Source organism: Jaculus jaculus, chromosome 10 (assembly GCF_020740685.1).
Source record: "Jaculus jaculus isolate mJacJac1 chromosome 10, mJacJac1.mat.Y.cur, whole genome shotgun sequence".
NCBI lineage: Eukaryota > Metazoa > Chordata > Mammalia > Rodentia > Dipodidae > Jaculus > Jaculus jaculus.
Genome location: NC_059111.1, coordinates 91,177,837 through 91,240,824, shown reverse-complemented (window position 1 = coordinate 91,240,824; position 62,988 = coordinate 91,177,837). Strand labels below are relative to the sequence as shown.

The window sequence follows — 62,988 nt, the reverse complement described above, 5'->3', positions numbered from 1 at the left end:
CTAGAGATAAGACCCACAAAGAAATATGAGAAGTTAAGACTGCAAAATGCCTGGGGAATCTCTTACTCTCAACATCCAATTTCACGCACATTGAGGCACAAGTCTGCCTCTGGCTCCTGCGGTTGGTAAAGAGGTCCCACCCATGACTCTGAGTGCGCTGTCCCCCAGATTCCAGGACATCCATACGACCTGTGAACTTGGTGCTCTGGAATGCCCAAGAAAAGCCATGGATTCTCTGTGTACTCTACTTTTTGCTTGCCGACAAAGCAGGAGTACCAGGTTTCTAAGCTCTTTACAGATTAGAACTGAAAGCCAAAGACCCTGGACTTTTCTAATACGCAGTGAACCTGACCGTCATTTGCTTCAGTAAGAGACATTGTTTGTATTGTGCCGGACAGTAAATAAATCTGCCCTTCACTCCAGAGGGAAACATTATCCACATCTCCCAAGGCTGTTTATTGTTCTAATATCCTTGAAAAGACAATCTGGACGTGCAGAAATGTAAAAGAGCCACTGAAAATTATCTTTCTCTCAAGCGATGTGGAAAACATTGGTGGTGTGGGCTGGAGAGATGGCTTAGCAGTTAAGGCACTTGCCTGTGAAGCCTAAGCAACCTGGCTCAATTCTCCAGGACCCATGTAAGCCAAATGCACATGGTGGCATATGTGTCTGGAGTTTGTTTGCAGTGGCTAGAGGCCCTGGTGTGCCCATTCTCCCTCTCTCTCTCCTCTCTCTCTCTCTCTCTCTCTCTCTCTGTGTGTGTGTGCGTGTGTGTGTGTCTAATAAATAAATAAATTTTAAATCTTAAAAATAAAAGCATTGGTGGTACATGCTTTTAATCCCAGCAATTGGGAGGCGGAGGTAGGAAGAGCCGTGAGTTCAAGGCCATACTGAGACTACCAAGTGAATTCCAGGTCAGCCTGAGCTAGAGCAAGACCCTACCTTTAAAAAAAATTGGGGGTCTGGAGAGGTGGCTTATCAGTTAAGATGCTTAGCTGTGAAGCCTAAGGACCCAAGTTCAATTCTCCAGATCCCGTGTAAGCCAAATGCACAAGGTGACGCATGCATCTGGAGTTCATTTTCAGTGGCTGAAGGCCCTGGTACACTCATTCTCTCTCTTCTTCTCTCTCTCTCTCTCTCTCTCTGTCTCAAATAGAAATAATTTTTTAAAAATTGAGAATATGGCAGTAGAGATTGGGTTTTTTTGTTTTTTCTGTAAAAGTTATTTTTTTTAAATATGGACATATTTAGTATGCAAACAACACATATTGGTAGAGATTGGGTCTTTTTAAATTTTTATTAACTTTATTTCAGAGAGAGGGAAAGAGAGAGGGAGAGAGAGAATGGGCACTCCGGGGCCTTCAGCCACTGTCAACGAATGCCAGATGCATGTGCCTCCTTTTGCATCTGGCTTATGTGGGTCCTAGAGAATTAAACCTGGGTCCTTTGGCTTTGCAGGCAAATGTCTTAACCTCTAAACAATCTCTCCAGCCCCAGATTGGGCTTTAATACAGGCGTCCTCAACCTTGGCTGTCCAGGAAACATCAGATTGTTATGAAGTTGATATCGAGAGATTCTATTTTGGTCAGAATATAGTGGAGCCCCAAGCATCCAAAGTCCCCGCATGAATCTATAAAGCCTGCGTGAAGATCCCACTTCAAGGTGGAGTTAACAGCACTGGTTTTTTTTTGTTTTGTTTTGTTTTGTTTTAATTTTTTTTTATTTATTTATTTTGAGAACGACAGACACAGAGAGAAAGACAGGTAGAGGGAGAGAGAGAGAATGGGCGCGCCAGGGCTTCCAGCCTCTGCAAACGAACTCCAGACGCGTGCGCCCCCTTGTGCATCTGGCTAACGTGGGACCTGGGGAATTGAGCCTCGAACCGGGGTCCTTAGGCTTCACAGGCAAGCGCTTAACCGCTAAGCCATCTCTCCAGCCCTGCACTGGTTTTTTTGACTCAATGTTTCTTGGCTTTGCTGCCTATCTGAACTACCTGGTACTTGTGTTCAATGCAGACTCTCATTCAGCCGGTCTGGAGTGGGAGCAGAGACTGTGCTGGTGCGGTCTCACACTGCTGTCCTCTTTGGTGGAAGGTTTTGACTTGCTGGGAATCGACTACTCATGTCAATGCGTCTATAGCTAGATTTTCATACACTAGGCTTTATACGCATGTTCAAGAGTGGATCACAGGGCTGGAGAGATGGCTCAGTTGTTAAAGGCTCTCGCTTGCCAAGCTTGATGGCTTGGGTTCCATTTCCCAGTATCCACATAAAGCCAGATGTACAAAGCGGCACATGCATCTGGAGTTCATTTGCAGTGGCAGGAGGCTCTGGCGTGCTCATATTCTGTCGGGAGCCATAGAGCAAAAGCCTCTCCATTTTGCCTGGGCCTGCTCATAAGCTGACTCATTACTCAGAAAGCTGGTCCATCCAGCTTTCTGCTAGGTACTTCTGGAACTGGTCAGCAGACTACTTACAGAATCTTATCTTTTGCAAAAAGCCAGTTTATGGTCAGGATGTGAAACCTGGTGCAGTCAGGATGTTAAGCCAGTTGGGCAAGATTAGATGAACACCTAATTACATCCCCTCTAGGTTTCCTGACAACTCCTTGCCCTGACCACGTCCCCTTCCCCCTACAACTCCTTGCCCTGACCACGTCCCCTTCCCCCTACAACCCTATATAAACCTACATGTAAGAATAAACTCTCGAGGCCATGACAAATGTCTAGCATGGTCTCCTTCTTGTGTCTGTTTGCCTACCTTCATTCAGGTTGATTTTCACCTCGTTTCTTTGTTCGATTCCCCGCTGGCCGGGGCAATATTCTATATTCTCCCTCTCTCTTTCTCTCTCTCTCCCCTTTTCTTGCTCAAATAAATAATTTTTTAATTTTCTTTATTTTATTATTTTATTATATTATATTATTATTTTATTTATTTATTTGAGAGAGCAAGAAAGAAAGAGGCAAAGAGAGAGAAAGAATGGGCCACCAGGGTCTCTAGCCATTACAAACAAACTCATGTGCCACCTTGTGCATCTGGCTTATGTGGGTCCTGGGGAATCGAACCAAGATCCTTTGGCTTTGCAGGAAAGCACCTTAACCACTAAGCTATCTCTCCAGCCATAAATTATTTTTTTGAAATAATAGATTGTGTATAAAAGGAGAAGGTAGCACAACTCTGGAAGATGATTCTTGCAATAAGAGTGAGGTCTGGAGCTGGGGGACGGGGATAGCTCAGAGGTTAAAAGCATTTACTTACGAGTCTGCAGGCCTCAGTTTGAGTCCCCACCCACACAAACATGAACCCAAAGGCTGCGTGTTTCCGTACTTCCAATGCACGTATAGCAATGGGAGGCGCAGCCTGGAGAATCTGGAAGCTCATAGGCAAGCTAGGAACACAGAGTGAGACCTACCCTTCCCAGCACTTCAGGGATAACCCTGGGTGTTGAGATATATTCCAAGAGCAGAGGTGTAGAATACGTGGCATGAAGTTTCAAGACACAACTTTACACCAAGCCTTACATTGCTTCAGTGTGGATGATAGCTGGGGAAGGATCTACAAATCTCGATCTCAGGATCAGACAAATAAAAAAGTAAAAAAAAATCACAAAGGAAAAAAGTAAAATCCGGCTGGAGAGATGGCTCAGTGATCAAAGGCACTTGTTTGGCAAAGGCTGATTGATGTCTTGGGTTCAATTCCCCGATACCCATGTAAAGCCAGAGGTACAAAGTGGTACTAGGTCTCCCCCGCCCTGTGTGCCCATCCTCACTCAATCTCTCTTTCTGCTTGCAAACAAAAGAAATAAATAAATAAAAAAGAAAAGTGCTGGGCGTGGTGGCGCACGCCTTTAATCCCAGCACTCGGGAGGCAGAGGTAGGAGGATCGCCGTGAGTTCGAGGCCACCCTGAGACTACAGAGTTAATTCCAGGTCAACCTGGACCAAAGTGAGACCCTACCTCGAAAAACCAAAAAATAAATAAATAAATAAATAAATAAAATAAAAGTAAGATTGGTATTGCTAGAACTGAAGCTTCCCTGGGCATGACCAGCAGCACTTTATTTACCAATTTGTTTCTTCTTCTATCAGGACTAGAGGAGGCATCGCCTCCTCCCAATCTCTGCGTTTCATTTCCAGAGGTCATGATAGCTTTGGCATCGGGTAGAGATGGCACCTAGACCTTTCCACCTCTCTGCAGTGAGGGGAAAACATCCTTTTCCAGGGCCAGAACTACTCGAGAACAAGCCTTTCCCAGCCTAGTCATGGCCCTTTTCATCATGAACAAATAATCATTCTGGCTTCACAAGTCCTTCATTTGTTTTCCAGAATCAACTAAAGATGCCTAGCCGGGAGTTAGGTATTAGGAAGCCCCAGAGACGTACAGAGACATCTGTTAAATACTGAGATCCTCTTCGTGGCCCTGGGGCAGAAGAGAACAAGGAGATCTGGTACCTTCTTCTTTGACATGCCGTCTTAACCAAGTTAATACTTGTCCACCCACCAGCCACCTCTGGCAGTGTTTTAGAAGTATCACTTCGCGATGATGAGACGAGTCAACCTGTCCTACTGGGCCGCACTTCTCTGAGGTTTCTAATACAGGTCTGATGAAATTGAGACAGGCGGTCTTGGCTTTTGCTCACCTCTGCGCTCCTGACATCCATCAGAACAGAACAATGTCATGGTGGGGTGCTCAGGGCTGAGGGAAGATTACTGCAGCCAGCCTGCTAAGTGGGAAGAAGACACTGGGCTTCGGGTGCACATCATGTGAATTGACATTGTCGCGGGGTGGGGGATGATGCACGCCTTTAATCCCAGGGCTTGGGAGGCACAATAGGAGGATCACTGTGAGTTCGAGGTTAGCCTGAGACTACACAATAAATTCCAGTTCAGCCTATGCTAAAGAAAGACCCTCTCTCTCTCCCTCTCTCTCTCTCTCTCTCTCTCTCTCACACACACACACACACACACACACACACACACAGAGAGAGAGAGAGAATCGCCATTGTTACAGGAGTCCATTTGGTGGATCTCTGTGACGCACCATCATGCACTTATACAGGATCCAAGTTACATAAAACCTTGACTTTGTCCTTGCATGGTGTACAATCTCCAGGCCTAGATAATGGTTTCTTAGTCTAGGCCAAATTGTTTAAATATTGACGGGTGTATGGCTTTACATGAGTATTGGAGAACTGAATCCAGCCAGCAGGCTTAGCTAGCAAGTAGCTTTAACCACTGAACCATCTCCCCAGCTGTTTAAATATTTAAACAGAATCTATTTGCTTGTTGAAGAGGAGTGGACACTTGGTCATCCCAGGATGGGAGAGGCTGATTATTTAAAGAGGGGACAGGTGGCTCTACAGCCCGTGAAAGAGCATGCATCTCCAGAGGAGGGAGAAACACTTCAGCCCACTCCAGATGTCTCATATTCCCCATGGACCTCTCTGGAAGGCAACCGGAGCACAGACCCATGGGCGATGGCCCGTAGGAGCAACATTATGCCTTTCCTTAGCCTGTAATGGCATCCAGCAAGGGAGGCCTGGTTCCTGATTCTTCCTTAAATTCCCTCCCGTGACTGCAAAACCAAAAACCCAAGGGTTTTGAGAAGGCAGGCAAGTAACGCGACGCCGCACAGTCAGTGGGGGCTCTCTGTGTGCATTTCAGACGTGTCCAAACTTCAAAGCAAAGTTAGACACACGTCACTGGCCTCTGCTTTCTCAGCCACAACCTGGAACGGGTCCTAAAGATATGGCTTCATGTCCAAGCACATATGCTGAGGCACATAACGTGCCCCTCTTGAGGACTTTGCCTTCCCAACACTACTGAGGATAATGGTGTACTCAGCCTGTGTATATCACCAGGTGGCTGTGATAATTTAATTATGCACTATCTATAAGGCATTTCGCAACTATAAATCATGACGAGACTGCAAGCAGTTTAACCAATATCAAGCCTTCCTTATCTCTGAATGTTTAATTTATGCGCTGTCTCCTTTAGAACTTTAGGGACATGCATTCCAATCTCTTTTCCAGAATCCCACTTATCATATTTGTTGGGAAAAGCACTCTCCTTTCCTGCTGCCCTAACTTGTTGAGGGCAAGGCTGATGCGATTGTTAACTGGCCGCCTGCAGCAAATCAAATCTACTAGCTGCTGAGCCTGCCCTTGTAAGAGACGAGGGGGGGAAAAAAACACAAGATTCACTTTCTGCATTGAAGGAGAAAATTGCCCAGCTGCCCCATAGTATCCAAATATATTCCAGAGGAGGGGGAGAGGGAGAAACGGCCTATACTCCCCAATACACCTGGAGCTCGACTTCAAATACACAAAACAGCTGGTGTGCATGATTTAGGGCCCACCACCAATCGCAGAGAGAACTTATTTTTACAAGCTGCCTGGGTTGGCGAAATTCCAGACTCCAGCAAGCAGAAAGATAAGGATGATGATGGTGATGATGATAAAAATTATTCTGCAGAGTTGATCTTTATATAGTAACATAAACAGAGCACAATCCACAGAGGACATTCCAGAGTTGGAACATACCCCTCGACTTCACCCAAAGCAGATTTATGTCAGAGCCTTCCCCAAGACCTGTGGAAATTAGAGTGGACCCCATATGTTTACCAGGCTATGCTTAGGAGCGAGACCTATGAAGGGTTCAGGTTAAGGTCCTTTGTGGCTTTTTAAAATTATTATTTATTTATGAGAGAGAGAGAAAATGAACATGCCAGGACCTTTAGCCACTGCAGATGAACTCCAAATGCATGCGCCACCATGTACATCTGGCTGACGTGGGTCCTGGGGCTTTACAGGCGAGTGCCTTAACCACTAAGCCATCTCTCCAGCCCAAGGGTCCTTTGTTTTAATCTAGTACATGGGTAGAACGTAGGAAAGTTCCCAAAGAACCTAATATTTTAAAACCCAACAATACTAAAAGTAACCTCAGATCCAACTAGTTTTTTTTTTTTTTTTTCTGTAAACTATTGAGATTCTTAAGTCTTGTGAAAAGTCTGAAGCAAGAACATCCCCACATAGGGAAAATACCAATGACTTAATTTATAAATAGACTTCCACTAATTGGAGAGAGGGGTCAGTCTAACATACTGAGTATTTAGTGCACAATGTACTAAGCACCAAATATTTAGTTACTAAGGTACTAATATACTAGTTCATTTAATTCTCTTATTAAGTCATTGCCGATACAAACATTATTGGCATCTTCAAGATAGAAAGAGCCTAGCATGGTGGTGCACGCCTTTAATCCCAGCACTCGGGAGTCAGAGGTAGGAGGATCACTGTGAGTTCAAGGCCAGTCTGGGACTACAGAGTGAGTTTCAGATCATCCTAGGTTAGAGTGAGACCCTACCTCAAAAAAAAAGAAAACAAAAGACGGAAAGAGCTTGAGGATACAAGTCATGGCTAGAGTTTGATCCCCCCCGCACCACATACGCACTGCAGAAAGAATGAAAATTGAGGCTCCCTGAGATTTCACTCTGGCGCAAGGTCGCACAGCTAAATAAATCACTTGCCCCGCCCTGAAGCTACCCCTATCTATGACCCAGGCGACAGAAATGGGTGTGGTGTGCTTGTTGGCCACATAGTTCAGTGAGGAGTTCTATTTCAAGTGGACATGAATAGCAGTAAATCCCACAACCAGAAATTCTCATCCTCATACCATCAGTGACTTCACAAAGGTCTCCTTTTGGTCCTCAGTAGGACCACGTGTGAGACCTGAAGATGGCTCAGAGAACCCTCTCCCCAGTAAAACCCAAAACACATTCTCTTTTTCTGTTTCTTTTTGTTTATTGTTATTTATTTATTTGAGAGCGACAGGCAGAGAGAGAAAGAGGGAGGGAGACAGAGAGAGAGAATGGGCATGTCAGGGCCTCCAGCCACTGCAAACAAACTCCAGACGTATGTGCCACTTTGTGTATCTGGCTTATGTGGGTCCTGAGGAATCAAACCTAGGTCTTTTGGATTTGTAGGCAAACACCTTAACCACTAAGCCACCACTCCAGGCCCCCCCCCTTTTTTTCTGGGCATGGTGGCATATGCCTTTATGAGAGAGAGAGAATTAGTGTGCCAGGGTCTCAGACACTGAAATAGAACTCCAGATGTAGGTGCCTCCTTGTGCGCATGTTTGACCTTGAACGCTTGGGTCACCTTGGATGTCTGGTTTCCGTGGGATCTGGAGAGCCAAACATGGGTCTTTAGGCTTGCAGACAGCTAACCCATACCTCAAGCCTCCAAAACACATGGTCATTAGTGATCAGTTGGGCTCAGGGCTGTCCTTAGTGGTGGAAAATCTCACACTGACATGATGAGGTACAGAAGCTTTTTGGACTTCAATGTCTTTGAGGAGATGTTTCTGTTTTTTTAATTTAAATATTTTATTTATTTATTTACAGAGAGAGAGAGAAAGAAAGAAACAAAGAAACAAAGAAAGAAAAAGAGCGAGCACACCAGGGCCTCTAGCCACTGCAAATGAACTCCAGACGTATGCGCCACCTTGTGCATCTGGCTTACATGGGTACTGGGGAATCGAACCTGGGCCAGTAGGCTTTGCAAGCAAGTACTTTAACCTCTGAGCAATCTCCTCAACCCATAACTTTAAAAAAAATTTTTTTTATGTATTTGAGAGTGACAGACAGAGAGAGAAAGAGGAAGAGAGAGAGAACGGGCACGCAAGGGCTTCCAGCCACTGCAAACAAACTCCAGATGCGTGCGCCCCCTTGTGCATCTGGCTAACTTGGGTCCTGGGGAATCAAACCTCCAACCGAGATCCTTAGGCTTCACAGGCAAGCGCTTAACTGCTAAGTCATCTCTCCAGCCCCCATAATTTTTTTGATAATTATTTATTTATTTGAGAGAGAGAAAGAGGCAGACAGGAAGAAAATGGGTGCACCAGGGCCTCCAGCCACTGCAAATGAATTCCAGATGCACGTGACCTTGTGCATCTGGATTACGTGGGTACTGGAGCATCGAACCTGGGTTCTTAGACTTCACAGGCAAGCACCTTAACTGCTAAGCCATCTCTCCAGCTCCATAACTTCTTTTTGCTTCATTTTGTTTTTCACTTTTTTTGGATTAACTGTGAAATTTGTGTAAACAAATTCTGTGTAGATCCCATTCAACTCATGTTATCTATTTACATGCCCTCTTCCTCACACCCATTCCACTGAAGGTCCTTCTCAATGGGGTTGCTGGTATTCACCATGTAGCTATGAATGTATCCGTCAGTCACGGTGGTTGGGGGGGTGGGGGACAATGACAACGCCTCAGAATACTCCTCACCCTGTGGCTCTTACAGTCTTTTCATAATTTCTTTCAATCTTTCTTTCTTTCTTACATTCATTCTTTCTTTCTTTCTTTCTTTATTTTTTTTTTTTTTTTTTTTTGAGGTAGGGTCTTGCTCTATCCCAGGCTGACCTGGAATTCACTCTGTAATCTCAGGGTGGCCTCAAACTCATGGCGATCCTCTTACCTTTGCCTCCAAAGTGCTGGGATTAAAGACGTGCGCCACCACGCCTGGCCATAATGTCTTAATTTAGTTGCTAACTCAAGTGCTTTCTGTCTCGACTGCAGTGAGATTCCATGCAAGGAGAGATATCACCTTTCTGCTTATCATTGCAGTGTCAGCATCTAAAACTGTCCCTAGCATGTAATAGGTACTCAATAAGTCATGGAGGGACACTGAAACTTTTGGGTTAAAATTTGTATCTTTAGGGCTGGAGAGATGGCTTAGCGGTTAAACACTTGCCTGTGAAGCCTAAGGACCCCGGTTCGAGGCTCGGTTCCCCAGGACCCACGTTAGCCAGATGCACAAGGGGGCGCACGCGTCTGGAGTTCGTTTGCAGAGGCTGGAAGCCCTGGCGCGCCCATTCTCTCTCTCTCCCTCTATCTGTCTTTCTCTCTGTGTCTGTCGCTCTCAAATAAATAAATAAACAATGAACAAAAAAAAATTAATAAAAAAAAAATTTGTATCTTTAGCCTGGCATGGTGGCGCACACCTTTAATCCAAGCATTTGGGAGGCAGGGGTAGGAGGATCACCATGAGTTCGAGGCCACCCTGAGAATTCAGAGTGAATTCCAGGACAGCCTAGACTAGAGTGAAATACTACCTCAAAAAACCAAAAAACAAAACTGTATCTTTATACATATTCTGAAAATTAGGGCTGGACAGATGGCTTAGTAGTTAAAGTGCTTGCTGGCAAAGTCAAAGGACCCAGGTTCGATTCCCCAGTACCCATGTAAAGTAGAATGTACAGGGTGGCATTTGTGTCCAGAGTTTGACTGCAGTGCCTGGAGAAGCCCTGGGCTACCCGTTCTCTCTCTCTCATTCATTCATTCTCTCTCTCAAATAAATAAATTAAAAAAAAAAAAGAGTTAGAGTCATGTCTGTGGAAATAGATTAATCATAGTCCTTTGTAATGGCACACTCATCAATGATCCACAAATGACCCACTTTTAATTACTTAGCTATTTAGTTAGGTTTTTGTTTATTTGTTTTGTTTTCTTAGGTAGGGTTTCACTCTAGCCCAGGCTGACCTGGAATTCACTCTGTAGTCTCAGGGTGGCCTCAAACTCATAGCGATTCTCCTACCTCTGCCTCCTGAGTGCTGGGATTAAAGGTGTGCGCCACCACACCTGGCAGGTTTTGTTTTTTTTTTAAAGTGTGGTCTGGGGAGATGGCTTAGTGAGCATGCCTTATAAGCATGAAGACCTGAGTCCAATCCCCAGGACCCACATAAAATGCTAGGCATAGTAATGCATGCTTATAATCCCAGTGCAGGCGAGGCAGAGACAGGCAGGTCCTAGGGCTTGCTGGCTAATACTCTGTTTCAAAAAAGGGGTACATAGAAAAATGGATGAACCTGGAAAGGATTATACTAAGTGAGGTAACCCAGGCCCAGAAAGCCAAGCGCCACATGTTCTCCCTCATATGTGGATCCTAGCTACGGATGATTGGGCTTCTGTGTGAGAATGAAAATACTTACTAGCAGAGGCCAGTAAGTTAAAAAGGAGATATAAAGGGAAGAGAAAGGAAGGGAGGAGGGTACTTAATAGGTTGATATTGTATATATGTAAGTACAATGATTGTGATGGGGAGGTAATATGATGGAGAATGGAATTTCAAAGGGGAAAGGGGGGGGAGGGAATTACCATGGGATATTTTTTTATAATCATGGAAAATACTAATAAAAATTAAAAAAAAAAAACTAAAAAAGGGGTGCATAATTTACCTGAGGACCACACCCAACATTGTCCTCCGGTTTCTCCATACACGTGCATATGCACACACACATACAAAAAAATTATATGAGCCAGCTGTAGTGGCACACATCTTTAATCCCAGCACTAAGGAGGCAGAGGTAGGAGGATTGCTGTGAGTTCAAGGCCACCCTGAGACTACATAGTGAATTCCAGGTCAGCCTGGGCTAAAACAAGACTCTACGCCAAAAAATAAAATAAATAAATAATCACATAAATAACCACCTGAGAAAATGGAACCTAAAGGGAAGGGCCCTTGACCTGCCTTCATCGGACCAGAGGCACTGTCCCCCACCTATTTGTCCCTCTCCCCCCGTGCAGTGAGCATCATTCCAAATCCCAGGTTCTTTCTGGACCTGTTGACTCAAGCTCATCTCCCCGCAAGCAGAGCAAGAGGTACAATGAGGAAGTGGTCTCAGATGAGAAGTGAGAGAAGCAATGTGGAACGGTGGGGGGGGGGGGTATATTAAGCAAGGATGGATCTCCTGAATTAACTACTGATGGACCTCAGCCTGACCCCTCGGGAGCTCTGGAACTAGCCAATTGTCCCCAATCAGTCATGAGCTGACAATGGGGATAAGAGAAAAGAGGCAATTCTCAGGGAATGGAGGAAGGCTTGATCTGTTGAAACCAACACGCACAGAAGATGAGGGTCAGTACACCCCACCAGGAAGAGGAGGTTTGGGCGAGTCTACAACGTCTGCCTTCCAGTTTTACATAGCTTTATCAAAAACTTTATGTTGGAGCGGGGCATGGTGGCGCACGCCTTTAATCCCAGCACTCGGGAGGCAGAGGTAGGAGGATCACCATGGAGTTCAAGGCCACCCTGAGAACACATAGTGAATTGCAGGTCAGCCTGAGCTAGGGTGAGACCTACCTCAAAAATCCAAAAAACAACAACAAAACAAAATTATGTCAGGGCTGAAGAGATGGCTTAGAGGTTAAGGTGCATGACTATGAAGCCTAAGGATCCAGGTTCAATTCTCCAGGTCCCATGAAAGCCAGATGCACATGGTGGCGCATGCATCTGGAGTTCATTTGCAGTGGCTAGAGGCCCTGGCACACACATTCTCACTCTCTTTCTCTCTCCCTCTCTGTCTCTATAAATAAATAAATTCTTTTAAAAAACAACTTTATATTGGGCTGGAGAGATGGCTTAGTGGTTGAGCGATTGCCTGTGAAGCCTAAGGACCCCGGTTCAAGGCTCAATTCCCCAGGACCCACGTTAGCCAGATGCACAAGGGAGCGCACACGTCTGGAGTTCATTTGCAGGGGCTGGAGGCCCTGGCACACCCATTCTCTTTCTCTCTATCTGCCTCTTTCTCTCTGTCTGTAGCTCTCAAATAAATAAAGATTTAAAAAAAATTTTTTTAACTTTATGTCTTCCTTAAAAGTATATGTGTATGGAGGTCTATACACATCTCTATGTGTCTGTGTGAGTATCCAGTTGTAACTTTCTAGAAAGGAACTCATTAAATTTTGTTTTGATTGAGGCATAATACTTCAGTATGTGAATATATCACACTTTATCTACCCATCTTCACACTGATGGTCTTTTGAGTCATCACTAGGTTTCTGCTATGGTAAACAGTGTTGCTGTGACTATTCTTGCATATGTCTCCTGTTGGGTAATTGCAAGATTTCTCAGGCTTAATTCTGGGATATAATTAGCTAGATCATAAGATATAAGTTTTGGAAGAGAGTGAGAAATTGTTTTCCAAAGTGGATTTTACTAATTCATCTGCCCCACTAAGAAGGTACAAAATTGTGCTAGAAAGATGAATTAGCAGTTAAGGTGCTTGCCTGCGAAGTCTAAGGACCCAGGTTCGATTCCCCAGGACCTACATAAAGCCAAGTACAAGCACAAGGTGGCGCGTGCTTCTGGGGTTCGTTTGCGGTGGCTGGTGGCCCTGGTGCACCCATTCTCTATTTACCTCTATCTCTCTATCTTTAAACTAAATAAATAAACATAAAAATATATTTTAAAAAAAGAATGTATGAGGCCCTTTCATCCATATTCTACTCAACTTCTTGTCACTCGAATGACAATTCTTTTTTGGGGGGGGTTCAAGGTAGGGTGTCACTTTATCCCAGGCTGACCTGGAATTCACTGTGTAGTCTTCAAACACACACACACACACACACGTCAGGAGTGGTGGCATATGCATTTAATCCCAGCACTTGGGAAGCAGAGATAGGAAGATCACCATGAATTCGAAGCCACCTTGAGACTACCAAGTGAATTCCAGGTCATCCTGGGCTACAGTGAGACCCTACTTCCAAAAAAAACCCAAAAACAAAAAAAAAAAAAACAAAAACTGCATAGTCTCAGGGTGGCCTCGAACTCACAGCAATCCTCCCACCTCTGCTTCCTGCGTGCTGGAATTAAAGGTGTGTGCCCCCATGCCCAGCTAATGACAATTTTTTTTGTTTATTATTTTTATTTATTTGAGAGTGACAGAGAAAGAGGCAGGTAAAGAGAAAGAGAGAGAATGGACGTGCCAGGGCCTCCAGCCACTGCAGACAAACTCCAGACGCGTGCGCCCCCTTGTGCATCTGGCTAACGTCGGTCCTGAGGAGTTGAGCCTCGAACTGGGGTCCTTAGGCTTCACAGGCAAGCGCTTAACTGCTAAGCCATCTCTCCAGCCCACAATTTTTTTTTTTAATTAAGAACTTTACTACCATATGAGCACCGGTCATCTTTCTGTTGGATTACACTCATGTTTCCTCTCCTTCAACTCCATTCCACTGAGGGCCCTCCTCAGCAGGGTCATCCGTAATCACTGTGGAGCCGTGAATGTGTCGTTAGTCTGTTAAATGACAGGTTTGTTTGTCTTTCAAGTTAGAGTCTTGCTGTAGCCCAGGCTGACCTGGAATTCACTCTGGAATCTCAGGGTGGCCTCGAATTCATGGCAATCTTCCTATTTTTGCCTCCCGAGTGCAGCCAAATGCCAACTTTTTTTTAAATTTTTTTTTCTTTATTTTTTATATGAGAGTGACAGAGAGAAAGGCAGAGAGAGACAAAGAGAGAATGGGTGCGCCAGGGCCTCCAGCCACTGCAAACGAACTCCATATACTTGCGCCCCTTGTACATCTAGCTAACTTGGGTCCTGGGGAATCGAGCCTTGAACTGGGGCCCTTAGGCTTCATAGGCAAGTGCTTAACCACTAAGCCATCTCTCCAGCCCCAAATGCCAACTTTGGATGAGTGCAAAATAGCATCTCATTGCAGTCTTGCTCTGAATGGCTTGTGCACCCTCCATCCCTTTACATGTTTGGCTTCCTCTCATATATTGGTCATGTAGTTTACCTAATTTTTCTTTTCTTTTCTTTTATAAAGCAGAGAACTAAGAAAATTCTCCATGAGAGGAAGGGGGATGCTTTTTCCTATCTTATCGTTATTATTAATTGTAATTATTATTTTTTATTCATTTATGAGAGAGAGGAGAGAGTAAGGAAGAGAGAGAGAATGGGCACTCCAGGACATTTGGCCATTGCAAACAAACTCCAGATGCATGTGCCACCTTGTGCATCTGGTTTACGTGGGTCCTGGAGAATCGGACCTGGGTCTTTTGGCTTTGCAGGTAAAGGCCTTAACCACTAAGCCATCTCTCCAGCTCTTACCTAATTCTTCTACTGGGTTATTTGTGCTTTTTCTCTTCCCCCCACCACCCCTGCCATGTGTGTGTGTGTGTGTGTGTGTGTGTGTGTGTTGGTACATCCAAGGCATAGCATATATGTGGAGGCCAGAGGACAGATGTTCTTGCCTTCTACCTTGTCTGAGGCTGGCTGTCTTGTTTGCTGCTAAGCATGCTAGGCTAGCTGGCCCATGAGATTCCAGGCGGTTCTCTTGTCTCCTCCCCCCTTGCCAGATGTGTGGTAGAATTACAAGTGCATACTACCACGTCTGCGTTTACATAGGTTCTGGAGATCCCAACTCAGACCCTCATATTTCCCCAGCAAGCATGTTACCCATGGAGTCATCTCTCCAGCCATCTTTGTACTTTTCTTATTGATCCGTAGTTCGTCGTACAACCTTGCTGTGTATATTATGACTACCTTATTTTGTAACTTTTTTTTAAACTTTCTTTCCTGTGTCTTTTTGTGTTTTGTTTTGCTGACCTAGAAGTCACTTTGTAGTCCGAGGCTGGCCTGGAACTCACGGCAATCCTACCTCTGCCTCCAAAGCCCTGGGATTAGAGATGTATACTACCATGCCCAACTCCTTTGTTTTTTACTGAACTAAAGTTCTTGATTTTATTATAGTCTCAGGTATCACTCGTTTTTTATTTTATGGCTTTTTTAAAATATATTTTTTTAACTTTTTAAATATTTATTTCAGAGAAAGAAGGGAGAGAGAAAGAATGGGTGCATCAGGATCTCCAGCCACTGCAAACAAACTCCAGATGCATGCACCACTTTATGCATCTGGCTTACGTGGGCACTGGGGAAATGAACCTAGGTCCTTTGGCTTTGCAGGTATGTGCCTTAACCACTAAGCCATTTCTCCAGTCCTCTTTTTGGCTTTTAATGTCCTGTTTAAGAAACCTTTCCCTCAGCTGGGCGTGGTGGCACATGCCTTTAATCCCAGCATTCAGGAGGCAGAGGTAGGAGGATCGCCATGAGTTTGAGGCCACCCTGAGACTACATAGTGAATTCCAGGTCAGTCTGAGCCAGAGTGAGACCTTGCCCTGAACACCGCCGCCCCTCCGCCATAAATAAATAAATAAATAAATAAAGGAACCCTTTCCTTAAGGAGTCTGAAAAACAATCTAAATCTGAGGGCAGAGGGCAGAAACACTTCCAGGTTACAGGAATCACAAACATTGCTGAACACACCAGCATGTCCTATTTGGTGGCCCTGAAGTGACCAGCTGGCTTGCTGGAAGGTGTGTGCTGGTTATAGAACTGGATATATCACGCTATTAGAGCTGGGTGCCATTAAAAATTCTAATCATAGACTGTAATTAACTTTCCTTGCTCTAACGCCCGTTCACTAAGCAACCTTCTGATTACAATTTGGCTGCCCATGTATCTTTGCCTACAGGGAGAGAATGTACTGAGAATGTACTGTCAGGCCGACGTGAGGATCCAATCCATTAGACAGTTACATGCCATGATGTAAATTAATAAATTCATATTCTGATTTTATCATCGGCCTCATCTGGGCTCTGAAGGCGTGAGTCAGCATCCCCGGGTCTAATCAACATGGATGCTGAGAATATCAAGCTTCTGGGCTGAAAAAAAAAAAAAGCGATGAATTAGACCCAGACCAGTGTGAGATCACCAAGGTAACATTGCCCCAGAGGCCCCTAGTTCTGATGAAAAAGGCCTTCGTATATGTTATGCGATAGGGACAGGGATTAAAATTGACTTTTGACATTACAGAAGCGATGCATATTCAAAACGGTGGCTTGGTTCCGTTCAGGTGAAAGTGAAGAATAAGGGACGATCATGAGGCTCATATTGAATATTTATTGGCTTTCTGAGGACACGCCAGATGCTGCACAAATCCTAGGCAGAAGGTTAAGATTTACAGACATGTTCGAAAAAAGCAAAACAAAACACACAAAAAAAACAACCCAACCACAACAAAAAGGGACAGATGGTATGTACTGAGGAGAGCTGGAACAAGGGACGTCTGACTGATGAATCCTTCTTCCACACGTAGGTACTAGTGGCCCAGGATACACAATCGGAGAAAGCAATTTTAAAGACAGAAAGAAAAGCAAAACTAGGAGAAAGAAACACAGGGTGCACCAGAGCTCAAGCTGGAATGTGCCAAGACCCTGAGATGATCCAGGCCAGGGGAATGATTTAGGATTTACAGGGTAAGGGCAAGAGCTTTGAAGTGAGTTCAAAAGGCAGAGTGGATGGGCTGGAGAGATGGCTTAGCAGTTAAAGGTTCTTGCCTGCAAAGCCAAAGGACCTAGGTTCGATTCCCCAGGACCCACAGAAGCCAAATGCACAAGGAGGATACATGCATCTGGAGTTGGTTTGTAGTGGCTAAAGGCCTTAGCATGCCCATTCTCATTCTCTCTCTCTCTCTCTCTCTCAAATAAATAAATTAAATTAAATTAAATTTGCCTACAAAAGGCAGAGTGGAGAGGAGCCCATCAGGCCAGATGGGGTTAATTGAGTGATCCCACAATGGAGCCTCCCATTTCAGCCATGATCCTGGTAAGTAGCACCTACAAGTCCCAGTCACACTAGCAATGAGAAGAGCATGACAAGAGCTTTAATATCTGGAAATTCTGAGCCCAATGATGAGAAGTGAGCTTCCACTTTGTACCCAAGCCATAAAGCAAAAAGACCTGTACTGATGATCCTCCAAAGATGTCTTTCTGAGCTAAGTGCAGTGTGTCCACATGCAGTTCCAGTACTCAGGAGGCTGAGGCAGGGGCTTGTGTGACCCCAGGAGTTTCAGGTCAACATGGAGAACATAGTAAGGGTTTGCCTCAAAAAAAAACAAAAGATGCTTGCCAGGCATGGTGGTGCACACCTTTAATCCCAGTACTCTGGAGGTAGAGGTAGGGAGATCACTGTGAGTTCAAGATCACCCTGAGCTACATAGTGAGTTTCAGGTCAGCCTGGGCCAAAGTGAGACCCTACCTCAAAAAAAAAGTTCTAGAGCAGACATTGTTCTCTGCTTCTTCACTGAGCTGAGTGTGAACCGCTCTGTGTCAAGCTTCTGCTGCCATGCATCCTCCCACCTGGAAGGACAAGCTGAAATAAACATTTCTTCCCTTAAAAAAAAAAAAAAAAGTTCTAGAAAGTTCTAGAAATTAAAGGAAGCTCTGTGTCATCTTTGAGGCCCAGCTGAAGATAAGCATTGTCTGTCTCTCCACAACATCTCCTGTGACTCCCATTTAGACCCTGATATTCGGCTTGGCTAGATGTTTTAAAATGAGGGAGGGATATGCCACCAAGGAAAACGTGACCTCGTAGCCAGGCGTGGTGGTACATGTCTTTAATCCCAGCACTCAGGAGGCAGAGGTAGATTCCATAGTGAATTCCAGGTCAGCCTGAGCTAGAGTGAGACCTTACTTCGAAAAAAAGGAAGGAAGGAAGGAAGGAAGGAAGGAAGGAAGGAAGGAAGGAAGGAAGGAAGGAAGCAAGCAAGGAAGGAAGGAAGGAAGGAAGAAAGCAAGGAAGGAAGGAAGAAAAAAAAAATGTGACCTCGAGTGTGGCCTGCCCCAGCTGTGTGAAGGAGAGGCATACCAAAGGCCAGATGCATGATCTTTCAAGGAACAGCGCAGAATAAAGTCCAAGCTATGTTCTCTACCACCTCAGAGCAGTCTGGCTCGTATGAAGGACTGAGCTCCCTTCACTGTAGCCTCAGCAGTGGGTAGATAGATGGGTTCACCATGGAGGCCCTTCGTCTAGTAGAGATTGTCCCGCACATGCTCCATGATGGTCTTCAGCCCCAGCCAGGTCTCCTCCGCAGTGGGGATGATCTGGTTGGCCGGCAGCAGGAAGCCGTAGTGTCCCGTGTCTCTCAGTTCAAATGTGAAGGCATACTTGATGCCATTGTCATAGGCCCAGTCGATGCTGCTCCCGCTGGCTGGATCTAGAAGCCAGAAGAAAACCCCATTGAAGTCTAGTTCTTTTCAAGCTCCCGAAAGCTCTTCCTGACTGGGGTTCCTCAGACACTCAGAATTCCTTCTGTAAATCATCATGCCGAAGACATATATGCCCATAAGGTACACTGGATCCCTCCATAGGCCTTAGTTTATCCAGCACCATGAAGGTTTGCGTTTATTTCAGATTAAGATTTGACCTCATTCCCACTTTGTCACTAATGTACTGCAACCCTGTAGGTCACTCAAAACCTATCTTTTAGAGACAGAGTGAAGTGGGCAGCCCCCACAGATAGCCCCAGTGACCCCGGCCTCCTTGAAATAGTGCCTTTTTGTCATCCTCACTCTCTCTCTCTCTCTTTTTTGTAGGGTCTCGCTCTACCTCAGGCTGACCTGGAATTCACTATGTCATCTCAGGGTGGCCTCGAACTCATGGCAATCCTCCTACCTCTGCCTCCCAAGTGCTGGGATTAAAGGCGTGCGCCACCACGCCCGGCTTTCCAGCTCCTCTTTTTTTAATATTTATTTTTATTTAGTTATTGGTGAGAGAGAAAGAGAATGGATGCACCAGGACCTCTAGCCACTGCAAACAAACTCCAGATGCATGTGCCGCCACCTTGTGCATCTGGTTTATGTGGGACCTGGAGAATCAAACCTGGATCCTTAGGCTTCACAGGCAAGCACCTTAACCACTAAGCCATCTCTCCAGCCCCTCTCCTTTCTTTCTTAAATTTTATTTATTTATTCATTTTGAGAGAGAAAGAGGCAGATATATAGAGAATTGGCACGCCAGGGCCTCTGGCCAATGCAAACTCCAGATGTATGTACCACCTTGTGCATCTTGTTTACATGGGTACTAGGGAATCAAACCTGCATCCTTAGGCTTCACAAGTCAATACCTTATCCATTAAGCCATCTCTCTAAGCCCTCATTCTCTCTTATGGAATAAAGCTGCTCTCCCCCCATCACCAACAGGCTATTACAAAGATGAAAGACAGTGACTCTGCTGCCTCACTTTCCCTTGGGTCAGTGCTCAGCATCACTAGTTATGCCCTGGGGTGAGTAAGTCTCCCTACAAGTAGATCCTTCTGGAACACATGTCCATTGTGACCTCTTTGCAAGACCCGGAGCCAGGGCCATACAGCTAAACTGCTCTTGAATTCCTCACCCACATAAACAGTTTAAGAAAATAAATGTTTATCATGTTAAACTGCGAGTTTGTAGGATTTTTCTTTTTTTAACGCAGCAAGAGATAACTGGTACAAAAAGAAGGAAATACATTCCTTGGGACTTTCCTCTGCCAAAAAGCTTGAAAGAGGAAAGACGTGTATTTTTCTGTTTCTTCCCAAACTCTACAACAGCAGAAATTTTCCTAAAATGCAAAATGTAAGGTGTTCTTCATTAATAAAGTGATGTCAAAAGCAGGTATTATTTTTTCAGCATCTACCATGAGCTAGTCATCATATTAGAAACTTTATAATATAATCTTTTAAAAAAAAACAGTGAGATAAATATTGCTAGCCTTGTTTTACAGATCAGGAAATCCATGCTTAAACTGGATAATACATCTAAGCAAATGCAGACAGGAAATGGCAGAGCTAGAATTTAAAGCCATGACCATCTTTAAAAAAAAAAAATCCAACCTACTTCAGACCCATCTGGTGTATTAACACGTCTAGTAAATGACAAGATAGATCCTTTCCTGTCCCTTACTCCTGATAGCTGTTCCTTATGAAGGCGTGTGAGACTTTTCTAGACATGCTGTTTCCACCAAGATGACGTGTGTGCTCTCAGGGGCTTTCTGTTTTCTCTGAAATCCTTGTGCAATTTTTAATACCTTTCTACATGGAGAACATGCTTCAAGAAAAAAAATTAAATCATATACAACGTGCTGGAGAGATGGCTTAGTGGTTAAGACATTTGTCTGTGAAGCCAAAGGACCCTGGTTCGATTCTCCGGGACCCACATAAGCCAGATGCACAAGGTGTTACGTACATCTGGTGTACACTTACAGTGGCTGAAGGCCCTGGCTCGCTCGCTCTCTCGCTCTCTCTCTCTCTCTCTCTCTCCCTCCCTCTTTCTATCTCTCTCTAATAAATAAAATAAAACTTAATTTAAAAAATGTTTTAAGGGCTGGGGAAATGGCTTAGCGGTTTAGGCATTTGCCTGCTGAAGCCTAGGGACCCCAGTTTGATTCCCCAGGACCCACATAAGCCAGATGCACAAGGTGGCACATGCATCTGGAGTTTGTTTGCAGTGGCTAGAGGCCCTGGAGTGCCCATTCTCTTTCTCTCTATCTGCCTCTTCCTCTCTCCCTCTCACTCTCTCTCAAATAAATAAAATATATTTTTTTAAATGTTTTAAAATTTTACATACAATGTTCTCATGATGCTTTATATGGACAACTCCAATATTTCAGAACACATTTAAAATTCTAGAGACTTTTTTCTTGCTATTGTTGGTTTATTTGTTTTGAGGCAGGGTAGCCCCAGGCTGGCCTCAAACTCATGGTGATCCTCCTACCTCAGCCTCTCCAGTGCTGGGATTCTAAAAGGAGGTAAAAAGGCTTCTGCTTAGTAGCCAAAGGCTTCCAATCCTTTCTCATTGTCTATCTCTAAGTCCTTGCTGCATGTCTACGAACTCTTTTTTCTTTCTTTTCTTTTTGTCTTACAAAAGGATATTAAATCGTGTTTATTTATAATAAGGATGGAGTGATAACAGGGAAGGTGCAAAAAAAAAAAAAAAAAAAGCCCTATCCCCTTAGCTAGGTGACTACTGACCAGTAACTCTTTTTTTCTTAAGCACACATGGGAAACACAACATGGTTCCCACACCCTGCGTATCTCTTGAAGATGACAGATGACTTCCCATTGGCGCATATTGATCTATCTCATTCATTGAAAGGCTGCTCAATGTTTCCCTGTGTGAAGACACCCCAAGTGTTTTTATCTAGCCCTTTCCAGATTGGCATTTTGAGGTGCTTACTAGACTTCTGTGACGATAAATCACATTGCCACATACATCCTTAAAACTCATGACTCATCCATGAGTCAGATGAGCTAAAAGAACTTATTAGATCAGAAGCCCTTAGTCACTTAGAATCAGTGGAGAGAAGAGGAATGGGTTGCTAGAAACAGTTGGCCTGAAAGCAGAACAAGTGGCCACTGATAGCCTAACAGTTGGAAGGAGGCAGAAAAACTCTAAAAAGCAGACACAGGCACCGGAGAGATGGCTAAGTGATTAAAGTGCTTGTCTGTGAAGCCTAAGGACCCAGGTTCAATTCCCCAGTACCGACCTAAGCCAGATGCAAAGGGTGGCACATGCACTGAGAGTTTGGTTGTAATGGTGGAGGCTCTGGCATGCCCATTCTCCCTCCTCCCCCCGCCCAATAAATAAATAGATAAATTTTGTTTTGTTTTGTTTTTTCGAGGTAGGGTCTCACTGTAGCACAGGCTGACCTGGAATTCACTCTGTAGTCTCAGGGTGGCCTTGAACTCACAGCGATCCTCCTACCTCTGGCTCCTGAGTGCCGGGATTAAGGCATGTGCCACCACACCCAGCAATAAAAATTTTTAATTTTTTTCTTAAAGCAGGCACAGACCAGTGGGCAGGACAGGGAGACCAAAGGAGGGTAATGGGCAAATAAGAGCAAAGTACAATGACAATATATATTATGAAAATGTCATCATGAACCTCTTTATTTTACATCCTGACTTTAAAACATCATCAAAAGGGGGGGGGCAGTGACACAAGAATCAAGAAATAAAACAGCCGGGCATGGTGGTACATGCCTTTAATCCCAGACTTGGGAGGGAGAGGCATAGGTAGGAGGATCGCTTTGAGTTCAAGGCCGCCCTGAGCGAGACCCTACTTCAAAAAAAAAAAAAAAAGAAGAAGAAGTAAAACAGAGTGGGCCTATTTAGCAGAAGGATCATATAACCCTGCATGGCATAGTAGGTCCTCAGGATATCATAACTAATGTTCCAGAAACCACTCAATCACGCAAAGTGACGGGCTGGAAATCCCTTCCATATGTTCAATTTAAGAAGGCAAGGAAGTCTGACATTCATTTGAGAATTATTTTCATTTAAGATGATTAATCTAAGAGAAGGGTCCAGTGCTTAAAGGACAAACGCTGACCACGAGTGTAGTACATGCCACAGCCACTGGGCCAGGCAGAGTGCTATCACACAGAACTTGGGTGCGCTTTTGGAAAGCAAGCAAAACCATCACGACCTGTGAGGAATAGGGAAGACGAGCCCTTGAAATGCTAGGAAGTTTTATGGCTCCCTCTCCTTGTGGCAGGCATCTGGTGAGTATCTCTTGATTTGACACAACTCATGCTGGGGAAAAGAATGTGTTTGATGTGGGGAGACAAGGCCATTATTTAAACTGATGTTTGACCCAAAAGCGGGGACCCTTGTGACCTACAAACATCTTGCAGAGGACCTCTTCCCGGGGCTCCTAGCAAGTCTCCGTGAACTCTCTTGGGTCCCTGGTTCTGGCTGATTAAGCAGAGGGGAGAGGGAAAGTCTTGGGATGTAACCTCAGAAGAGTTCCCATCGAACCACACCAGTGGCGATAAACCACGAGTGGATTGTTGCTGCAAATCACCACGCAAACACCAGCATCACGCTAAACCGCTTCATGCAACTCCATGGCGATGGGAGACAGAGGCAAGGGTGCTGAGGAAGCCGGGGGGCAGGACAGAGCATCTAGCCAGAAGGACTAAGGGAAAGCCAGGAGTGTGAATGTCAGTGCTGAGGACTTTCGAAAGGGACGTCAGCTAGTTGGTGGGGCCTGGGAGGGACCAATGGTTGGAACCCTACAGAAAAGGTACTCTCCAAAATCCTGAGTTCACTTTCATGTTTCCCACTCAGCTAGAGTATAATGTTTGTGGAGTCTGTGATATGTGGAGTGTGACATGTTCCACATCATTTGAAGAGAGTCTTATCCCCCCTCCAAAAAAGGAAACAGGTAGGATGTTAACAGAAGTCCAGAAAAATGCTCAGATGAAATCAAAACAAAGGTATGTCCTCAAAATGATGCTGCAAGTAAGAGCCTCAAGACCAGGCTTATGTTGGGGGCGGAGGCTAGGCAGATGCTAAGCATGGTTAGAAGGAGCCCCTGCTCACTTCTGAGGGGAACAGGAGGCATCTCTCCTCTCCCCACCCCACTTCCACCGCCACCCAGCCACCAACACAAAGGTGGGGTGTTTCCTTTGAAAATGGAAGATGGGGCTGGAGAGATGGCTTAGCGGTTAAGCGCTTGCCTGTGAAGCCTAAGGACCCCGGTTCGAGGCTCGCTTCCCCAGGTCCCACGTTAGCCAGATGCACAGGGGGGCGCACGTGTCTGGAGTTCGTTTGCAGAGGCTGGAAGCCCTGGCGCGCCCATTCTCTCTCTCTCCCTCTATCTGTCTTTCTCTCTGTGTCTCTCGCTCTCAAATAAATAAATAAATAAATTTTAAAAAAACTTTATAAAAAAAAAAAGAAAATGGAAGATGATCTTGGTAAGCTTTTTTCCACGTGTCTGTGTGGTGTGCGTGTGTGTGTTCCTATGTGCATAGGTACAAGTGTGTGGGTTCATACGCACGTGTGTATACGTGCATCTGGAGGCCAGAGGTCAGCAGGGGACTTCTTCCTTGATCACCTTCTGCCTGATTTATTTATTTATTTATTTTTTATTACTGTTGTTTGTTTTTACAAGGTACGGTCTCACTCTAGCCCAAGCTGGCCTTGGACTCACAGTGATACCCCTACTTCTTAGCCATTTGAGCTCTGATTATTAGAGGCACGAGCCACCACTACCAATTCCCACATTACCTTATTATTATTATTATTTTTATTTATTTGAGAGAGTGAGAGAGAGAATGGGTGCACCAGGGCCTCCAGCCACTATAAACGAATTCCAGTTGCATGCACCATCTTGTGCATCTGGCTTATTGGGTCCTGGGGACTCAAACCAGGGTCCTTTGGCTTTGTAGGCAAACACCTTAACCACTAAGCCATCCATCCATCCCCCCCTTTTTTTAAAAGCTGGGTCTCTCCCTGAACTTGGAGTTGACCAGTTTGGCTAGTTAACCAGTGAGCCCCATAAAGTCTCCTGTCTCTGCTTCCCAACACTGGGATTATAGAAGTGTACCACCATGCCCAGCTTGTGCGTGGGTGCTAGGGATCCAAACCCAAGTGCTCAGGCTTGTGTGGCAAGCACTCTACCCATGTGAGCCATCTCCCCGGCCACCTTGATAGACATTTTGAGAAACCCAGTCAGGATTAAGATGCAAAATGAGGGCTGGAGATGGCTTAGTGGTTAAGGCACTAGCCTGTGAAGCCTAAGGGCCCAGGTTCGATTTCCCAGAACCCACTTAAGCCAAATGCACATGGTGATACATGTGTCTGGAGTTCATTTGCAGTGGCTGGAAGCGCCCTAGTGTGCCCATTCTCTCTCTCTCTCTCCCTCTCCCCCCCCTCTTTCTCTCCCCCTTCCTTTCTCTAATAATTTTTTAATTTTTATTTATTTATTTATTTGAGAGCAACAGACACAGAGAGAAAGACAGACAGAGGGAGAGAGAGAATGGGCACGCCAGGGCTTCCAGCCTCTGCAAACGAACTCCAGACGCGTGTGCCCCCTTGTGCATCTGGCTAACATGGGACCTGGGGAACCGAGCCTCGAACCGGGGTCCTTAGGCTTCACAGGCATGCGCTTAACCGCTAAGCCATCTCTCCAGCCCTAAAAAAACTTTTTAAAGATATAAAATGAGGAATACAGAGTCTACCTTGAGGATACCTAACATCAAGGGCACATGATAAACAGAACAAGGGGGCCAAGGTGCAGACAAAGATGATCACCTACAGCAGCCATTTTCATGGCAAGTGTCACATAAATTCCATCTACTACTGGCCACAAAAATAGTCAGCCAACAATGCGGGAAGTCTAACTTACAGCTCTCCTCCCGCTCCAGATTCCTTCCTGCGGGGTATTTGCTTAAGTCCCACATAAGGGAATACTCACAGACAGTGGTGCAGGTAGGGCCTACTTGGTACTTTGTACCTGACCGGGAAGCCAGGGCCTCAGCTGCACGCCTCGCCACATCGTCCTGGGAAGAGATTTGGCAGCATGAGAGAGAAAAGAGGTAAAAAAGAGATCAGCAAGTACTCTGAAAGCATGTGGGCCATCCCCTAAGAGAGCTGCATGCAGGCTCGTCAAGGGTCTACTAAACTGCTTGCTCGCCAACCAGTTAGAAATCTAATGAAGATAGATCTTGTGGGCTGAAGAGACGGCTTAGCGGTTAAGGCGTATTTGCCTGCAAAGCCAAAGGACCCAGGTTCGATTCCCCAGGACCCACGTTAGCCAGATGCGCAAGCGGGCACACGTATCTGGAGTTCATTTGCAGTGGCTGGAGGCCCTAGCATGCCCATTCTCTCTCTCTCTCTCTCTCTCTGCCTCTTTCTCTGTCTGTCACTTTCAAATAAATAAATAAACAAACAAACAAAAATTTTTTTAAAGATAGATCTTGTAAGATCTCCTTAGGGGGCTGGAGAGATGGCTTAGCGGTTAAGCGCTTGCCTGTGAAGCCTAAGGACCCCGGTTCGAGGCTCGCTTCCCCAGGTCCCACGTTAGCCAGATGCACAAGGGGGCGCACGCATCTGGAGTTCGTTTGCAGAGGCTGGAAGCCCTGGCGCGCCCATTCTCTCTCTCTCCCTCTATCTGTCTTTCTCTCTGTGTCTGTCGCTCTCAAATAAATAAATAAATTTTAAAAAAAAAAGATCTCTTTAGGAACATGAGGGAGGGTCCAAGAAACATCTGAATTGAGAAGACCAGAATCTAGTCCATCCCCAGCCATGAGCCTGGGTAGGGCTCCTATGGCCTCTAAGCTGTGGGCTGGCTCTGGCTGAGTACAGGGGTGTGCTCCAGCAGACTGACACAGAAGCACTGGCCTGTGACCACCTCTCAGATGCCATTCCTACTTAGATCCCCCTCTAAGCACCTCCCCACTCTGGAGTGAGCCATGGGAGATGACATGAGGACCCGTAAGCTGTGGTCTATATACCCTTTTGTACCGCTCCCCTAACTAGAGTGACGACACCTCACCCTTGTCCATCACAATGCCAACTACAGTCCTTGGCAAAGCAGTGGACCTGCATCATGGTCCGCCCAGAAAATCAAGTGAGAAAGCAAGATGTAGTCAAGGATATCCTTGGAACTCATAGCAGAAACAGAAATGAGAGAGACGAGCCAATTGTGGAGGATGGCTATGAGTTCGAGGCCACCCTGAGACCACATAGTGAATTCCAGGTCAGCCTGGACTAGAGTGAGACCCTACCTCAAAAAACAAAGAAAGAAAGAAAGAGAGAGAGAGAGAGCCGGGCGTGGTGGCGCGCGCCTTTAATCCCAGGACTTGGGAGGCCGAGGTAGGAGGATCACTGTGAGTTCGAGGCCACCCTGAGACTACATAGTGAATTCCAGGTCAGCCTGGACCAGAGTGAGACTCTACCTCGAAAAACCAAAAAAAGAAAGAGAGAGAGGGAGGGAGGGGAGAAGAAAGGAGAGGAGAGGAGAGGGGAGGGGAGGGGAGGGGAGGGGAGGGGAGGGGAGGGGAGGGGAGGGGAGGGGAGGGGAGGGGAGGGGAGGGGAGGGGAGGGGAGGGGAGGGGAGGGGAGGGGAGGGGAGGGGAGGGGAGGGGAGGGGAGAGGAGAGGAGAGGAGAGGAGAGGAGAGGAGAGGAGAGGAGAGGAGAGGAGAGGGAAGGAAGGAAGGAAGGAAGGAAGGAAGGAAGGAAGGAAGGAAGGAAGGAAGGAAGGGAGAGAGGAGGGAGGGAGGGAGGAAGGAAAGGAGAGAGAGAGAGAGACTGTCTTCTTTTGCCCCCAGTATGTCTCATGGCTCAACCCAAAGGGCAAGAAGAAACTTTTCTGGGCCCTTCATAACATCCGCCCAGACCTCTAAATCTGCCCTCTAAAGAGCGGGTCCTGGAAGTCCCAAGGTTACAGAGGCCGTTGGGAGCGTCCAGTGTCACTCACCAGCTCCTCGCTGTCTGGGGCCTTCTTGACCGTGTACCCATAGGGATACATTAGCAGTTGTGAGTAGCTGTGCAAATCAATGAAGCATTTGAAATTCCCATGCTGTTGGATAAACTCCACCACCGCTTTCACCTCCACTTCAGAATTGGGGTGTGGGCCATGGTACACTTCAGAACAAGGGTTATTGCTGGCTCCCTCTCCTGTTGAAGATAGTCAATATGCCAGTGACCCACGGGCCCAGCCAGGAAGACAGAAACGAGGACACAAAACCCCAACAACAACTGGAGCAGTGGTCTAGCCACTGACTAATGTCCCCAGTGACCTGTCCATGGTAGGTTCCAATTCTGAGGAAAAGACAGAGAGGGAGAGGAGGGTGTTGGTTCTGCTACAGCTGAGAAGAAAAAATTATTGGGACTTCTTTAAATGGATAAGATTGACCTCATGTTGTGCTTAATAGCAGTTGTCATAAATAATTAATATCATACTTGAGAATGAATTGCAATTAACAAGTATGCTAGATAATTAATATGAGTACCCAATAAATAATGAAAATGACTCCATTTATCCTGGTGTCAACTTATTCTCTTGGTTCAGATCTTAATGGCCAACTACTGCCAAAAATAATCTATTGTTGTGGTGAAAATATCTTGATTACTTAACAGGTATCTAGATATATTGCCTTCTGCATTACTTCACAATAAAGCATCCTGACAGGGTGTGTGTGTGTGTGTGAGAGAGAGAGAGAGAGAGAGAGAGAGAGAGAGAGAGAGAGAGAGGGAGACTACCCAAGTTATGCCCTCATTTCTAACATTCATTCAGCTCCTTTCCAAAGAATATCAGGAGCTAGAGGGATGGCTCCATGAAAGAGGGCTTGACAGCCCACAGAGATGCCCTGGTTTGGTCCCCAACACTACAAAAGTAGATAATAAAGTTGTATATGATTTCTTTTATTTTGCCTTATTTTGTTTGTTCGTCTTTCTTCTGAGACAGGGTTCCGTAGTTTAGTCCAGGCAGGCCTGGAACATACAATGTAGCCCACATTGGTCTTAAACTTGCAACAATCCCTTCTATCTCAGCCTCTCACATGTGCTGGGATTACAGATGCTAGCCACCACATCCAACTGGGTTACATATAATTTCAATGTGGCTCATGAGGCCTAAAATGCTCAGCCTTAAGTTTATTTTAAAAATTATATCTACTATGCACATATGTTAAATATGTGTGTATAGGGCTGGGGAAATGGCTGAGAGGTTAAGGAGTTTGCTTGCGAAGCCTAAGGGCCTCGGTTTGATTCCCCAGGACCCACATAAACCAGATGCACATGGTGGTGTATGTGTCTGGAGTTTGTCTGCAGTGGCTGGAAGCCCTGGCACACCCAATCTCTCTCCCCCCCCCTCTCTCTCTCTCTCTCCTTCCTTCTGTCTATCAGATAAATAAAATGAATAAAATCTTTTTTAAAAAACATTTTAAAAGGGCTTAGCAGTAAAGGCATTTGCCTGCAAAGCCAAAGGACCCAGGTTCAATTCCCCAGACCCACATAAGCCAGATGCACAAGGTAGCACATGTGTCTGGAGTTCGTTTGCAGTGGCTGGGGGCCCTGGTGTGCCCATTCTCTCTCTCTCTCATACGCTCTCTCAAATAAATAAATAAACTTAAAAAAATTAAATATGTGTGTCTTTATACATATAGCTGTGAAGTAGTGGAAGAGAACTATCTAGATTTGGAGTTGGAAGGTGAATTGAGATCCAAATTCTTATCAGCAATACTATCTTGAGATTGTCTCCGACTCCAAACTTAAAATGTACTCAGTACGTAAGAAGAAGAAGATATATGGGTAACAGTTGGCACTTTAGGGAGAGTCTTATATAGTTGGAACTCAGAACCCAGGTTTCCCGATTCTCATTTTCCTTCCAGGACAGCAAGCTGGGGAGGTTCATAGGTACACACATAAAAGTAACTGTTGGGTTGGCTGGAGAGATGGCTTAGCGGTTAAGTGCTTGCCTGTGAAGCCTAAGGACCCCGGTTCGAGGTTCAGCTCTCCAGGACCCACGTTAGCCAGATGCACAAGGGGGCGCACATATCTGGAGTTCGCTTGCAGTGGCTGGAGGCCCTGGCACGCCCCTTCTCTCTCTCTCTCTCTCTGCCTCTTTCTCTCTCTGTCTGTCGCTCTCAAATTAAAAAATAAATAAAATTTATTAAAATAAAATTTTTAAAAAAAGCAACTGTTGGAGTTTAATTTTCACAACAGGATCTTGCCTATTAGGGTAACAGTGCTAATTGCTCTCTTGAGTTGACACCAGGAGCCCTTTTTCCTGCCCACAAACTGTCCAAGCAAATCTGGACTGGTCAGAGATAAGGGAAAGCTTGGCATTCACCTAATATGAGAGTTGTTTTTGTTTTTGTTTTTGTTTTTTAGGAAATTAGTGTAAGGACTGGAAGAAAAACTCAAGAATTATATATATTTCCTTCTATAGGCATAGGTGGACAGGTTCACCTAGTGGCAGTAGGTTTGAAATCATCTCCCTCCCCTACCTGCAAAACTTGCGTTCCAGTTTCTATTTGGGTCAGTCCCAATGCAGCGGCTTCCTGGGTTCAAGGACCGTGTCTTCCTCCATAATCGGTTCTGGAAAAGCCACCACACACACACAGGGATAGGTCAGGGCACAGGAACGGTGAAGGGTTTCTAATGGGTTGAGTTGTGTGTGGTCCTGCTGCGGGCAGGGAGGTGAACATCTGGGCTCCAGTCCTTACTGCCTGGGCAGCGTCCTCTCATCCCTCAGAAAGAAGAGGGCTTATGCTTCTGACTTTAAGAAAGGGACTCCTCAGCCGGGCGTGGTGGTGCACGCCCTTAATCCCAGCACTTGGGAGGCAGAGGTAGGAGGATCACCATGAGTTCGAGGCCACCCTGAGACTCCAAAGTGAATTCCAGGTCAGCCTGGACTAGAATGAAACTCTACCTCAAAAAAAAAAAAAAAGAAAAAAGAAAAAAGAAAGGGACTCCTCTAAAACTCTCAGATGAGAATTTTGCATACAAGAACCAAGCTGGTCCCTTCTGAATCCAGAGAATGATTTTTGGCTTAGGTAGACATGGGACCGATGGTCATTACATGCCTTGATGATCACCAATGCCACAGACATGCACAGCACTTATTTTATTCCTGCCTTTAAAAAAAAAAAAACCACCTGAATTCAAAGTCTCGATTGGGGAATAAGGGAACAAATTAAATGGCACAACAGAGAAGCCATCAGCCAAATATAAAATGTGAGACATTACACAGGAAATTACTTAGTTTCTCCAACAAATGAATGACATTTTAAAAGGATGGTGGGGTTGCTGATGAATAAAGAACTACAAGATGCAGACTTTATTGAAGCCTCACTTCAGCGAATTGGCTCCTAAGAGACAAATCTAAGGTAATGGGGGTGTTAGATGATATTAAAAAAAAAACTTCCATTAATTTTTCAAAGGTGACAGTGGTTTAGTGGTTTTGGGTTTTTTATTATTATTATCATCATCATCAGCCAAGAGACGCATACTAAGGTAGTTGTGGGTGAAATAACATGATGTCTGGGATTTGCTTTAAAATACGTCAAAAAAAAAAAGTGTGTAGGAGAGAAAAAAGATGAATAAAAGATTGGTAAAATGTTGAAAATTGCTCAAGACCCGTAATAGAAAGTGCTTTTTTAAACTACTCTCTCTAGAAAAAAAATATAAAAAAATTCCCTGGTGATTCTCAGTGCAGAGAATGACTAGAAAGTAAATTCCCAAGGAAGCTTGTAACATGCGCGCTGGTGGAAATTGTCTCCAAAGGCACTGGGCAGAGAAAGAAATGCAACAAGTTCAGTCCCAGCCCAGGCCATTGGGGATTACTCACTTGGGTTTGTGTGTACACATATCCATCAGGATTGGCCACAGGTAGCAAGAAAATGTCCACCTCCTCCAAGATGGAGGTGAGAGCTCGATCCTTCTGATAATCAGACACGATCTAAGCAGAGAAGAGGGGGCGCGTCAGCTACACCGGAGCAGGCTCGGCTGCTAGACCTTACCATGACTCTTCCAGAATACCCAGAGCCCATCTTGGATGGTGCCCCCTCTACTCTCTGAGGTCCCCATGGTTCTCTTTAAAGCTCTCTGAGCCCCTCAAAGCCTGGGGAATGATGTCAACTACAAGGAGTCAAAGGGTTCTGGCTTTTGCCCATGCCTGCCGGAAAGGGAATTCCACATGTACCACTCGCTCCTCCCAACTCTGGCTTAAATAAAACAGGCCTTCTCGAAGGATCTGGAGGTAGTGTGAGAACCAGAAAGGCTGGCAGGGCTTGGAAGGGGGCTGAAGGTAAAACTCATCTGAGTTTGGGGCTGAAAGGCTGCTCTGCTCCCTTGGTGGCCCCTCTGAGAATCAGTGGCTCGGGCCTACCTTTATAGTTAATGACCTTGCTAACCTCCACTTGGTCACTAAGCCACAGCGGACCTGCCCAAGGGGCTCTGCGCATGTAAGTCTCCCATATATGAAAAGGCCCCAAGCTACTCCGTCCTTACAAAGCACCTTCCCGCTTTGTCCCCTTGGGCCCAGACATACAAGTCCCCTACCCCCAGGCCCACCAGAATCCTTGGCTAATTCCAAACAACATGACCTTCCTCGCTGTCCAGATGGCAGTTGCCTGTGAGATCCACTCGCGGGAATGGATGCCTGCGTTCAGCCAAATGGCTGGCTTCTGCTTGCCTCCTCCCGTGCTGAACTGCAGAAGGGAAAAGAGGCCAGAAAATGACCCTCCAGCCCGCATCTCCACTCACCTCGCCTCTCCTCAGCTCACTCCTATTCATTTAATTCATTGAAGATAATTCAGAGACCAAATGTTCCTGAGGGCACCATCTATTTATCAGGCCTATCCGTGACCAGGGAGCTTAATTAGTTGGCGGCAGCTCTGGACAGCCCAAACCTCTCCAGCTTTGGGGGCAAATGGGAAAGAGAAACAATTGTTATTGTTGGATTAGAATGCTAGTGTGATTAGAGATAATAGTATGCCTCTTGAAAGACCTCAAATAGTATCCCAACAGAGAGACACACAAGGGTGCATGAACCAGGCTGACTGGCTGATGCAATAAATGAATTTGGTTTTAAATTACGAAGAGGAGGGCTTCACTATAGCTCATTGTAAATGGCAGTAATGAATTCTGCCTCCTGCCTTTGCCATAGCGTTGGGGCCCCTTGGGTCAGAGCTTGGAGCTAATGAAGCCAGGGTCTCTGTCAGATGGGCAAATAATCTAAATGCAATTATTTTTAAAGGAACCAGCTCTGCGGCAGGTCTCCCCTCCTGCTGGTAATCTGCAATGAACCTGGGTCCTTCAGGGCTCATGTGAATGAAGCTAAGGGTTTGGCAAATTCTTAGCACAGTTGTTCCATGGTTTATATGCCCAAATTCCTTTCTGTCTGTTCAGATGGATTATTTATATAATTTATGTCCTTCTCATAGCCCTCTACCTCCTTTGCCAGAGCAGACCTGAACTTGTTAGAAATATCTAGAAATTAGACTCTAGGCAGCCAAGGATCACAGACCGGGCTCAGAATTACATCAACCCTAAAATTAGCTTCCTAGGTTATTTTTCAATAAATAGCCCAAAAAGCAGAGCATTGTTCTCTTAGGTCTTCTAGCTCCAAGCAGAAGATCCAATCAGCTCAAAATCCGACTCTGAGCCTCAGCCTCTTCTCTGAAGCCAATGGGTCTAAAAAAAAAAGTGCCCCCCTGAGCAGTACAAGGATTGGGTCATGGCCACAGGAGTCAGGAGCCTAGGTCCATCAGGATCCTGGGGTCTTACCTTCAGAACATACATGGGCCGCTTTTCAAACGTCTGTCCAATCTTCAGTCTGCTTGCCAGGTCAGGAAAATCTGTGGCTATGCTGTCCATCTCGTGGTAAATCTGCAGTGTGAAATGGTGATGAGCCCAAGTACAAGCTTTAAGTTCTTGAGACAGAAGTTCCTATGTAGCCCAGGCTGGCCTGGAACTTGCTATAGCCCACACTGGACTTGAACTTGCAATCCTCTTACCTTCAAATTCTGAGTGCCATTATGTCTAACCCAATGTCATTTTTTTTTAATTTTTTTGTTCATTTTTATTTATTTATTTGAGAGTGACAGAGAGAAAGAGGGGGAAAGAGAGAGAGAGAAAGAATGGGTGCACCAGGGCCTCCAGCCGCTGCAAACAAACTCCAGATGCGTGCACCCCCTTGTGCATCTGGCTAACGTGGGTCCTGAGGAATGGAGCCTCGAACCCGGGTCCTCAGGCTTCACAGGCAAGTGCTTAACCACGAAGCCACCTCTCCAGCCCCCAATGTCATTTTTAAAATTCCTGAGTCAGCTCTGAGTGGGAATCTTGGAACCTCATCTTATCAGTCTTAACTTTTTTGTGGAGGGGGACCCTGACTTTGAGGTTGATCACACCATCTGCGTGGAATGCTTACTCCACTGAACTGCCTGGAAAGCCAGTTTCTGCACCTCTCTAGAGAATAACACATTCCGCTGGTCCATAAAAATATAATCCATTCAAGTAAAGTAGAAAGACTTAAACAGATATTGCTCCAAAGTGTGACCCTTCGTGCAATCCCAGACTGCGCTGTCAGAACGGTCCTGCCTAGCAAGGGCTCTTAACAGCAGAACTCTCCAAATTGTTGAGCTCACATTCTCTACTAGCAAAAAAAAGCATGCACCATGTAAAACAGATCATGTACTACCATGCAAATAAGAAAAACAGGCCGAGCGTGGTGGTGCAGCCGGGCGTGGTGGTGCATGCCCTTAATCCCAGCACTTGAGAGGCAGAGGTAGGGGATCACCATGAGTTTGAGGACACCCTGAGACTACATAATGAATTCCAGGACAGCCTGGACCAGAGTGCAACACTACCTTGAATAGCCAAAAAGAAAAACAGGGCTGGAGAGAGATGGCTTAGCGGTTAAGGCACTTGCCTGCAAAGCCAAAGGACAAAGGTTTGATTTTCCAGGACCCACATAAGCCAGATGCACAAGGGGGTGCATGCATCTGGAGTTCGTTTGCAGCAGCTGGAGGCCCTGGTGCACCCATTCTCTCTCCCCCCCACCCAGCTTATTCTCTCTCAAATAAATTTTAAAAAATAAGAAAAATAGAAATGGCTACACTCATACAAGCAGAAGTTATAATAATTTCTTCTTCTATTCTAGTGGGCCATCTTGCTTACTACATGCTAGGATACAGGTACCCCATTTTGGAGATGATTTAAGTGATAAAGAGCTGTACATAATAACCAAGAATTGCTTTCAGAAAAAAAGTCTGGGGCTGGAGGGATGGCTTAGCAGTTAAGGCATTTGCCTGCAAAGCCAAAGGACCCAGGTTCGATTCCCCAGGACCCACATAAGCCAGATGCACAAGGTGATGCATGCATCTGGAGTTCTTTTGCAGTGGCTAGAGGCCCTGACGTGTCCATTCTCTCTCTCTCCCTCTCTCTCTCTCTCTCTCTCTCCGTCAAATTAATTAATTAATTTTTTTTTAAAAAAAGAAAAAAAAATGTCTGAATTACGTAGTCCATCAGCTAGACATGCTGGCACATGCCTGTAATCACAGAACTTTGGAGGCTGAAGCAGAAGGATTGTGAGTTCAAGGCCAACCTGAAATACATAGCAAGACCCTGTTTCAAAAAGCAAACAAATAACCGGGCGTGGTGGCGCACACCTTTAATCCCAGCACTTGAGAGGCAGAGGTAGGAGGATCTCTATGAGTTCGAGGCCACCCTGAGACTACATACTAAATTCCAGGTTTGCCTGGGCTATAGCAAAACCCTACCTTGAAAAACCAAAAAAAAAAGGAAACAAGTAACAAAAAGTAGTTTATCTTGGGCTGGAGAGATGGCTTAGCGGTTAAGCGCTTGCCTGTGAACCCTTTTGACCCCGGTTCGAGGCTCGGTTCCCCAGGTCCCACGTTAGCCAGATGCACAAGGGGGCGCACGCGTCTGGAGTTCATTTGCAGAGGCTGGAAGCCCTGGCGCGCCCATTCTCTCTCTCTCCCTCTATCTGTCTTTCTCTCTGTGTCTCTCGCTCTCAAATAAATTTAAAAAAAAAAGTAGTTTATCCATTTTAGTTTTGCAAATTATATGAAGATCAAAAGAAGGAAATAAACAAATGAGTTTAGTCCTTAAGAATGAAATAAAGAGGCCTGGGAATATAGCTCATTGGCAGAGTGCCTGCCTAATATGTGCAAGGTCCTGGGCTCAAACCCCATTACAGGGAAAAAAAAAAAAAAAAGAACCTGGCTGAGCATGGTGGTACACAATTTTAATCCCAATTTTAGGAGGCAGAGGAAAGAGGAGGATTGCCCTGAGTTCGAGGCCACCCTGAGACTTTAGTGAATTCCAGGTCAGCCTGGGACAGAGCAAGACCCTACCTTGAAAAGCCAAAAAAAAAATTCCCATAGTCAAGATATATAAAGTATGATGAAAGTGGTTCATAGACTAAAAGGCCAAAAATGAGAAACTTTAGGTAGCAGGTAGCAAAAATAGAAGGGAAATTAACCCACGATTGTTGAGGGTTCACAGCCATCCAAGAAGAGGGGCCGAGCGTCTCACAACTGACCTCAGGAAGAGATTGGAGAGCTGGAGAGATGGCTTAGCAGTTAAGGCGCTTTGCTTGCAAAGCCCAAGGACCCATGTTCGACTTCCCAGATCCCACATAAGCCAGACGCACGAAGGTGACATATGTACAAGGTCGCACATGCGCACAAGGTGGCATGCATGTCTGGAATCTGGCTGCAGTGGCTGGAGGCACTGGCCTGCTCGCTCGTGCTCTCTCTCTCTCATAAAATAAATAAATAAATGAATGAATAAATAAATATAAATTACCACATTATGAACAAAAAGCATTTAAAAACAAAAAAGAAGAGCTTGCAGCCTCCTCCACCACTGACAGTAAAGAGTGGGAAAACGGCAGGGCGGCTGCCCTTGGCCATAATAGCAAAGAGCCACTCGGGAAAAGTTAAAATAGCAAGCTAGCTGTCTCCAGATGTTGGGTGCACATTCATGCCACCAGCCACTACCACAGCACACAGAAAAGGACCTGGGACCCCAAGTCCTGGCAGAGACAAGCATGAAATTCCCACCAGAGACCTGGGAAAACTTAAGTGGCTGTTGGATAGGAGCCGCTCAAAGCTGCTTTCAGAAAAGAACCCAAAATGATCCAGCCACGAGTGGATGGCACCCTATCCTACAGCTACGGGATCCCAGGAAAGCCATCCTACAAGGGGAACCCACCCCAGAGGGGGCAGGGGTAAAAAAAAAAGCAGACGCAAGTGGATGAGACAGAGAGATAGCCATCAGGTGAAAGCACATGGTCCTCTGGGTCTCTGGGTGACATTTGCAACTGGTTAGCTGGGTTCAGGAGGGCCCCACACATTAATGAGGCTAACGTCATGGGTTTGATCCCTGTGTGGGCCCTGAGCTCTGCTTTCGTCCATGGCCTGAGTCTGAACTGAACTCCTAACTTTATCCAGCTGTTTTGCAGATGTGTGTCATTGGTCACAATAGGGATCAAGGGGCAATGCGGTTCGAAGGACACACAATAAACAAAGTTACTGACAATCATGGGAAGCAAGTACAAATCGCTGGTCAAACTTTGAAATCACCCCTCATCTAGAAGAAAAACAAAAGTACACGCCTCATGAGAAACAAGGCAGGAACACCATGTCTGCCACATAAACAACATGTGCTAAGGTAGGTGAGGGAGTATGCAAACTTAGATTTGGGGGTACATCCCCAAGCTGATAAGAGTTTGCAGGCTAATGAAGGTCTGAGACGTTCAGGCCGTAAGACAACTGCACCATTCGTGATGTACTTCCGTTCTGTAAAATCCCTTTTGGCTTCTCAAGTTCCAATATCATATGAAATCAGGCTGCTTGGAGTTTTCATGTGAAAGTTAGGCTTGCCCTGAACATCATGCATCTATGTAAAGGGGTTTTGAGCTGAGCACCAAAATGCATTATAGGGCAAATACAAATTATAAGGAGTCATGATAAATAGTGGAGTTATTTGGCTAACCTTGGTAATAACTGCTTGCCTGGAGAAAGTAGCATTTCATTCTGGGCTAAAGGATTACAAGCGAGGGAAAAGGTTAAATTACAAGGGATCGGAAATGATTACAATTATACTCATGGCTCTCTCTCGAAGAGGTCCCTTAAGAAGGATGTATATCAGGGGAGGAGGACTGGGCAATTTGTGTTTCGTTTGCTCTCAGGTGCTGGTAGAAGTTAGACAACCTAAAATTTGGGGGTGGGGGGAGGTCACGTGACGTGTTAACTGTGTACAAGCTGGAAGTGAAGAGAGAGATCACGAAATTCAAGCCACCAAGGACGTCAGCCCCAGGAGTGCCCTGAGGAACTTACAGCTTCCAGAGAATGGTAAGAGCCATAGTTGAAGGTGTCACCACTCCGCTCCTGCCCTTCGTTGTGACGCATTTCTTCATCTTCATTGTCCAAGAGGGCCTAAAAGCAGACACAGCATGATGAGGAAGCGAACCCCTGAAGGTGCAGTTCATTGTTTTCCTGCTGTCAGTGGGTAAATGGCCCAACCAAGATGGTGCCCCCCCCCAACAGCACATCCAGTGGCCTGAAAGCCAAGGATCAAATAGGTTAACTTACACAAACAAAAGAAATTAACATATAAGGAAATAAAAGTTTGTGCTGCTTTCTTCTAAAATTACCCTCTCGGGGCTGGGGAAATGGTTTAGCAGTTAAGGCATTTGCCTGCGAAGCCTGAGGACCCCGGTTCGATTCCCCAGAACCCACGTAAGCCAGATGCACAAGGGGGTACGTGCATCTGGAGCTCATTTGCAGTGGCTAGAGGCCCTGGTGTGCCCATTCTCTCTTTCTCTCTGCCTCTTCCTCTGTCTCTCCCTCTCTCTCAAATAAATAAATAAATAAAATATTTTTAAAAGATAAAGTAAAATAGAATTACCTTCTTTCTAACTATGAAACATGGGCTAGAGAGATGGCTTCATGGTTAAGGCCTGCAAAGCCAAAGGACCCATGTTCGATTCCCCAGGACCCACATAAAGCCAGATGCACTAGGTGGTATGCACACATCTGGAGTTCATTTGTAGTGGCTAGAGGCCCTGGTATACCATTCTCTCTTTTTTTTTAATATTTTTTTTGTTCATTTTTTATTTATTATTTGAGAGTGACAGACACAAGGAGAAAGACAGATAGAGGGAGAGAGAGAGAATGGGCGCGCCAGGGAGTCCAGCCACTGCAAACGAACTCCAGACGCGTGCGCCCCCTTGTGCATCTGGCTAACGTGGGACCCGGGAAACCGAGCCTCGAACCGGGGTCCTTAGGCTTCACAGGCAAGCACTTAACTAAGCCATCTCTCCAGCCGCATTCTCTCTTTCTCTCTGTCTGCCTCTTTCTCTCTCTCTCTCTCTCAGTCTCTCTCTCTCTCTCAGATAAATAATAAATAAAATATTTTAAAAATTAACTACAAAGCATTGCAATAGTATTTATTTGTAAGGGGCTTAAATTAGTTCTGTGAAGTAAAGCAACAGAATTAGCTGTGTCCATTTTATTTATTTTTTTATTTTTTTGGTCTGGGAAATTTATTCTCTAACCTTCTTGGTTCTGTTGAAACAGTTCACTATATAAAAATGCTGCAATGTTCTTACCCAGGAGAAAAGCCATAATTGTGTATGTTGATTATCATCGGTGCGATACAATGTTTTTAAAAATAAACTACCATGCCTTTAATGACCAAAAAGAGGGGAGAGGGTCAAATTTCTTTCATCTGTCTATAAAGCTTCTTAGAGTTCAATTTACACCACCCCATTCAAACACCATGTCTTCCCTTCCCAACATATGTGCTACTTGGTTATCCTACGGTATGAAATCTCTAGACATCAGCTTGCATCTGGTATCCAGTGCCTCTGAAATACACAGCTTGGGAAAGCATTCTGAAACAAAGAAATTCTTAAAATCACTCATACTTTGAAGGTTCCTGGCAGATGTCTGTGACATGTGAGGATGATTAATACGCTCACAGCTGCTCACGCCATCAGGAAACTCCTGGGCCACATCACCAATTAGTCTATAACCCACCTCAGTGAAGGAGGAAGCATGATCCAGAAACTGGCCTGATGTTCAGCACAGGTTGTGGAGACAGAGGGTGATGGTCTCTCTGCCGGGGTCTGTTGGTGACATTCTCCTTTTCTCAAACGATGCCTCTTCTGATTGGTTTCTGTTACCCCCTTCCCACCCCTCACTCTTGTCTCCTAACTTCAAATACAGAAAGGGGGGGACTTATTACTGGAGCACCCATGATATGCGATATACTGTTAGACATATTACATATAATTGATAAAAGAATCTTTTTGATTAAACAGTTGAAGTAGGCATCTTGGTTGCCATTTTACTGATGAAGAAATGTAGGCTCATGAGAGTAAAGCTTGTCCAAACAAATAGACTTGCAGGTAGCAAAAATGAGAATTTGGATCCACAGCAGCAGAGTTCCCTGTCTTTACAGAAGGCTGATCCTCTAATGCGTCACTACACTTTATTTCCATCTGCTTTAATTCCTTTACATTGTGAGATTAAAAAGGATGACACCAGACCTTGAACGTCTCTCAGGTCCACTCTGGACTGGTGACTTAATCCTATGTAAGGCCACTGAGAGTCCATGGCTTACTCACCTGCAGGTCTTCAATTGTCACTGAATATCCCAAGCCTTGGGAGTTCAGGAAGGATTTGAATGGCAACAGACTGTCAGAAGGGACCAGAACATCGACAGGCCGACCAAAAGTGGAGGGAGATTTCCAGACATTGAGCTGAAGGGAAGAGAAGTAAAACCAGGTTAAAGCATAGTTCAGGGCTGGACAGATGGCTTAGTGGTTAAGACCCTTGCCTGCAAAACCAAAGGACCCAGGTTCCATTCCCCAGAACCCACATCAGCCAGATGCACAAAGTGATGCATGCATCTGAAGTTCATTTACAGTGGCTGGGGGCCCTGGCATGCCCATTTCTCTCTCTTTCTTTCTCAAATAAAATTTTCTTTTAAAGATAACTAATTCAAGCTGGGTACAATGGCACACATCTTTAATACCAGCACATGGGAGGCAGAGGTAGAAGGATGGCTATGAGTTTGAGGCCACCCTGAGATGACATAGTGAAGTCCAGGTCAGCCTGAGCTAGAGTGAGACCCTACCTGGAAAAAAACACACACACACACAAAAAGGACAGTTCAGGTAAAACATGCAATGAGCAATGAGCTCATTCTTCTAGAACCATTGCCAAAAGCCAGTGTGATCCTGGGGAGTTGGGGGGGGGGGCTGAGTTCTGTCCAAGGAGGAACAATGTCCACTTCATAATCTCATACGGTTAGACTTGCTCAGCAAAAGTCCAAGACATAATAAGTCAAGGGCAGCTAGAAGGATGGACGTCCTTCTCAAGGCCCCCATCTCCCAAGTTCTGCAGGCCCTCTCCTCCCCCACACCACGCTCGTTTGTGTGAATGACATATTAACTAATAAAGAGGTATATAGGGGGAGGGGAAGGAATTATCATGGCTTAACGTCTAGAATTATGGAAGTTGTCAATAGACAGTTTTTATACAGATAACCTTCAGGAATTACAAGGCATGCCAGTAACACCAGAATCTTCTACCAAACTCAGAGCGTTCCAGAGAATGAAGAAAAACCACATACCTTAAAGCTGTCCGAATCCACTAGCTGAGTCAGCTTTCGGATCTCGTCTCCATTTCTGACGTTAATCCTAAAAACTTGGTCCCTGGAGAAGGGGCGGGGGGGGGGGGTTGGGAAGCAAAAGATAATGGTGAGCTTTCAGCTGGCAAATAAACCCCAACCCCACTAGCCCAGACAGAGCAGGGCCGAATGAACGGAAATAGTCTAGTCTTTGGTTATAATGTATAGCCATTAAAAAATAAGGCTACGTGGCAAGTATGAAAAAGTGCTTATGGCATAACTTTTAAGGGAAATATTAAGCGAAAGAGCAGGACACAAAATTGTGTATCTGCTATGATTACAAGTATGGCAGATGCATTGAAAGAAAAACAGACAACAGAAATAAACCAAATGCTGACAGCACTCAAATTTAGGTCGTAGGATTATAGATGACTTATTCCCCCACCCTCCCCACTTCTTGTATCTGTTTTCTGTAATGTGGTCATATTACATTATAATGAAAAACATATATATTTTTCCAGAAAGGGATGTTCCTGAGTTACACGCAAAGCTAACTTCGCGAGGCATAAAGAAGCACTTTTTCACTGTCTAAGGCAAGGGCTAAGCCCCTGGTGGGACCTCCACGCTGGGAAGTTTAAGGAGCACACACTCCATCCTGGGAGAGCCAGCTGCTGTCCTTGGAGAGGCTGAGAACATTCAGGAATCCCTTCCAGTCCCAGAGCCCTAGACAGAGCTTTAGGATGGAATTGAACATGACCCAGAGCGTGGCACTGAAACTGGGTGGTGAGGGGTGCACCGCTGCCCAAGGACCCCGAGAAGGCCCAGAAGGGTCCTCCAGCGTCAGGAACAGGCCTCCCATGCCTGCGTGGGTGGGGGGATGCCCGGCCTGAAAAAGCTGTCTTTGAGCTCTTAGCTCACTCCAGAGAGAGCCAGGGGAGCCATTAGGCGTTGCTAGGTGACGGCTCAAATGAATCTGCACCCCACGCTGTCACATGCATCATCCCTTTGACACAAGTGAATGCGGGAAGGGCTGCTGGAGAGGGCTGTGGGCTGAAGGACCTGTTGACAGAGTAAATGGCTCCATCACGGGGAGCTAAATGTGTGAGCCTCACGTGGAGGCGCCTCACCAGGAAACCAGTTCAGTCCGGGTGGACCTCCAGAAGTTTACTCGGCTCTGAACGTTCTAGAGAGAATGTCCCCCAGAGGTCCACGGCAGTCCCAAGGACGCAAGGCGCACTGCAGAACTGGTCCTGCTGCAGGGGGCTAGACCGTTAGAGAAACCCGCAGCCAAGACCTTCTATTTCTTCTACGCCAGCCACTCCCCACAGGGTCCTTGAAAGTGGCCAGCTAAGTGCTTCCTAGGGAAGCTGCTGGTGTAGGGAGACCCTTGGTTTGGTAGGTCTCAGATGAGCCTGCTCTGGTTTGGATCAGCTTTTAGTGCGCCCCAAGGGTTCAAGTGAAGCAGGTTTGGTCTCCAAATGATGGGAGGTAGTAAGAGCTTTGAGAAGTAAGACCCAGCCGGGTGTGGTGGCCCCATGCTTTGATTTATTTATTTAAAAATTTTTTTTAATGAGTATTTAATTTTTATGTATTTATTTGACACAGAGAGAAAGAGAGAGAGAGAGAGAATGGGCATGCCAGGGCCTCCAGCCGCTGCAAATGAACTCCAGATGCATGCGCCCCCTTGTGCATCTGACTAACGTGGGTCCTGGAGAATCAAACCTGGGTCCTTTGGCTTTGCAGGCAAGTGCCTTAACCACTAAGCCATCCCTCCAGTCCTGTCCCTATGCTTTTAATCCCAGCACTTGGGAGGTAGAGAGGTAGGAGGTTCATGGTAGAGTTTCAGGCCACCCTGAGACTACAAAGTGAATTCCAGGTCAGCCTGAGCTACAGTGAGACCCTACCTCAGGGGGAAAAAAAAATAGAACCTAGTGGCTTCTTGGAAGGAATTAATGCTGGTCCATAGAGTTAGCTTCTATAAAAGTAGGTTAGCACAAAAAAGGCTGGGCTGGGCTGGAGAGATGGCTTAGCGATTAAGCACTTGCCTGTGAAGCCTAAGGACCCTGGTTCAAGGCTCGACTCCCCAGGACCCACGTTAGCCAGATGCACAAGGGGGCGCATGCATCTGGAGTTCGTTTGCAGTGGCTGGAAGCCCTGGCGCACCCATTCTATCCCTCTCTCTCTCTCTCTCTCTCTCTCTCTCTGTCTCTCTCTCTCTCTCTGCTTGCACATAAATAAATTTTCAAAGATCAATTAAAAAAAAAAAAGGCTGGGCGCAGCACGTGAGTACCTCTGGACTGCCTGTTTGGCCACGTGATCTCACTATGCATCTGTCATGTAGCGAACAGACATAGAGGCCCTCACCAGAGGGGGAACAGACAAAGCCAATTTATCTTGGACTTTCAGCCTGTAGGTGAAATACACCTCTCTTCTTTGTGCATTACTCAGGTCTTTTGCTGTAACAACAGGAAACAGACCAACACAGAATCCATCAGGCTTGCAGAGTTGGACTATAGCCCTGGGAAGACAGAGAATCCAACTAGTATCTCCCCAACACAGGCAAGGGGGGGAAAAAAAAAAGGAGGCGAGGGTAAGTCTTACTTCTCACTGAGAACAAAGTCCAGCCCGCCAGATTCATGGTGTCATAGGCTACTCCAACCCTGCAGGAAAAGGGGCATGCCGGAGACAGCCTTACAGTGGTGTCTGGAGTGGCAGCATTAAGCCTTTGTAAAACATCGGCTAGAGCAATCACAAAGAAGGGAAGGATGTGAGAAAGAGCAAGAAGAAGAAAAAGAGGGGCATCTGAAAAGCCCCTTGGAGGATGAAAATTATCTTATGCATTCCTCCATGCCCAGCGTACGCATCTTACTTTTTCCATTGTAGTGATTTCACACGGGACTTCCTTTGCTAACGTGCACAGTCCGCAACAATCGGAGCCAGTAACTCGAACTGGTCCTGATAAGGATGGGGTCCTCCCCCCTTTCTATCATGTCCAATCGTCCAAGCGACACAGGTTACAGAAACAGAGGAGGTGGGGGCGGAAGAGCTGGTGCCAAATGGAGCCCCGCCCCTGGCTCCCCTCCAGCTCTGCACACCCCCTCAGCCCCAAACCCACTTCCCCTGGTCCTTGTGCCCTCGTGTGCCTCCTACAACATGCCCTTCCCCCTGCTTGCCATCCCAGTCCTTTTTCCTTAAGTGCCCTTCAATCTCCTGCCTAGTCTTCAGGACCAGCTCATCCCCCATGAAACTTCCCTTATCAAAGGAGACAAAATCGGGCCCAGCAGCACTGGACTCTGGCAGTGATATTAGGATCTATCGTGATTCTCACGAACATCAGCATACGGATGCCTGGAAGTCAAGTTGGTGCCATGCAGTGGGCGGTCTGACTCGTACCCTCATTGTCCTTAGCTCGACTTGGAAAATACCCTCTTGAGATCATGCCAGAGTAGATGGTTGAGGACAACCCAGCTCTACTAGCTTGAAGTCCATGCAAAGACCTTGACCTTGGGTGCTTTCCTGGAGTTTGGCCAGGGAGAGGTGGGATTTGCAGCTGGGTGTGTCCATCCCTCCTATTCCACTGTGGGTACCTTACTAGCTCTTCTGGCCCTCTTCAACGCCCAGTACGTCAGCCCACCTTCAACGTGATGTCTCATGTTGAACATCTGTCTCATATGAAGAATCAATACTTGGGCCGGGCATGGTGGCGCATGCCTTTAATCCCAGCACTTGGGAGGCAGAGGTAGGAGGATCGCTGTGAGTTCAAGGCCACCCTGAGACACCATAGTGAATTCCAGGTCAGCGTGGGCTAGACTGAGACCCTACCTCAAAATAGCAAAAAAAAAAAAAAAAAAAAAAAAAGAATCAATACTTGTTTCGAACTTCTATCCCTCCCGCTGGAATCAGGAAGGTAGCTAAGTGGTCCATTCTTTGTGCCTTTCTCTCACCTGCATCCTTGCCCAGGCTGTTCAGCTACCATGAACAGCATTAAAAGGTATCTTCACAGGACTGGAGAGATGACTTGGTGGTTAAGCGCTTGCCTGTGAAGCCTAAGGACCCTGGTTCGAGGATCGATTCCCCAGGACGCACATTAGCCAGATGCACAAAGGGGTGCACCCATCTGGAATTCATGGCTGGAGGCCCTGGCGCGCCCATTGTCTCTCCTCTCCCCTCCCTCCCTCCCTCCCTCCCTCCCTCCCTCCCTCCCTCCCTCTCTCCCTCTCTCTCTCTCCCTCCCTCTCTCTCTCTCTCTCTCTCTCTCTCTCTCTCTCTCTCTGCCTCTTTCCCTCTCTGTCACTCTCAAATAAATAAATAAATAATTTTTAAATAAAAAGTTATCTTGGGGGCCGGGCGTGGTGGCGCACACCTTTAATCCCAGCACTTGGGAAGCAGAGGTAGGAGCATCACCATAAGTTTGAGGCCACCCTGAGACTACATAGTGAATTCCAGGTCAGCTCTGAGCTAAAGTGAGACCCTACCTCAAGAAACAAACAAAAAAAAAGTTATCTTGGGCTAGAGAGATGGCTTAGTGGTTAAGCGCTTGCCTGTGAAGCCTAAGGACCCCAGTTCGAGGCTCGATTCCCCAGGACCCACGTTAGTCAGATGCACAAGGGGGCGCACGCATCTGGAGTTCGTTTGCAGTGGCTTGAAGCCCTGGCATGCCCATTCTTTCTCTCTCTCTTTCTCTCTCTCTCTCTCCCTCCTTCTCTCAAATAAATAAATAAAAATAAAAAACAAAGCCGGGCGTGGTGGCGCACGCCTTTAATCCCAGCACTCGGGAGGCAGAGGTAGGAGGATCGCAGTGAGTTCAAGGCCACCCTGAGACTCCATAGTGAATTCCAGGTCAGCCTGGACTAGAGTGAGACCCTACCTCGAAAAACCAAAAAAAAAATAAAAAACAAACAAACAATTTTTTTTAAAAAAGGTATCTTCACAAAGCTCTTAGATGCTTGCCAGCTACCACCGACGCTACAGCCAGTTCTGCAACTACTTCCTGTCTGTCCTCTGCTGGGGATGTAGGAGAACCACGTGGACACCACCTCCCCCCTCTTCCACTTGGCGAGGGGAAACCATCACTATTGTCTCCATTCGCCAGTCTCCAGCCTTGCTTCCCAACCTTGCTCAAGGGCTCCGAGGTCAGTTTCCCTCCACTCGACACGTCCACTGAACCGGGTGACTGGGACGTGTTGAGGGGCTCCATGAAAGAGTCTCCTACCCTCACTAGGCTCCCTACTACGAAGTGAGAACAGCCTTGGGGGTGAGCATGACGTTATTGGTTAAAACGATTTATTTGCAGTCAGCTCAGGCACACGGCCCCTTTCTGCGTGAAACTCCTGCAGAGAGATCGGTGAGGCCCAGCCCAGCTGTCTCGGCCCAGGTGCCTACCGCATCATAAGAGAGGTCTGTATCCTAAGACACCGAGATTTTCCTTTTCAGCCACATGAATAGCTGCACAGGGGCCTCAGCCCACGCAGCAGCAAGTGTAGTGATGACACACCTACTGCTGAGCTGCCTGTGGAAAAACCTTCCTCCCTGGCCACCTGCTAAGTCTAACCCCTCTGAGCTATTTGGCAGCGGAGACGCAGGTATGAACAGAGTCATCACCATAAGAAAAAAAAAAAAAATTACTCAATCTCATATAAGTAATTGCCCCAATAAACAATCCCCAAGTCTCTTTAACCGGATGGTTCAACAGAGAATAAGTTAGCAGGTACAGATTACACCAGTGAGACAGAGGATTCTATTCGTCTAACTTGTGTTATAGAAAAAGGAATATGAGCTTTGCATTCAGAGATTCAAGCTTCCCTATTTACTAGCCTAAGTTGCTTTGGATAACCTTTGTAAGGCTGAGGGCATCTTGTTTTTTGTTTGTTTGTTTGTTTGTTTGTTTGTTTTGTTTTGTTTCTTTGTGGTTAAATTGAGGGAAATGGGCCAGAGAGGTGGTTTAGCGGTTAAGCGCTTGCCTGTGAAGCCTAAGGACCCCGGTTCGAGGCTCGATTCCCCAGGACCCACGTTAGCCAGATGCACAAGGGGGTGCACGCGTCTGGAGTTCGTTTGCAGTGGCTGGAGGCCCTGGCGCGCCCATTCTCTCTCTCTCTCTCTCTCTCTCTCACTCACTCTCTCTCTGTCACTATTAAATAAATAAATAAAAATGAACAAAAAAAAACTTTTTTTGAGGAAAATAACACCCTTGCTTGGCAGTCTTGTTGCATTATCCACAAGGTAATGTACATGAAAGGTCTCTGCAAATGGCAAAGCGTAACGCAATAATGAGTCACTGTAATGCAATCTTCTAGCAGGGCACCAGAGCGACCTTTCATCTCTCCCACTTCCCAGATCTCTGTCCTCTGCAAACCTCAGAGCCTTGCATGCGGAGCACGTGCGCATGTTCACGCATGCAGTCCCGGCATGTGTCCGCAGCCACGGTCACGCAAGACGTGGACAGCTTCGTCATCTAACTGAGAGGTGAAAGCAAGGAGCCTGGCATCCGGCTTTTCCCTTGAAGGGCGGCAGGAAGTAGAAACAAAGCATTTCCAGTCGTTCTTTGTAATTAACGACACAGGATATGCCTAGAGCTAACCTTAGAAGAATGAGGAAGAAAAGATAAATTGAAAGAGGTTAAAGAGGGGCTGGAGAGATGGCTTAGCGGTTCGATTCCCCAGGACCCATGTAAGCCAGATGCACCAGGGGTCAGGCATCTGGAGTTCATTTGCAGTGGCTGGAGGCCATGGAGCATCCATTCTCTCCCTCTCTCTTTCTCTCTCTCAAATAAATCAATAAATAAAAATTATTTTTAAAAAAGACTAAAGAGTTGAGGGAGGTGATCTGTAGAGACCACTGGTCCTGGTTGCACAGAGGAAATCGAGTCTCAGAGAGAAGTAACTTGTTCAGGTTGACCCAGGGGAAAAGATAAGACAAAAGTCCAGTCCTTACCAACCTAAGGTATATCTAACTGCCCATTCCTTTTCAATTCCTCTTGGCTCCCAGAGAATTGAAATAACTACACAATAATAAATCCAAAAGGAACTTACCCAAAAAACTTTTCTCGGCTGCAGATCCCTGGCCCAATAAAGGCCCCCCAAAACAGTATCCACCACATGTCTCAAGGGTGCTGGCCGCACACTGAGTCAAGGTGTGTTATTTATAAGGAGCCTGAGGCAGACTCATGCCCTCAAAAATGCTAATGCGGCTCTCAAGCAACCTTGCAGCTCTCGTAGGCGGGCCTCAACCATTCCTTTCCAGTGATAAAGGCCGAGCCTCTCCATTTACAAGGTCAGGAACTGGCTCCACAGGCTGGAAAAGTCAGTGCCAAAGGTGCCATGTTGCTCATCCCCTGGCATCTCAATAGTGTTTTTTGAATAAACAGAAAGAGCCTACGGTGCCCGATGGAATTTATACTGAGAGGAGAGGTCAGGTTGCAAACCTGAGATGGAGTTTCCTCCAGATTAATTTCAAAAAGAGAAGACCCACTCTCCAGGGCTCAGGGACCATTGCAGAAGAGGTGAAGGGGGAGGGGAAAATGTAAGAGCCAAAGGAAAGGAAAGAGTGCTTTGGAATGCTGTCTTCTGAACCCAAAGGAGCCATGGCACTCATGACCTCACAGTGGTTGACACTACCTACAGGAGGCCAGCATAAGGGGGTCGGGGAATGACTTCAAAACAGAACGGGGAGAAGTGGGAAAGAAGCAGGGCTTCGGATGAGGGAGGATGTGGGAGAGAGGATAAGGGAGGATGGTGGGAGGGGATTATGATCAGGGTGTATACTACATATGTATGGAAGTAGTCAATAAAAGGTTTTTTGAGCTGGGCAAGGTAGGGCACTCGGGAGGCAGAGGTAGCAGAATCACTGGGAGTTCGAGGCCACCCTGAGACTGCATAGTTAATTCCAGGTCAGCCTGGACCAGAGTGAGACCCTGCCTCGAAAAACCAAAAAAATAAAAATAAAAAAAAAAGTTTTTTGGAAAAAGAAAAAAAAGTTAAGACCATCAAGCAAGTTGGCTCCAAAACACACACTTGACAAGCCTGTCTACCAGAGCAGGCCAAAATGAGGAGGGCTTGTGGTCTCTTTTATGGATCTAAGGCCCAATTCTGAAAGACTTCACTTTGAAAACAGAAGCGTACGTAAGCGGTAAGTAGTAGAGGAAGAATGTTACTCTAACACTTTTTCCTTGGGATCCAAATGACAGGTGAGCCTTCCGTTTTTAAGTTTGTAAATTGTTTTCACTTATTTTTATTTTTACAAGACAAGGTCTCACTTTGTAGCTCAGGCTGGCCTCAGACTCACAATTCTCCTGTCTCTGCCTCCCAAGTGCTAGAAAGAAAAAAAAAAAAAAAAAACAGGTCTAAGCCACCAAATCCAGCACTGGGTGGAACCATTAATAATAAGACTTTCTGGGCTGGAGAGATGGCTTAGCAGTTAGCTGTGAAGCCTAAGGACCCCGGTTCGAGGCTCAGTTCCCCAGGTCCCACATTAGCCAGATGCACAAGGGGGCGCATGCATCTGGAGTTCGTTTGCAGAGGCTGGAAGCCCTGGCGCTCCCATTCTCTCTCTCCCTCTATCTGCCTTTCTCTCTGTGTCTGTCGCTCTCAAATAAATAAATAAATAATTAAAAAATAATAATAATAAGACTTTCTGAGTTGGACAGATGACTTAGCAGTTAAGGCGTGTGAAGCCTAAAGACCCAAGTACAATTCTCCAGGGCCCACGCAAGCGAGATGTACAAGGTGCGTCTGGAGTTCGTTTGCAGTGGCTGGAGGCCCTGGTGCTACCATTCTCTCTCTCTCTCTCTGCCTCTCTCTCTCTCTCTCAAATAAATAATTGAAACATCTTATAAAAATAATAATAATGGGGCTGGAAAGATGTCTCGAGCAGCTAAGGTACTTGCCTGCAAAGCCTAAGGACCCAGATTCAATTCCCCAGCACCCACACAAAGCCAGATGCACAAAGTGGCGTATACATCTGGAATTCATTTGCATTGCGTGCCCATCCTCTCTGTGTGTGCCTCTTTCTCTTTCTCTCTCTCTCTGCTTAAAAAATAAAATATTTAGTAATAATGATACTCTCTGAGGTTTTGTTAGTCTGTGCGTCTGGAGTCCTTTCAGCGTCTCTGCTGCACCACCTATGGAGCCCTTTCTACTAAGATTCAGTAGAATAAGTGGGGGACATTCATGATACCCATGGCTTCCTCGGGGACTCTTTGGCCTTGGGTCTGTCCCAGAAGCCCCAGTTCTTCCCTATTCCACTGTCCCCACGGGCTGTATTCTTTCCCTACCTGCACAAGAGAAGTGAGAACCACCAAGGGTCACAGGTGAGAGTCTTAAGGGGAAATTATTCCGACCCTCGTTGAAGCAGCAGGGAATGCTTCATTCATGAGTGCTGTTGCAGACATCATGACTAGAACACTAAGAAAATGGAAAGTCATTAAGAGGAAACATCAAGGTAGGGGGTTTCCTTGCTAAACTGGCCTAATAGGAGTCTTGCTAAACAGTGAGGGGCCGGGCATGGTGCCACCTTTAATCCCAGCACTCGGGAGGCAGAGGTAGGAGGAGCGCCGTGAGTTCGAGGCCACCCTGAGACTACATAGTGAATTCCAGGTCAGCCTGGAAAAAAAAAAAAAAAATACAGTGAGGGATGTGGAAATTAATCAGATACCGAGGTGGAGGAATCTGTGTCGCGTCTTTACTGCAAAAACTGATTCTGACAGGGTACAAGAACTAGCCTAGTCAAAATAAAAGCACTGGTTTAAAGCATGGTCCAAGAAGAAAAACTCCATCAGGAGCCATGGAAGCTGGGGTCTCTATCACCTCTTCCTCCCTCAGGGCTGTGTGTCCCATCAACACCTAAGCTAAACTCCACCCACCTTGTCCACAAAGACTGAGCTTGACTTCAACAAGATAGATTTCAGCCTTGAAGTTAGTAACAAGAGAAACTTGAGACTGGACATGGCTAGAGATGGAAACAAAACAATCAAGTACCCAGGGTGCTAGGAAAGCTAAAATTGACTTGCTACCTTTCTCTCCCAAGAAACTATCTATAGACAGCCAGACGAATGAATCCCTAATGGAAGTGAATGTCTAAAGAGGATTTGTGGTGGGGTGGGGGAGGAGGAGGGGAAGCGGGGCTGGAAATGTAGCTCGGGTGGTAGAGCACTTGCCTAGCATGTACAAAGCCCTGGGTTTGATCCCTGACCCCACATAAAACCAGACACGGTGGCACACATCCATAATCCCAGCATTTGGTAGGTGGAGGCAAGTGGATCGGGCGTTCAAGGTCATCCCTAGCTACATAACAAGTTGGACGAAGGAAGGGTTGGAGGGAGGTAGGGAAGGAGGGAGAGAAGGAAGAAACTAGAAAGGAAGGAAGGAAGGAAGTGAAGGAGGGACGGAGGGAGGGAGGAAGGGAGGAAAGAAGGGGGGAGGGAGGGAAGCTGGGGATACAGCTCAGTGATAAAGTGCTTATCTAGCATGCACCAGGCCCTGGGCAAGATAGAGAGAGAGAGAGAGAGAGAGAGAGGGAAACAGGGACAGAGATATAGACAGAGCAAAATGAGAGAATATGAATGAATTCCAGTGGAAGCCAATACCCCGAATCAATGGGGCGAACAGAAAGAAGGAAAACAAGCCCTTGGGTTGGGTCCCCATTAGCATTTATACCATATAGCGCCCCAGAAATTGAAAAGCAGAGCAATGATGGGACCACAGGACAAGCACCTACACAGTGCCTGGCACCCTGTGGCTGCTCAATGTTGATTGACTAAATAAACTAAAAGTCCATCGCCAGCCCTAAAACGTTACAATGTTAAAATAAAGGGGCTCACTTGGACATGACAGTTCATGTCTGTAATCCCAGCACCTGGGAGACAGAGGTAGGAGGATCGCCATGAGGCCACCCTGAGACTTCATAGTGAATTCCAGGTTAGTCAGCCTGAGCTAGAGTGAGACCCTACCTCAAAAAAAAAAAAAAAAAAAAGATAGATAACCCTTGAAAATATGCTCAGTGAAATAAGCCAGATACAGAAGGACAAATACTGTACATTTCCACATATGGGAGGCAACTGGCATAGGAAAATTTATGGACATAAAGTGGAATAATGGGGTTCTGAGGACCCGGAGGATAACAAGGAGTTACTATTTAGGATTTAAAAAAAAAAAAAGAGGTTCTAAACGGGGCGTGGTGGCGCACGCCTTTAATCCCTGCACTCAGGAGGCAGAGGTAGGAGGATGGCCATGAGTTCGAGGCCACCCTGAGACTCCACAGTGAATTCCAGGTCAGCCTGAGCTAGAGTGAGACCCTACCTCGAAAAACAAAAATAAACAAACAAAAGGTTCTGGAAATGGATGCTGGTGACGGTAGCAGAGCACTGTGAACGTACTTAATGCCCCCTGAATTATATCCTTAAAAATGATCAAAAGAGGGCTGAAGAGATGGCTCCGCCATGAAGGCGCTTGTCTGTAAAGCCTAATGACCCAAGTTCGATTCCTTTCTGATTACCCATGTAAAGCCAGATGCACAAAGGGGCACATGTGTCTGGAGTTCGTTTGCAGTGGCTGGAGGCCCTGGCAAGCCAGGTCTCTTCTGCAGTGAGCTACCCCTGCTTGGCTGGCAGGAAGACAGAAACCAGAGTGGTCCGTGCCTCTCAGTTCAAAGGCAAGTGAGTGTTTGATGCCAGAATCCCAGAACCAGTCAATGCTTCCGCCACTGGCTTGGTCTGAGAGGCAGATAAGAGCAAAGTCTGATTGTGCTGTTCCGTCACACAGCTTCCATGACAAGTTCCACCATAACAGAAGATAAATCAGGCCCTATATGCAAGAGCTGCTAAAGCACACTTGCTCTAACAAGGGCTCAGGATCATGAAGGAAAAAAAAAAAAAAAAAAAAACAAGAGTAATTTGAAAAGCAAAAGGTGTTCAAATGGACACTATACTTAATAAGCCTTTCTTTGGTGTTCTTGGGAGTGTCTGACGTATCCACCCATTTGGAACCTTGCTTACTGCCCTAATTGGCATCTTTCCCAACTTTAGGAGGCCACATCATTTCCTTCTTTAGAAGGCACGGGCATTGTTTTCTCTAGGGAGAGACAGAGGAATTACTAATGGGGTGACAGATTTGGTCTCTACCCTCAGGGGAGTTTTCAGCAGAAGGGTGGAATAGATTCCAGCTCTGATGTCAAATCTCAAGCCAGCACCTCAGCCCATGGGTCAAGCCAGTACAGTAATGGGCACCTGTGACAAGTGTGGCCTCTGATGTAACGTGTGATGAAGGAAGGTGGCATTCGTCTGTGAAGACTAATTCATGACTTGGAATAGATGAGCAATGGGCTAGCCCCAAGACTCCTCCCTAGGAGGCCAGATAAAGGTCAAGAAATCAGGCTGGGACAGAGTTGGAAGAAAGCCACCTAACACCTTAGACTAGGCCAGGAAGACCACAAAGGCTGAATGAGGAAAGAATGAGAGCAGAGGTTAGTGTCATGAATCATAGATTGAGCATCCCTGATCCGAAATCTTGGGACCAGAAGCATTTTGGGTTTTGGACTTTTAAGAATTTTTTTAATATTTTATTTTTATCTATTTGACAGAGAAAGAGGGAGAGAGAGAGAGAATTGGTGCGTCAGGGCCTCCAGCCACTGCAAACGAACTCCAGATGCATGCGCCCCCTTGTGCATCTGGCTAATGTGGGTCCTGGGGAATTGAACCTGGGTTCTTTGGCTTTGCAGGCAAATGCCTTAACTGCTAAGCCATCCCTCCAGCCCAAGACTTTAAAAAATATATATATTCATACACATATACTATATCTTGAGAATGGGACCCAAATCTATACATGAAGTTCATTGATGTCTCACATATGCCTTATAGGCATAGCCTGCAGATAATTTTAAACAGTGTTCTTGGTGCTTATGTGTCTTGACTCTGGCCTGTCATATAAGGTCAAGTGTGGAATTTTCCACTTGTGGCATTCTGTTGACACTCAGTAAGTTTGGGATTTGGGAGCATTTTGGATTTGGGTTTTCAGATGAGGGATGCTCAGCCCTCAATGCCAAGAGCCCTGTGCCCCGTGACTCTTCCTTCACCCTCAGCAGCCGTCATATAGTGCCTGGCAAATAACAAATGCTAAATGGTTTCTGGCTTGAACTGGATCTTCGCGGACAGCAAAAATTATAACCTGGTATAGTCAAGTCAATGAAAAGATGAAGAAAGGATAAAAATTCTGGTTTCTGCCTGGTGTGGTGGTGCAAGTCTTTAATCCCAGCACTCAGGAGGCAGAGATAGGAGGATCACTGTGGGTTCGAGGCCAGCCTGAGATGACATAGTGAATTCCAGGTCAGCCTGGGCTAGAGTGAGACCCTACCTCAAAAAATACATATATTCTAGCTTCTAATGAAGCTTGGCCCAGCAAAACATCAGCTGGTGACCTAAGGCAAGTTCCTTATGTCCCTAAGTACCGTAAGTCCCAGCAGCTTCAACTGTCAAGTGGGTACAGGGAAATGAGAATCACATGTGACAATGTGGCAGGGATGATGGTAACACTTGCTGGGTGTTCACAAAATGTGTTAGGCACATGTTACATTGGCTTATTTGATGCCTACTTCAGTCTGAGGTAGGTACTACAATTGTACCCATCGTACAGATGAGGAAACTGAGACTCAGTGTGACTAAATGAAGGATCTTTAGTAATGCATGCAAAATAAGCATTCAATAAATATCAGTTATGGGTTGAGTATGTATCTCAGTGGTAAAGCACTCGCCTGGCATGTGTGAGGCCCTTAGGTTCAATCCAATTCCCAGTACTGAAAAAAAAATAATTAACTAATTAATTTAAACAATTGTTAGGTATGGTGTCAGTAAATGACTCGAAGCTGGTCAGGTTAAGCCACATCAAGGATGAGAGTTGTCTGGAGAGCAGGCCACAGAAAACTAGGAGGCCATGCTTACACAACAGTTAATGAAGGGCTGGGGAGATGGCTCAATGTTTAAAGGCACTTGCTTACAAACCCTGAAAGCCTGATGGCCAGGGTTCCACTCCCCAATATCCACATAAAGCCAGATGTAACGAGTGATAGATGCATCTGGAATTCATTTGCAGTGGCAGGAGGCCCTGGCGTGCCCATTCTACCCCCACCCCACCTCCCGCCGTTTCTGTCTCTCTCAAATAATTTTGTTTTTAATTTTTAAAGAGTTAATGAACACTTTTATTCACACATGTTATCCTTTATGCCTCCCCGCAACCTATTTCACAGATGAAAAACCAAGGGACTTTAAGCGACTAGCGCAAGGTGACTTGATTCCAAAGTGGCAGAGTCATAACTCGGACCCAGACCCAGACCTTTTTTTGTGATTTGTCACCTTTGCCTCCCTGGGAAAGAACTCAAGGCTCACCTTCCCCTGGACCAAACCCTTTATTTTTTTTTGTTTATTTATTTATTATTTATTTGAGAGCGACAAACAGAGAGAAAGAGGGAGATAGAGAGAGGAAGAGAGAATGGACACGCCAGGGCCTCCAGCCATTGCAAACGAACTCCAGATGCATGCGCCCCCTTATCCATCTGGCTAATATGGGTCCTGGAGAATCAAGCCTCGAACAGGGGTCCTTAGGCTTCACAGGCAAGTGTTTAACCACTAAGCCATCTATCTCTCCAGCCCCCAAACCCTTTCTTTTTTTTTTTTTAATTATTTATTTATTTATTTATTTGAGAGCGACAGACACAGAGAGAAAGACAGAGGGAGAGAGAGAGAATGGGCGCACCAGGGCTTCCAACCTCTGCAAACGAACTCCAGACGCGTGCACCTCCTTGTGCATCTGGCTAACGTGGGACCTGGGGAACCGAGCCTCGAACCGGGATCCTTAGGCTTCACAGGCAAGCGCTTAACCGCTAAGCCATCTCTCCAGCCCCCAAACTCTTTCTTAATGCAACTCTCCAAAGTCCTTTGCAAGAGCATCACTGCCAGAAAAATGTCTCACCCACCAAAGACAGCAGCCACCTCATGGAGAGAAGCAGATGTTCAGCCAGCCCAGAGCTGCAGACCAATCTGAGGCAGGAGGCAAGAACTTAGCTAGAACTAGTTCTAAAAGCCAGTTCTGAGCTAAAGAGATGGCTTAGTGGTTAAGGCACTTGCTGCAAAGGCAAAGGACCCAGGTTCAATTCCCCAGTACCCACGTAAACCAGACGCACAAGGTGGAGCATGCATCTGGAGTTTGTAAGTAGTGGCTGGAGATCCTGGTGGGTTCATTCTCTCTGTGTCACTCTCTCTCTCTCTCTCTCTCTCTCTCTCAAATAAAAATTTAAAAATATATTTTAAGAAAATCCCGGGCTAGAGAGATGGCTTAGCGGTTAAGCGCCTGCCTGTGAAGCCTAAGGACCCCGGTTCAAGGCTCGGTTCCCCAGATCCCACGTTAGCCAGATGCACAAGGGGGCGCACGCGTCTGGAGTTCGTTTGCAGAGGCTGGAAGCCCTGGCGTGCCCATTCTCTCTCTCTCTCCCTCTATCTGTCGTTCTCTCTGTGTCTGTCGCTCTCAAATAAATAAATAAATAATTTAAAAAAAAGAAAATCTCTGCTGAAGGCCAGGCATGGTGGTGCACGCTTTTAATCCCAGCACTAAGGAGGTAGAGGTAGGAGGATTGCCATGAGTTCGAGGCCACCTTGAGACTACGTAGTGAACTCCAGGTTAGCCTGGGCCAGAATGAGATCCTGCCTCAAAAAAAAAAAAAAAAAAAAAATCCCTGCTGAGATGTTGTGAGATTCTAGAGTCAGCTCTGAATAGAAATATAGGTAAATTTGCATGAATGAAGAGTCAGGTTCTAAACGATCCCACAGCAAACCTGTATGTGCCTGATATTTGCTTATTAGCAATGCCTTTGATACCTGTGTCTTCACCAAAGTCTCAGGCTACCAAAGTCTACCAAACAAAGTAAGGAAATACCAGATCCCTTATAACAAAATGGATGAGATCTATAGAGCATTCTGCTGACAACTGAAGGAATACCAAAGGAAAATTCAAAGGAAACAAACACAAAAGACATCCAATTCCCGATCATTACATTGTCATGGTGATCTCAAGCTAGGTCTACCTCTCTGTGCCCACTGGCAACACTCAGGGGTCCTACAGATTCTTCTAAGGAGGGTGAGGGTCATGGTTTCAAAGGTCTCCACAACTATTTGTAAATCAATCTTTCCAGAGAACAGTCTAGAACACATGTAACACCAAATCTCCAAAGTTCATTCCATTTGGTTGGGAACATATTCCCAGAAGATCTAATTGGGAAAGGAGTTAAAAAAAAAACAAACACGTTCCCAAGGCAGTACTTAACAAAACGTTGGAAAGATCTAAAGACTCAATAACTGGGATTTAGCAATAGAATGGAATAACAAATACTTAGAATGTAAATACAAAATACTATCCAGGAAACAATGTTAACTTCAAGCAAATGAAGACAGAATACAATACAGACATTGATTCTAGCCCAATAAATACGCTTGTGTTCATTGACAAAACAAAAATCATTGATGAGCAGGGTATAGTGGCACACACTTCTAATCCCAGAACTCGGGAGAAGAAGTAGGAGGATGGCTGTGAACTTGAGGCCAGACTGAGACTACATGGTGAATTCCAGGTCAGCCTGAGCTAGAGCGAAACCCAACCTCAAAAAAAAAAAAAAAAAAAAAAAAAGGGCTGGAGAGATGGCTTAGCGGTTAAACGCTTGCCTGTGAAGCCTAAGGACCCCGGTTCGAGGCTCGGTTCCCCAGGTCCCACGTTAGCCAGTTGCACAAGGGGGCGCACGCGTCTAGAGTTCGTTTGCAGAGGCTGGAAGCCCTGGTGCGCCCATTCCCTCTCTCTCCCTCTATCTGTCTTTCTCTCTGTGTCTGTCGCTCTCAAATAAATAAATAAATAATTCAGGGCTGGAGGGATGGCTTAGCAGTTAAGGCATTTGCCTGCAAAGCCAAAGCTTCAATTCCCCAGAACCCAACTTAGCCAGTTACACAAGGCGGCACATGCATCTGGAGTTCATTTGTAGTGGCTGGAGGCCCTGGTGTGCCCATTCTCTCTCTCTCTCTCTCTCTTTCTCTGTCAAATAAAAAAAAAAAATAAACTGAATATTTTTAAAAATAATAATAAATAAATAATTCATTGATGAAATTAAAAATGATAATAAGCATGCTGATCACTGGATTCTTTTTTCCTACAATTACTTCCGTAATTGTAGACAATAACCCATGGTAGCTTCCCCCTTACCCCCACTTTCCTCTTTGAAACTCCACTCTCCATCATACCCTTTCCCCCTCTCAATAAGTCTCTCTTATAAAGTTTTTTAATGAAAGGAAAAATGCAAGCAAAATCAAAAAGCCACAATCTGACAACCAAGACACTTCCACAACATGTAACTATCAAATAAGAACCTTTTGCATTTCCATGAAGGGCTCTGAATACAGTGAGGAAAATACCATGAGTAACCTAAAATGTTACATACCATACTAATTTTCCTTTAAACCCTGCTCACCTTTCCTATGAAAAGTGAGTCCTGAGCTGGAGTGATGTTTTACTGGTTAACATGCTTGCCTGCAAAGCCAAAGGACCCAGGTTCGATTCCCCAGGACCCATGTAAGCAAGAAGCACAAGGGGGCACACGCATCTGGAGTTCATTTGCAGTGGCTGGATGCCTTGGTATGCCCATTCTCTCCCTCTCTCTCTCTCTCTCTCTCTCTCTCTCTCTCTAGCTATCTTTCTCTCTAGTAAATAAAATAATAGTGAGTTCTGCTGGGCATGGTGGTGCACGCCTTTAATCCCAGCCCTAGGGAGGCAGAAGTAGGAGGATCACTGAGTTCAAGGCCACCTTGAGACTACATAGTGAATTCCAGGTCAGCCTGGGCTACAGCGAAACCCTAACTCCAAAACAAAAACATGGGGCTGGAGAGATAGCTTAGCGGCTAAGGCGCTTGCCTGCAAAGCCAAAGTATACTGATTTGATTCTCCAGGACCCACATAAGCCAGATACATAAGGGGGCACATACATTTGGAGTTCATTTACAGTGGCTAGAGGCTCTGGTGTGCCCATTCTCTTTCTCTCTCTCTCTCTCTCTCTCTCTCTCTCTCTCCCTCTTTCTCTCAAATAAATAAAAAAAATATATTTTTAAATATATAAATAAATAAAACAAAAAATAAAATAGGGCTGGAGAGATAGTTTAGTGGTTAAGTGCTTGCCTGTGAAGACTACGGACCCTAGTTCGAGGCTCGATTCCCCAGGACCCACGTTAGCCAGATGCACAAGGGCCATACATGTCTGGAGTTCATTTGCAGTGGCTGGAGGCCCTGGCACGCCCATTCTCTCCCTCTCCCTCTCTCCCTCCCTCCCTCCCTCTCTCTCTCTCTCTCTCTGTCACCTTCACTGACTGTCGCTCTCAAATAAATAAAAATAAACAAACAAAAAAGTATTTAAAAATAAAATAAACATAAGTCCTAGGGCTGGAGAGATGGCTCAGTGGTTAAGGTGCTTTCCTAAAGAGCCTAATAACCCCATTTTGATTTCCCAGTACCCACATAAAGCCAGATGCACAAAGTGGTGCATGCACCTGGAGTTCATGTGCAGCATCTAGAGACCCTGGGACATTTCTCTCTGTCTCTGTGTGTGTGTGTGTGTGTGTGTGTGTGTGTGTGTATGTGTATCTGTCTCTCTCTGCTTGCAAATAAAAACAAAAAATGTAAATATTTTATTTATTTATTTGAGAAAGAAAAGGAAAGAGAGAGAGAGAAAGAGGCAGATAAAGAGAGAATGGCACTTCTGGGCTTCCAGCCACTGCACATGAACTCCAGACACATGCACAACCCCGTGCATCTGGCTTTCATGGGCACTGCGGAATCAAACCTGGGTCCTTAGGCTTACGCAGGCAAGTACCTTAACCACTAAGCCATCTCTCCAGCCCCCTTGGTAGTTTCTTGTGTCTATAGTATGTGGCACTGTGCTTAGCACACAGCAGATGCTGGGTGAAAGTCTATTGAATAGGAATGTCTATTAATAATAGAGGCATGTGCTCTGCATAGAAACAGTTAGGAACTAGACATGCACGTGAAGTCTTAACTATCTAGCTTTATAAGGGAGGGTGTAAAGAACTCAGAATCGTTATGAGGGTGCGCTGGGATTTACCACAGTGCTACACTAGCCTTTTTTTTTTTAAGTAACTTTATTTATTTATTTTAGAGAGAGAGAGAAGGAAGCAGATAGAGAATGGGCACACCAGGGCCTCCAGCCACTGCAAATGAACTCCAGACACATGTGCCACCTTGTGTATTTGGCTTACATGGGTCCTAGGGAATTGAACCTTGGTCCTTAGGCTTCCTCGGCAAGCCCCTTAACCGCTAAGCCATCACCAGTCCTAGATTTGTGTGTGTGTGTTATTTTGTTGTTGTTGTTGTTGTTGTTTGGTTGATTTTGTTGTGTTTGTTGGTTTGTTTTTTGAGGTAGGGTTTCACTCTAGTCCAGGCTGACCTGGAATTCACTCTGTATTCTCAGGGTGGCCTTGAACTCACGGCAATCCTCCTACCTCTGCCTCCCAAGTGCTGGGATTAAAGGCGCAGGCCACCACACCCAGCTTTTGTGTGTTATTTTATTTCATTTATTTTTTTTATTTTAATTTTTTTTTTTATTTATTTATTTGACAGAGAAAGAGAGAATGGGCACGCCAGGGCCTCCAGCCACTGCAAAGGAGCTCCAGACACATGCACCCCCTTGTGCGTCTGGCTAATGTGGGTCCTAGGGAATAGAACCTGGGTCCTTTGGCTTTGCAGGCAAACACCATAACCGCTAAGCCATCCCTCGAGCCCTGTTTCATTTATTTTCAAGGAGAGATAGAATGGGTGTGTCAGGGCCTCTTGCCACTGCAAACACACCCAAGATGGTTGCGCCACTTTGTGCATCTAGCTTTACATGAATAGTGGGGAATCAAACCCAGGATAGCAGGCTTTGCAAACAAGTGCCTTTAGCCACTGAGCCCCCACATTAACTCCTTGCTTTTATCCTAACCCACTGAGGGACAGGAGAGTCTCAAAAAGTCTGACAGCAGGCGCCTAGATTTATTCCTGAAATCGTACTTATTCTGACTCATCTTCCTTGTCACTCCATTCACTGCTCTGACAACTGATGGTGACAGTATCTTCCCATTGAACCGTCTAGTTTTTCTTTTTGTGTGTGTACTTGAGATGGAACACAGACCCTTGTGCATGTTAAGCATGCTGTACCAGTAAAGTAACCTCTATCCAGGTTCCCTGCAAGGCCACACCCATTCTCTCCCTAGCCATAGTTCATGGAGTTACTTGGGCAGGAGTCCAGGAAAGGGAAGGTGAATAAGCGTAGGACTAGCAGTTAAATTTTATAAAGATCCACTTTTTTTTTTTTCCCCCGGGTAGGGTCTCACTCTGGCCCAGGCTGACCTGGAATTTACTATGGAGTCTCAGGATGGCCTTGAACTCACGGCGATCCTCCTACCTCTGCCTCCCGAGTGCTGGGAAAAGATCCATTTTTATGCAAAGAGATTCCATGCAATGACAGAGAGATGGAAGGATCTAGACAAACCTAGAAGAAGAGCTTTGTTATCACAGAGTCAGTATCTCATGGAGAAGCCTAGTCTTAAGGAGGGAAACTGGGTAAGTTTGGGTTCCATTCGTGAAGAACTATCCCATTCATGTCAAAGCATTTAAAAAGTTTGGCCCATCCCACCAGAAATAGATGGTGAGACCCTACTGCTTGAAGACTCCACATTCCTAGGCTGCAAGGTCACGGAGAAGTCAAACTGGAGCTGAGCTGAAAAACCTCCTCCCTATAGACCAGCTGAGAGAAAGCTGGAAAAAGCTGCACTGCATGCAGCTCTATGGGAGACAGAAGTCATCAGTGGTGAAAACAGTGGATACTGTAAGCCTTAAGGTTGGCCGGCCAAGCCACGTGACCGAATGGGTGCAATAGTGGCATATCTGTTATGGGGGGGAACCAATCGCTCTCTAATTGGACTGGAGGCCTGATCTATGGGAGGGATACATGCCTGGGACTGAAAACCTAATCAAAAGCCTATGGCAGAGGAGGTCATAAGCCCTAGGTGTGTAACGACTCCTCATGTCTGGCTAAAGGTATATACTGTGCTCACCAAACTGCCCAGTAAGCAGTTCACTTAATGTCCATACCCATATATTAATGCCACTTTCACTTTTGATTAGAGAAGCTTATCTTTTCCGATGGCGGTGACCACTTTCAGATCACCAAAAAGGCACCATAGTGCTGAGAAGAAGTTACAGAGGAGCGCTCAGAACTGAAACCTCTCTATCACACCTTCCAAGGCTCAGGGTCTATTGTGGAAGAGGTGGCGGAAAGAATGCAAGAGCCAAAGGAAGGGTAGGACTGCTTACAATGCAATTGTCCAGACAGTCATTAACCTCACTATCAATGACCTCAGAGTGC

The 62,988-nt window shown here is 45.8% G+C and overlaps 1 protein-coding gene across 1 annotated transcript; it reads right to left on the bottom strand.

The window, feature by feature from the left end:
• Nucleotides 1-18,396: 18,396 nt before the first annotated feature.
• Nucleotides 18,397-48,739, bottom strand: LOC101602613 (carboxypeptidase A4). The gene is made up of 11 exons (XM_045160564.1): nt 48,588-48,739; nt 41,563-41,644; nt 40,553-40,687; nt 38,259-38,357; nt 33,679-33,780; nt 32,496-32,600; nt 31,739-31,849; nt 30,396-30,486; nt 27,863-28,062; nt 25,858-25,942; nt 18,397-18,836 (listed from the first exon to the last, which is right to left on the bottom strand). Exons 1-11 carry the CDS (start codon nt 48,653-48,655, stop codon nt 18,649-18,651), a joined length of 1,266 nt encoding a protein of 421 aa, XP_045016499.1. The 5' UTR covers nt 48,656-48,739; the 3' UTR covers nt 18,397-18,648.
• Between the last annotated feature and the right edge of the window lie 14,249 nt (nt 48,740-62,988).

Bases quoted from the DNA above. Each gene is read 5' to 3' on its own strand.
- LOC101602613 (XM_045160564.1), bottom strand. From the start codon at position 48,655: ATGTGGTGGATACTGTTTTGGGGGGCCTTTATTGGGCCAGGGATCTGC. The intron at 41,645-48,587 runs GTAAGTTCCTTT...CCCCTTCTCCAG, and splicing joins AGCCGAGAAAAGTTTTTTGG to GGACCAAGTTTTTAGGATTA. The intron at 33,781-38,258 runs GTAAGTTCCTCA...TTCACACTGCAG, and splicing joins CTTACCATTCTCTGGAAGCT to ATTTACCACGAGATGGACAG.